Genomic DNA, 72,089 nt, shown 5'->3' on the forward strand with positions numbered 1-72,089 from the left:
AAGTTTTGATGTTTTCTGAAGCAGGAAGACTACAACATCTCTCTACAGTGTTTTGCTTGGGGATAAGTTCTTTAAAAGCATAGCACACGATGTTCTTTCACCCAGAAAAAAAGACTTTTTTTGGCAAAATAATAACCATCCAAACTTCCACACAAACCATCCAAACAAACCAAGTCTGATCACTTCATTCCCAGCCTTTCTGGGAGTCACCACTTGGCACCACTGTGTGCTTGTGCTTTCCAATTATTGGAAGGAAAAGATAAATTAAAAATCAGGGAAAGTTAAGATCTTCTTCTAAGATCTTCTAAAGAAACACCTAGCTGTGATGGTGCTTGTTTGAAATATTAAGAACACAATCAGTAAAATCTGCTCTGCTTTAGTAGGTCACTTGATGTGCCTCAACTGGTTTATTTCTGGATTCAGAGGTGCTGTCTCAATGTTCTGCCTCTGCAAACTAGTAAAATGCAACAAGGTGCCAAATGTCTGCCAAGCCTCATGCTGGGTTTGCTGCCCTCACTGAAATGCACTTACTGAACATTCCTGGGAAAACAGTTTTCCTTTGCAGTTACTAACCTCAGAAGGAAAGCTGTTATTCCAGATTGCATTGTTCTCTCTCAAGATAAAGGGAGAAACAAAGGAGAAATCCCCCTGAAAGCCCTCTGATATTTTTACCCAGGCAACCTCCCAGGTCCCAGTGGAGACTCGAGGCTGTAACTCAACACATGATTTTGCATAATTGGACCCATCTTAAATTGCTGTCTCCTCGTGTTGCTAACCCTGGAGCCTGACCTTGTCTTTAATTTTTAAAAGTTTACTTTGCTGAGGCTTCTCCTTCTCAGCTTCAGTGATACTCAAAATAATGACAGAGCAGCTAATACTTACAAAGTGGTCAAACAACAGAGCAATCATCAAACTTTTTTGTACTCAGATACCATTTTAGACACCAGTGATATTAGGAAGAGAGCAGGATTGAAATGTGCTTTGACATGGGAGATGATACCAGGGAAGATAAATGTTTTAAATCAAACTCTGTTTAAGATAAGCACAGCATACAAAGTAGCTACTTGACTCTTGATTTAAAACTGCAGTTATTCTGATACATACTTAAATATATACAGAACTGTCTCTGGAAAATAATTCCAATGAGCTATTATATGAGTAATGAAAACACAATTGGGCTGAATGCCATTTTATTTATTATTATTATTCCTCAACTAATTTTTACAACTTGCCAAAGTTCATGCTCTGTACTGTTTTGAAGCCAAATACAGGTACAGGTGCACCAACATGTGAAAGTGTTATCAAATAGCTGAAGGAAAAGCTTATATTCACAACTGAAGCTGTGGCAGATCAACATCTTTGCCTCCTTAGCTGCGTGCCAGAAGAGGAAAAAGACTCAGAAAGCAACAGACTGATGCCACTGCCAACTCACAAAAATCCTGGGCTACAAACACATTGTATTTTGTGCAACTTTAATATCAGACAAGCCAAAATATTTCATTCCCAAGGACCGGGATTTATGTTTAGTCCTAAATTTTCCTCTTTGTCAGCAAAGCTAATTGCAGCTTTGGAAACAGGTGGGATAAGGGTACACTTCCCTGGATCTAATATAGCCATTAAAACAGGGGCAAAGTGGGAATAACTCTTAATATTGGGATTTAGTAGCTTTTAAAGCTCTTTTTGACCTGGTATAATGCCAAATTTGTGTACTAATGCCAAAGTTTGAAAAAAAATAATTACATTTATTAAGGATTCCACAACTTTATACTTATTAAGGGTTTGAAGACAAAATAAAAAAATAAAAAAAAGTTTTGCACAGAACTGAGCCTCCTGAGTTTTGCTGCTCATGTCTAGTGGTGTGATAAAAAGAGATTCATGTTTTTTAGCAGATACGCTGCCAGCTTTTCTCACAGGAACCAAGAGGCATTGTAACCTCCAGGGCCACATCAAAATAAACACATTTTATACCTGTGGGAAGCAGGCAGGTTCACTGCTCCAGTAGCCTAAATAATTAATATCCAGTAGTTGAGGGAGTTGACAGATTGGGTATTAGGAAGAAATTGTTCCCTGTGAGGGTGGTGAGGCACTGGCTGCCCAGAGCTGTGGCTGCTCCATCCCTGGAGGTGTCCAGGGCCAGGTTGGTCTAGTGCAGGGTTGGAAATAGATGATTTTTGAGGTCCCTTCCAACCCAAACCATTCTGTGTTTCTATAATACAAGCTGATAAAATGCACAGATAACAATCCAAGTGTGGTGCTGAGATCCTCCCCTGTGCAAACTGCAAGGGCTACAAACTGCTTAAAGGCTTTCAGACACTGACAGTGATGTCCAAGTACCAGTGCTAGGCTAGATATGAGAAAAAGATGAAATCCTGCATCTTTTAGAACATGATGATCTTATCCCTCAGTAATTCTCAACATGCTCTAATGAGAAAGAATTGACTGCTAAAATACTTCAGAGAAAGCACCACTTTGTACCTGGGACTGCAGTGAGGGCTTATTCCAGCTGGCCAGCATCATGCCAGTAACTCTTCCCAAGCTAAAATGTCAGCTGTTTGTATGGGGATTTATTGAGGGAAGGACAGTCCCAGGATATCACAAAAAGCACTCCTGGCAGAAGACCACCACTGCACTGGAAGATTTTAATTGTAATAATAACAACTCTGCTAACCTCTCCCCTTTATACCTGCATTACTCTTTGCTTATAAGTCAGTCTTTGAACAACTCCATTAGCCTTTAATCAGACTAAAATCCACATTTTTTCTTTCCAAGTGAAAAGTAGAATCAAATAAAGAAAAAAAATATTTAATATTTTTTTGTGTCTGCTATTGTCCAAGGGCTTGTACTGGAAACAATTTACTTTGGAAGACAATTTGTGTGATTTTTTCCCAGGCACTAGGAAAATCTGAGAAACCTGTTACTGTTTCTGGGTGTTGTGTTCACAGCATCCATCGCTCTCCTGAAGAGCGATGCTTTACTGCAGCCAGCCAGTTATTGCCTCCTGGAAGGAAGCAGTTATTGCTTCTCATCCCCTGCCCCTGGAAAACTCACCAAGCTCATTCTCCACCTTTGATATTCAGAAACAGCTGCTGTTCCCTTCTACAGCTACCTTATATATTAGCATCTGATCAATCCTCAACACAGAGACTACCCAAACCCCTCCTCCCCCTCTAACATTAACTTTTCTCTTTCCAGCTCCCAATTGCTACAGACCACCATTGCTGAATGGTTTTCTCCAGCTATTTCTGAACATCTTGTGACTTTGAGAGATGCCATGATTGTGAGAGAGGCTTAGGTTTCTCACAGAACTCACTCTTTTTTCCAATGCCAGCTTTTTAAAACACGCACTCAACCACAAAGCACAGCCTGCTACTCAGTTACAGCAGCTGTTTTTTGCAAGTCTACATGTTTCTGTGAAGGATTCAGGGAAATCCTCCTTATTCAGGTCCCTTCTTTATTCACATGTACTGCCTAAAACTAATGAATCAGAGCTGAGTGTTCTCACAGTTCTAAGTGAGAGGAGGAAGACACTGCGTGTATTTAACAGAACATGCCCTCAGACTTGGCAACTTTTCAAACAAGTCAGTGATGTCCCACATGACACGATCAGCAAATGCTACCTTTCATTTTGAATGTTCTCTGGCTAACACACTTCTGTGTAGTAAAGTCAGACAGGAATTGCAAAGGCTTAAAGACAAAGAATATCCTGAACTGATATTTGAAATTAATCTGTTAATTTGCTTCCTTTCCCCTAGGACTAAAGTGACTTTCTGGTCTTAGGGGGACACGTACCTTATTCAAGAAATCTGTTCTCACCTTGCCATTTATTTCACTGTGGTTTGCTCTGTTTAGAATGTGGCTTTGAGTCATCCTTCCAAAGTTCAGGATAGTTTTCCAATGAGCTCCTCAGAAACTTGCTTTGATCCCGGTTTTGGCAGTCAGCTCTCGTCACATATTTCATTTGTTACTTTAGACGTAAGTTCCCGTCCAAACCAGCCCAAGAGCAAAGCAGAGGAACAGCCTCCAAATATGGTCAGAGCTAAGCCAGTCTCTGGAGTAGTTTAACACATGGGCGTGCATAAGAATGAAGAGAACTGGAACAAGTTTTAAATATTGCTCTAAATAGACTGCGGTGAAATGTTCAGCACTTAAAACTAAACAGAAAATCCTGAAACAGATAAAAGAATAACCATGAGCCTGTCAGCAAATATAACTGTGATGATCAACTCCAGCAATAAAATTCTGCTTAAACCCTCTGAAATCATATCCAGTGAAACAAAGGTTAAGCAAAAAACCCTTATTGAGTATTAGGTTTATAAAGAGCTAATAAAATTTATACCATTAAACACAACAGATGAGGTTTTTTTCCAAAGCAATTATACCGGACAGTTACAATAAAAATACTTACCAGAAAAACAACGCTTCGGTATCCACCAACTGAATCTTAATTCAGATCACAAATTTCTTTTGCTTTTAATTAGGATTATTTCATTTCTCCCCACTATTGATGGATGTTCCTTTCATCAGTCTCTCAAATTCAAATTCACACTATTTCACAGTACTCTGGGTGTGGATTATGAGGCCAATTACAAGAGGGTCTCAAACAGCAGTCACATTAATCAAGTGAAATGTTGCATGCTTTGTAGCCAAATATAACCTGGCCACTAAGAAAAAAAAATCCTAAAAAGTTTCTAAATCTGAAAAATATCAGAAAATAGGAAGTTTTCTATCTGATCCTGGAAATATAAACAAGCCTGGTGTGCCATCTACTTCACAAACACCAAAAAGCCAAGACCACATCTCATAAAGCATCCACATTTTGTAACTTGGTCCTTACAAGCAGCACCTGCTGCAAACAGATTCCTACTCTCTTTCCTCGAGTTATTCAGAAAAAAAGCAAGTTTGATGTTACCCTGTTGGATAAAGGAGAGCCTGAAGCTACACACTCAAATTGAGCTGCTTGTACAAATTTTTAGGCTTGTACAAATTTTTAGGAAAGCCTTACTTTCACCCAGAGCTCACTTTTAACTTCTACAAAACACAAAAGAGTCTATCAGATATACTTTGGCTTCGTGTACTTCGAAAAATAATAATTTGAAGTCTCACAATATATCCTTATAATTTAAAATATATAACTGTGGTAGCTGTTGAATCATAACTATAAAACACTAGAGCACATATCTATAAAGGAATTAAACTATAAATTGCATGAACACTTCAAATTGTTTCTTGTTATAGAAGTTTAATTATTTAGTTTAAAATAGCATGTAAAAACTCCTTAAAAATAGCATATTTAAAATGCTTATCCAAATGCAATTGCTATGCACAAGGCAAGACTTTTCTTTAAAAAAAAAAAACCCTGACATTTTGTATTTTGTGCTTCAGTGTTCCTTAAAAATAAGAACTAAGTAATCTACAATTAGCAAAATATAAGCATATTTAAGCTATGAATTATAAGTTAATGAAATAAGCTGCTTTAATGGGAAAACATTTTATTAGGAAATGGAAAATACTCATAGCTGGAGAGTCAGCAGTTGCTTTTAAAGGATGCAATTAAGCTGCCATTATTTTGGCAAAGCTCTGGTCTCAAAGAGGCAGATTTTCCTAATGCATTGTGGAAGTCCTTGGCAAATTACACAATATTCATTAAATTTAAATGGAGACCCTTGATGTCTTCTGTAAAGATGTCCCAGGGAGTCAATTTTCAAGGAATTCATAATGTGGGCAGCAAGTTATCGGAGAAGGAGACATTCAGCACCTCGGAAGGCCCCAGATGAATGATTTAGAGGAGGTGATATGACACATTTTGGCCACTCCACAAGATCCTGAGCCAGACACCCACTTCAAGTAACAGCAGAGGAAACCTGGCCAGCCACATGCTGCATACCCCAAATTTCCTCAGACACTTCCTAACTTTCCTAGGAATGTGGTTTGTTCAATCCCTGAATTCAATACCAAGCGTCAGCAGGGCTGAAAAAGCAGAAGTGAGAGCGTTGATTCTGCCCAACACCTGTTCCACACCTAAAACTTTGAGAGTTCATCCCTCTGTTAAACTCCCACTTTTTGGGGGTTTTCACCCCACCAATAATCTTGTTAGTAAGGGATGCTGTGTAACCTCTTCCTGTTACCAACAGAAGCTGGCACATGCTGGACAAATAGATCCCTTAAGATCTGATTTTTTTATTGGGTTTTTTGAATCCAGCAATGGAATCTCCCCAGTGTTGCTTGTACTCATTCCCTGCATGTCACCCAGTTTGGGCTGAAACAAACTAAATACATCCCACCAAGTTTCTCCCCTTTTTAGTATTCAGCTTCATTTAAACGTTGCATGGCCCTAAAACCTTTTTAAGCTGCTTACTTTTAAAGTATAAACATGTCAGTGTTTAGCCATGGAGGGTACTTTTCTGTCCTAAATCATCATCCACTTATCAAAGACCAATCTACATTGCTAAATGCTGTAAAAACACATTATAAATACATTGCAATAATCCCCATGTAATAGCCACTGGCTTCCAGCTCTGAATATACTGATATTTATATAAACATTACACAATGAATGCCACACAGTTTCCAGGTTGGGCTGCACTCAGTGTGGTAGCCTTCTCTTATAATTACTCAATAAGCAGTACAGAAAAGAGCAAACAGCTTCCTTTAGCAGATAGTCTTATTCCTATTTCTTATAAAATGGCACTATTACAAAACAATCCAACAAAATAATCCAACTTTTAATTCATTAATCCAGAAAAAGAGATGGATTTTTTTAATCATTATTTATAACTTTACAAACATGCTGTTGTTACACAAAAGGGCAACATATCCCAAGTGAGCTGCAGCCAGAACTTGCACAACACTTCCATAAAAACAAATTAAAATAGGGAAATGAAATCCTGAATTTTACTCTCTGTGGTTCCATAAAAAATAACTTCAATAAGTGCAATTGGAGAGAGAATTGTCCTTAATGATACTTTTACTTTACATCTAATTTCAATAGTTCTTTAACTACTAAACTATATTTAAAATATCCTTGAAAACCTTTATTAGGGGGGTTGAGATGGTTAATAATGCAAACTCCAAAGTCAACTTTGTGCTGGGGAAACTGGAAGCTGTTTAATCGAGTTGGACTCTCATATTATGAATGGGACTGTGGCTGGTATCAGCTAACCAAGATTATGCCTCTGAGGGGGGAAATGGTGTGGTTCCCTTTTCAAATGGGCACAGAAGCTGAGATTAGTTACCAGATGTGAATTACAGATGGAAACTGGTATTTAACAGGCAGTGTGGTGCTTTCTGTAAAATGCCTTCTCCTCCTGTCCTCATTCCTGAGCTCTCACACACCAGAAGAGCTGCAGAATCTGTGATTTTGCCATGGGGAGACACAGCTGATGGGATCTGTAACAACACATGTGGAAGTCCACAGACAGCTCACAAACTGGCTGTGATTTCCCATAACCACCACGTTTCATGGACACCTCAAAGAGAGGAATCCTTTCTCAGCTTTCTGAGTCCATAGATGTATTGACAAAGGACCTGCTCACAGAGCAAAATAACTGTGAGAGAAGGAATCACATCCCTGTGGAATTCAAAGCTCCAAGAAACTGGGTGGAAGATTCACAAAACTCTTCTCCCCAAACCAGGACTGTTCTCCACACCATCCAGAAAAGCTGCTCTTGTCAGGGGACAGACTTTGCTGCTTCACAGAAGAGGAGAAAAACTTGTGGGAGCATTATAAAAAATACTTCTGGGTGATGGGGGAGGATGCTCCAGTTTTCTGTCATTCTGGCTGGGTTTTTATTCAGCCAAGTATTAGGAGAAATATGTGTCATGTTTCCCAGATCAGAATTTGCAGAGTGTTTGTTCTCATGCTAAATGCTGTTCTGGCCTGCAGTGCCAAAGATCTCCTGGTAATATTTATACAACCATGGCATCAGAAGAATAGTGCATTTAAAGGACTTGCAGATACCATACTAAAAAAGACAAACAAATTAGGACATTTAAGAATACACCGTTTTTTTCATTAATTCCAAGTTTTGGACAGTACTGAGGAGATTTCCTTTAATGGCTACCCTGTAAACATCTGGGATATTCATTTAGAGCTGTCCCTAAGGAAATACCCCTCTCTGTGCTCTGAGAGCCTTAACACTGTGGAGTTTAGGAGTCACATGCTTTACATAACACAGATTAATGGCACAATTCAATAAATACTGCGGTAGTGCATTGTGGTGCTTTATTAGTGTTAGACATGCAATACTTATTTAATGAACAGAAATTAAAATATTAAGATAACATTTTAATAAAATTAAATGATCTGAAGTTGCAATAATGGAACAAAAATAAAGTTTTTCATGCATTCTAGGTTTATAGTTCTCACAAGTGCATATAGTTATGATTCTGTACCATTATTAAATGTGGGCAAACTACCACTGATTGCACAAGACAAAATAAAACCCTTAAGTTATAAGTAATGTTCCTATCTTTTACAGACTTTGTATATAACCTGGATCTTCAGCTTTTTATAATACATTGTAATACAAGACATCTGGAAGCTTCTAAGATGAATAGGAATGGCTCAACCACTTGTAACATACAGTGGCTTCTTCAGCATAGAAATTATAAAAGACAAAGCAAATGCCCACCATGCTTTAGGAGACTGTGACCTTTTCAACAGAAACAAATCTCAAACCCCTTCATAAACAGATTAAAGTGCTACCTATTGCATATTAAATACTTCCAGTGACTGTATCGAAATTTTTAAGTTATAAATCCCTGAAAATAGGGTTTCCTACCGGAAGTGCTGACAGACCCTTAAATCTAGCATCATGAACACAGCAGTGCTATAATCCTTCAGCAAGTACTTCAAAGAAGGGGAAGAGAGGCAACATGCTCTGAAGCCACCATTGTAAAAGCCCAGCTAATGCCTCTATCATATCTACAACAGCAGTGGTACATGAAAAGCATGAGCTCACTTTACATACTTGATGTAGGACAATAATCTTTCTTTAAAGCTGGAAGTGTAAATAAACCCCCAGTGCAGCAGTAAACACATTAAGACAGCAGTTCTGTTTGTTTTAAGATGCATCTAAGAAAGGGTATCCTATACAGAAAGAAATGCAGGCTAGGATCTAATGAGCATGATTTTCATCAGGTCCCCAAATCATGAAACCTTTCTAAATACAAGGCAACATTTCCACAGCTGGAAAATTACAAATAGTTCCTGACACAAAGCCAACAGCAATAAATGCAGTTATAATCTAAGGAGAATGCTACATTCATTAGGAGGTGGAAAACCAAGCTAAACATAAAATACAGCAGCAAGAGGTAACATATATAAATATTAAACATCCTTCTTGAATGGCAGAAAGCTTACATTTCTGACTTATAACATTAAAGTATGGCCTTCATATTTGTCCTTTTAAGTAAGCAAAATACATGGCTATGAGAAGAGCTGTTTCAAAGGATAATTTCAAAGTATAGTGCATGCATAGATGAACTCTTATGCTAAACTATGAGAGAAAATACCAAAATAATATGGAGATGTTCAAAATTTTCTTCCCTGTATTTTAAAGGGCAAGAAAGAGTGACCACAAGTTTTCATGTTTCAAATGATCTGAAAGAAAGTCCACAATTTTATCCTATGGGAAAAACAAAACTTTCTTTGTTTTCAACATGAACTACTCTGTATGAAAGGTTTCCATTTGAAAGCTGTATGTTTCAACAAATACATGTGGGGTGAAGATGCTTTTTAAAAATAATCTCAGAATACAGGAAAAAGCTACATTTTTTTTTCTAAGCAGAAAATGATGTGTATGTTATCTTTCAAGAATTGCTCCAAAAGCAGCCTGTATCTTTACCTGTGAACTATAAAAAAATCTTCATAGCTGTTAACATCCCATTCTGCCTCTCAGTAACTTTACATTTTCCTAAACTGCATTTGTTGTTCTCCCCTCTTTCTTGTCAAACTGTTAGAAACAAAAGGTGCTTTTATTCACTTAGAGATCAGATAAAGACTAGATAGCACATTCAAAGCCTCACTAAATTTCTTCACTAATGCACAAAAATTGATCTTTTCGCTACCTTTAATCTGCTTATCGTTCTCGGTATGCAAATATGTCAAATGATCTGCTTTTAGTCAATTATGCAGTTTGATATTCTACATTTACATTCTAAAAGAAGTGATTTCAGAGGTGCTAAATATAGTAGAGTTTCATTTTAATAATTATAAGTTGGCTTGCATGTGAGAAGTCATTGGAGCACATTCTCTGGTTAGTGCAGTTGTTAATCCTCAGTGGTGTGGATGATTTAAGCACTGTGGATACTCGAGATGGTCTCATACCAGTTAGCTGAAAATGAGTGTGGAATTCAAAACAATTGCAGAACATTTCCTCATCAACGACATGAGAAAACTGCTGCCTTCAGCCAAGCATTTCAAAATGTTTAAGAACTTTTATGGAAATACTGAGTAACTGAAATACATCTTGGTGTAATTAGAAAATGAAAATCCAATTGAGTGTAAACCCCAACTTCCAACAGCAAATGTACCATAAACCTAGTACATAAACTTTGGCACTTTGAATATATTACAACAAATTTACAGTCATCGAGATCTTAAGTGGGTCAAAAGAACATTCACGTGGTTTCTGAGGTACCAAGCTTGATACATCCTTAGGCTGACAAAAGAGAGACTGCCTGGTATGGGGTGGATTTCTGCATTACAAAATACAGATGCAGAGCTCTACAGCTGGACAGGGCTGGGATCTCTCAGGATCCATCCAGGAACAGGGATCCACACTCAGAGATCCCACTGATGGGTTGGGAAGTCTGGCTGCACACATTTTAGGGACAGTGCTAAATGGGGATGGGAGGTAGTTGCTAAATAAAAGAAGAAAATAAAGGAGAAAAAGTTAAAAATAAGTAAATGAAATCTGAGAATATTTGTTCAAAGAAGATTTTTTGTAACTAGAATAATTCTGTGCTGTCCTACAATACTAATGTTGTCAAAAGCAGTCAGAGAGAACTTTCTCAACCCTTTCACATATAAGTATTCAAGATATTACCAATTTCTACAGTTTTAAAAATTACCAATTTCTACAGTTTTAAAGTTTTAAATACTTTCACATATAAGTATTCAAGATATTACCAATTTCTACAGTTTTAAAGATGAAAATATATTAAAATCTTTTACAACATGAAGAAAAAAAATTGGAATTTAATTTCAAGCTTTTCTGGTCACCTCAGCAGCAGCCATGTCATGATGCTGTAAAAAAACCCAGCAGATCAGGTGCAGAAACAGAGGAGAAGACAGTTATCTTAAATACAAATCTAAAATATTCTCTGCATATGTTTCAAATAGCATTTTACTGTTTCACAGCAACAGAAAATCCAATTAAGACTCTTATTAAGGAAATTAAAATTAAAATCTATTCATCTTAATATTTAGAGGGTTCTCCTACAGTATTTTCTCACTATACCTTCATTATATTGTTTCCAATTCATTGAATAAAAGATACCTTTTTCATACATCATTTTACAAACAATTATTAAATGTTCAGGGAGATATTTACTACATTCTTCTTTCATTTACCTCAATGAAAACTGACTTTTAGAACTATATACATGGAATACAGACATTTATAATGAAAAGCCTAAGTATTCTATATGTGTTAAGCAACATGGCCTATTCCTAAAGGCATATACTTTGTTGTCTTGAGATTTAAAAAGTTAAGACACATGTATCATGTACAATTCAACCTTAAACTGATTTATCGTGTCTATTTAAGTCAGCCTCTTCACTTCTGCTACATATTCATTGCAGGAGAATTTGACTGAACAAAAGTATTCATTTCTTTATTCCATACTTGAGTTCTCTGGTTGTACCTCTGACTCTGTGAACTTTTAACACATAAAGAGGCATGCAGTAACTTCATATAAAAAGATCCTTAAAACAACCTGTTAGGAGCTCACTACCAAAGTTCACTCATTATACACAAAATTCAGCATTTAAGTGTAAAATAACTGGTTCCAGCATGTGCCATGACAGAAATGGCACTTTTTTTTATTTTTATATTATTATACAAAAAGCACATTGTGTAGAATACAGCATTTACTCTGCAAGGATTGTGCATCACTGTTTTCCTCTAATATGTGCAGAACTACATTCCATTGCAACAAACCACACTTAGGTTTAGTAGAGTACTATGCTGGATTGAAAACAGTGGTCTGGATGGCATGCTGTAAAAAAAAAGAATCAATATATTTGACTAATACCAATAATCATTCAAGAAAACATTCATAACAGCACAGGCTTCCCAGATGAAACTGCCACATGGTGAACACTAAGCTATTATATAAACTGCATGGACATATTTATTATGTATTATTGACTCCATTTTAAGTATTCTGTACCTAAATGTATTTTCAAAAAGAAAAAAAAAAATTTTCCTAGGTAATCTAACAGAAAACAACTTTTGGCAGCCCCTGCTAGTGTTTGGATTAAAAAAAAAAAAAAGGAAAGAAACCAAGCCATTGTCTCTCCTCCTCATTTTCATGGAATTTCTTAGGAGAAAAGGAATGAAGAGAAGTCAAAATATTAAAGTGTGATCTCCTTCCACTAATGTATTCAGCAGAAAGTGAAAGTACCCTCGAGTACCGCTGTCTCAGCTTTTGGAAAATTTGCCAGCTTTCCGAGAAGGTTCATATGGCACTCTGAGAATACTGGGGGTTTCCTCCATCACTCGAACCAGAAGATTGTCAATGTAATCCTCGAGCTCACGAATGTGCGTGTCCTTCTTCTTGAGCTGCTCTTTGTGTTTCACCAGCTCCTGCAGAACCTCCTCATAAGTCAGGTTTCGGTATCCTGCAGTGGCATCAAAAGGATTTCCTTCCTGCAGGTAAGTGTAGAAAAACACCAGATTTTATTAAGCAGTTCAGTGTTCCCAGAAAATTGATTTGTTATTGCTTTTTATGTGCAACTCTTGACATGAAAAACAATTTTTTCAGCAACATCTCTGTCTGCTGCACTGTTTTTCCCTCCAACACCCCCACTGAAGCAGACGACTGGAGATGGGCTGCCCAGCTGGATGAACATTTCCCACTCTGTCATCTCAGAAAAAAATCTCCATGAGGTGGGCACACAGTCAGTGTGTCAGAGTGAGTGACCATATGAGCAGGGACCACAACAACAGCTGGCAGGTCCATTTTGGGAAACCAACCACCTTAATTATATAATAAAAAGAGAAGAGCCCTGAGAATTCAACTCCTACTTTAACTTGTCTGAGTTTTTGCCTCTGGAGAGCATCACAGCAAAGCATTTACCCAGCTCTGAATGACATCAGCCCTCATCTGTCTTTCATATTCATATTTTTAGTCACCAGTGGTTCTCCAGGCCTTGGCTTCTGAATCACATAATAAAACTTTCAATTTTAAATAGCAGGTGAAAGTAAAAGGTTGCATCTTACTTGCACCAGAACACTTAAGGCAGAAATAAATGTGTACTTATAAAAGACCTTGCTTTCTTTAAAGCAGGAGTGGCCCAGAATTAAGGAGTAGGGAAAACAGAGTTGTTTCTGTCTTGATTTCTGATGACTCAGTAAGTGCAGGTATGAGCAGAGATGCACAAGTTAGTCATCTTATAAAGGACAGTGTGTGATCCAAAAGACTGTAAACTTGAATGTCTTCTTTCATGTTGTTTTGTAACAGTATCAGCATTGCCAGACATGTTAAGCAGCACACTTCATCTCATTCAGAAATGAAAATATTTAGAAAATATGGAACCCAAAAGATCCTGCATCTCTAACAGGGCACAAGAGATAGCTTTTGTTCACAGTAGAAGTTTGTAATTAAAAATGATAAAGCTTGCACAGCTAAGAGACACACCACATAGTAGCCAAACTCTGTCTTTTTCCATGTCCCATTCTTTTCTTTCCATCCAGCTCCATATTTGCACATTGGCACATGTCGACCCATTAAAATATGCAGCTGGCCTAAGTTTTCAGAGGAACCTAATTAAAAGTGATGGTGCCCTGCAAATAGGCTGAAGTGTGACACATCAGCCTCTCTCCATCAATTATACTCTAACAGTAGCTCTCAAAAATATCTGCTTTTAAGGGTTTCTCTCTGCACTTGAGACATCTGATGTCACATTTATGGATGTATATTCAGTATTTTAAATGTACCAAGTAAAGGGATGGTAAGTAATCAGTAACTCCCACTTCATTAAAATGCCTAACCTGATGGAATCTTTAAATTGGTTAGTAATCGATTTTCAATCAGTATAGAAGAGAAAATAACTTCACTTGATGGTCAGATTTTTAGCACATTTTCTTCTACTATGAAGGAAGCAAAACTTTTCTTTATTAAAGTTTATTCTTTTTACTAAATTTTTGTACACACTGGAGAAAATATCATTAGCACTTATATGCCTGAAAGTTAGTGTTTGTCTTATTTTCTGATTTGGCAAAGGGACAGGAATTAAGGTGCAATAATGTTTTTAATTATGCAATCAAGTTTACTGGAAAATTGTGTGTAATATATATGCTTTAAAGATGCTTTATCATACACATGCTCTGTATACATCTTGGGTGGGGATAAGCTATCACATTAATTATGCAAGAAAATTCCAGCTGAAATATCCTAGTATTTAGAAATCAATATTGTTAAAATTAAGAAGATTGGGTATGTTCAGATTGAGCCAGTAGGTGATGTTTAAATGTATAAGGAACACTTATTTCTTTACAAAAATAGGTACCACAGTTTTAATGCATAAGAATACTCTCAAAATGAATTTTTAAGGGAAAAAAAATATTCTAAACAAGCCATGCAAAGAATGATTGTCTCAGCTACAAAACCCTGTTGGGGTACACACTGCCAGCCAGAGGAGACCTCAGATAAAGTGAAGGCCTGGCAATCCCTGATCATCTCTTCATTGTTCTAATGAGGAATTCTGCTCTGGGAATATCATCTAAGCTACTTTCACATCTTTTGTCCTACTTACTTCATCTTCCTTTCAGTTCTTAATTAGGCTTTAAAGAGCTCACGCTGCCCTTTCAACTGGCTACTGCTCCCATTTAAACACTGCTTTCAGAGACAGGTGTTGGCATCAGAGGAGAAGACATACAAACATAATTACTAAATAACATGCACAAGGAAGAAATATAATAACTTGGTGAGGGCTATTATTACAGAATCTAATAATAAATTACTTCAAACACCTTAGAAAGCAATCCTGAATATTTAAAAAGAAATTCAAATGGTTTCATTCAAAACTATGGTTGAGATAGAGATTCTTCCCCACCTAATTTGTATTTTGCATTAAATGAGCGCCACCTCATAATCCTACAACTGACATTTAGGATGGCTGGTATTCCAAAAGTAAAATCATCAAGGATTTCTTTTATCACCTTTAAATCCTCTATATAAAACAATTCACATCTTATTTCTTAAAAGAATTAAACCGATGCTTTTACCAGCAATAAATTACATGATTTGCAGTAGTACATTTACAAGCACATAGAAACTGTAATTATGGTTACTTTACAGACAATGGCTGCTAAGTTAAATCAATTTTTTGATGTCTCTTTTTGTCAGAGATTAAGTAACTGCCTGGTAGAATTCAGTTTACTATCTGATCAAAGGCAGCCTTCAAATACTCTGACATCTCCCACCAGCTACTTACATTATAAAAACTTGGGCATTTACAATAACATCAAATGTTATTACAAATCATTTACATAAACCAGCAGAAAACAAACAGTACAAAGTCATATTTGCTTGTGAAACTTGTTTTCTATATATTTTAGAGATTGAAAACAAACCCACTTTTAAAGATGTCATCTATTCACAGAAAAAATTCTAGTAAGACCACATTTTCCGTCAAACAAAGACACTGCCCAGGCAATCTGTGGATTATTTTTTGTCTTTTCTTAGGACACAATTTATTCAAAGTACTTTCAGAAACAGGAGCATTTTGAATAATACCTTCTAGTATTTCTACTTTTTAGTGTTTTCATCTGTTCATCTCTTATGAGTATTATTAATCCTACCACATATCAGGTCATAATTTCAATTTTGATCTGTCTTCTGAAGACTGTCCTCAAGTCTCTGATTATAGTGATGGTAAACTCCTGTCTGGTCAATTAATAAATCACTGCCTAAAGCAGAATTCCTCACCTGACCATTACTTCTCTAGAGACATCTAAACCACTCCCAAAAATTCAGGTTTTAGGGGTTTTTACTTTTTGTGCAAAGAACTAAATATTTCCTTCCTCATCATATCACAGCTAACTCCATACTGAATGCAAAATTCTTCTTTATTTCCAAATTTACATTAAGCCTGTGCATTTCTATTAAGAAGACAAGAAAAAAAACCCAAAAAACAAAACCCCAACATTTCCCTATAAGAGGTTAAAAATAATAAAAGCTTATAAGCTCATACAAGTACCAATTAGTTGGCATTTACTGAAGACTTTCCATAAAATTTCATAACTCACCGTTTTTTTCCTGAGATCCTCAATGCCAGAAGGATTCACATTAAAACTGCAGGGAAAAAACCATACCAAACAAATATTAGCAGTGCACACTTCTTTGACCAAAATATCTGCCAGAATTAGACACACAGCTACAAAGTATTGAATGTGGTTTATCTTCTTAATTTGTTAAACTTAGGAAAAGAAAATATTAGAAATTAAAGGAAATTTTAATATATTTGTTGTTCACAATTCTTTGTATTTTTCATATTCTTTTTGTCATAAAATTTGAATAACTAATTAAGAAATTCAAGAAAGGCTATTATGGATGTGGCTTCCTTATCTATCTCTAGACTTAGCTCGAGCTTCAAAGCACAGAGTGCTACTTTAAATGAAATATCCTAGAAACAGGTCCCTGGGATGAGTGATTAAAACCAACAACCAAACCCTACAGACTCACACGTGTTTCCAGCTTTCATGGCAGCTCCTAGAGGACAAAGTTCCTGCAGAAATTCCACTGAGATCACCAGCTTAGGGCTAAGAAGCCATCTTCTGTCAGCTACATTTATTTTGTACTTAAAATTGAGTAAATAATCTATTATTTTATAAACCTAGTGATTATTGTGCAGACCTAGAAAACAAAGCTCTCTCCTAATGTTGATACTGATAAAAACAGCCACTGTCTAAATGTCAGGCTTAAGGAACTGTCCACTCAGACTGGTGTAATTATTAGCAAATATCTTCAAAAATCAGTGCTGCTGTGTTCTTATGTACTTGCTACAGCAAGTTTGGAGAGAAAACATTCTCCAAAAATGTGTTCAGAATCTGGATATGGCTCACAAATATTATTTACTTAGTAGCAGCACAGCAGACACATTCTTTCACATCACAGAATCTGTTTTGTTAGACTGCCTGGACTGGCTTTGAGGGTGATGTGTGACTGAGAGTTACAAAAACATATATTATTATTTTTTTTAATTTTCAGGGTTTTTTTATATTAGGGAACATGTACTTTGTGACTGTTCACCACTCTGTTATCTGAATTTATAAGCCATGTATTTCATGGTATAAAAGGAAAAAGGCAAAAATTTATGAACTAAAAATACGTAAAATGTAAATGATAATATTTTCCTGTAGAGGATTTTTATTTTAAAATTTATTTTTGTTTATTTTTTTATTTTTTTTTAGTCTGATTTTTAATTTCCAAAGCAGGAAAACTCTTGCTCACACAGAAGTCCCATAAACCACCTGTGGGCTGAGGGTATTTGACAGTGACAGGATTAGAGGACCAGTCACAACCAGAAACTCGGAGGTGTCTGAGGAATCAAGTCTGGCTAATTCCCATTCTACCTGTTTGTAACAGTGATCCCCTGCCCCGTTTGCTGGAGACCACTTTTGAATGAGGGGCCTTTTCCATGGGGTATTGTCCAGGCAGGGTCCCTCCCTCCCAGCCTCCTTTCAGCCTCACACTGATGTGTCAAACACATGATGAACTCGCTCCATTCATGGCTGCCTTCCGTGATCCCAGGACAAAAAAAATGAGTTAACTGAACTGGATCGAATTAGCTTGGTGAAAACCAAGAATGTCTCTATTTAACGAAGTGTGGCGTTAATTTGGGATATCTTTCTTTTGGGACTGTTTCCTCATGTTAGACAAGATACAGAATAATACAGCCTGACTGCTCAACTGGGTGACTTTCTGAAAGGTTAAAAAAGCAGGATCTTTCACTGCCTTGAATGACTTTATAGTTTCTGTGAAATAAGTTCTGGGACTCTTTTTTTTGTAGTAGCAGCTTAAAACGAAAGCAGCAGCTCTGACTATGAGAAGCTGCGTTTCAAAATTAGAAGTATAAATCACTGGAAGTACGGACTAGTTGTTTGGGTTTTTGGTTGTTTTTTTTAAAGCAGTAAAAATCCTGCAGTCATTTCTGTAAAATTATGGACATCATAACTGCAATTACAAAAGAGACCATCTGCGTATTTTGCAAGAAGAAATTTGAATACACTTGCAAAATAAAAAAAGAAAAGCAATTAAAATATCCCCCAATAAAAATCCAAATGCCATGAAGACTCATACTTTAAGGAGATTTGTAGAAAATATACTGCTTCTCAAGGAAGAAACAGGTGCTGAGATTGCATAGAATAACATTTTTCTAAACCAAAGTGTCTGCTAAGTAAGGTGGGAGCTCGTCAGCCTTGCTGAGCCCTGCAGGGTTTCCTGCCAGTGCTCCCAGCCCAAGGTGAGTGTGAGCAGATGCAGACTCCCACCACTGCACCCCTATTTCACTGGCTGAGGAGCAGGTAACACTTTCAAAAGAAAATCCTGTAAAATTATAAATGCAAGCAGTTGGTGGAGTTGTGTCTTTGGTGTATTGAAATTCACCAGAGCATTTATTTTTTAAATTAAATTTCATCACAATAATAGACCCCAAAAAGTTACCACCTCACTTGATTACTGGCAATAATTAATAATTATAATAACTAATAATACAGGCCTCTAGGACTGCAGCCCACACTGTACAAGCACCACAGGCTTCCTTTGAGTAGCCATTCTCTTGACTTCCTAAAAGCATTCTGAAACTATTGATCTAAACAATTATAAAAAATACCATTGTTTTCTCCAGAGTTACACTCACAGTTCATAGTGATAGTATTAGTTATAATCCAATCTCAGTTTTTTCTCAAGGATTCGATAAACTGGCAGGGAACTCCTGCTACAGACGAAATTCATATGTTCACAGCTTGGGAAAAAAGGAATCTTTTTGGATTTTTGTACTGGTTTTTGGAGTGAGGCTTACTGTGAACAGTGACTGTGAAAAACTGGCACTGTGGGATTCTATAATTATTGTTTGTCAATTATGCCCAAACTAAACTTGCTCAGTTTACAAGTGAAAAAGATATTTCTTTTCTAATAAATGGACTTTTCATGTGCCTTATGTGCCTCCAGGTGATGTCTCATACTGATTTTTAACAGTTTGTCTCTTAGAAGTAATAAACTTTCATTCTCTCAGATCACCTTTAAGAAAGGAACTACTACAAGAGAGGTAAATGCTACCAGCAGAGATGAAAAATCAGCTGCAGTAGGATCATGGAAGTGACTCTGAGCCACCCAACTCACACATCACCCCCACCCTTCTCCAGGTACAACAGACTTCTCTAATCCAGCACAACAATTAGTCCTGTCCCCCATTCCACTCATCTGGGAATTCAATTAGTGTCCTTCACAGTTACCTTATATAACAGACATTTTTAACAGATTAAATCATATCCATTATTTTATTGTTCCATATTATTTTATGAACTTTCTTTTTACGTTTTTCTTGAATGGCAAATTTCTGGGGTTTTATTAGCTTAGATTTCAATTTTAGCTCATCTGAGACAATAACCCTTTTTTATCATCCTGCTCCTGAGAGGAGAAATAAAAATAGTATAAACTAATAATGGAGACAGATATACTGCAGGGCTGATTCTGTAGTGGTTTGGGTTACTATTTCATAATCATAGCAAGCATATTATTTTGTACTTTACTGTTATTTTCTCTATTAAAAAATTCATTACAACTACATGAAGCCTTTTTTTTTTTATATATAACACTTTTTTTTAACCAGTAACTAAATACTTGCATTCCATGTTGATAATTTACAGTTTGTATAGGAAGAATACAGTGGAGTTGAGTTCAGGATGTATCACAAGCTCAAGTTTATGACGGCATCTTACAATTTTGTTTATTGAAGTTTAACGGTAGTTAAAAATTCAAGCATCAGGTGTAGTGGCTGCTTAAATATTTAGCTTCTGAATGCCTAGAGATTAAAACAAACTTTATCAAATCTTTCCTGTGACTGATTTAAACATTTTAGTGCCATTTAGTCTGACAACATAATGAATGCGAATCAGACTCCTAAATTATCTTCCATGGAAAGAATATTTTCTTAAGGAGCAAAAGCTTTTTACTTATCTTTTGCTATTCATACTAGTTACATGATAGTAGTGTATACAATTAGAAATTTAAATTCGGATATTTACATTAATCATTACTATTCAAAGTATTAAAATTTATGTTAACTTAACATTCTGTAAAATATCCATTATACCAATGAGCTAAGCGTGAGCTTTCCATTTCTTTCCTTTAATATGGAATGTCTGCATACAGGTAATTAGCAAAGCTCTGCCATACTCATTTTTCATTAGAGTTGAAATTCCTATTCCTATCCTACTTCTTGGTCTTTGGACTGATTCTTACTACAGTAACTACAGTACTTTTTTTGGGATTCTCACAACATATATCAAAATCTTGAAATATTAGGATACCATTTAGGTTATTACTATTGCACTAGGGAAAAGAACCCAAAATAAATGAATAAAATCAGATCCAGTTAATGAAATTCAGAAACTTAGCCTTCCATAGAATACTGTCAGCCTGCTGTGCCTGGCAATGCAGACCTCACTTAATATTCTGAGAAGGAATGACTGTCTTGTCTGGCAGCTAAACAAGTACAGAATAAGCATATTACCATTTATTTTGCAATTAGATTCTGGGGAACATCACTTAAGACACTTCGCTGTATAAATTGCTCTGCTGTCAAGCCATGTTCTGTGGCCTTTTGGAGCTTGAGTAACCCCAGGAGGACACAAACAGAGGATCAGGTTTTATGGCTATCACTGTATTTTCTTGATTAGCTACAATTTTAAGTATATAAATATTTCTCCTTTTACTAGGAGTTGTGCTATAGGAAAAAAAAAAGTTTTTTTTTCCTCCAGAGACCACTAAAGAACTGTTAGATTAAAAGTTGTGCCAGCATCTCCACTGGAAGACCCTATTATTAGACATCTCTAAGTCAACAACCAAGTATCAAACAAATCAAACAATCCTGAAGCTGCATTTTACACTAAAACTTACAGATCCATTTTTGAATTATTAAAAGAGTAGAACTAATCCTCAGTTCTTATAATGAAACAGAAAAAAAGAGAAGTGCATTGCTATTACATAGTTTCTGCATTTGTTAATAAAGAAACAATAGAACAAATTATTCTTTTTTAAAATGAAATAGAACAGGCAGTGCATTTTCCCTTGGGAAAGATAATATGCCTCATGCATCCTCTCAAAAAAGATCTCACATGCCCTAATGTGCACCAAGAGACAGTGAAAGCTTGAAAAAATCTTGTCATGCAGCCAGCAGGATGAACTCTCCTAACAGTATTCCTAGAACAGTCAACTAATTAGGAGTGACTGATTGCTGGTGAGGAGTCTGCAAAAGTCAAGATTAATACAATGTATTTCTACAATATCCCTCAAAGAATTGATTGCTCCAGCCCACCTTAGTCATGTCCCAAATGCTGGGACCACTGCTTTGTAGGAGCTTTGTTAAAGATTTCATTATTCTCTTATCACATGCAGTGAGCTTTTAAATCAGATGATAACAATCCTGGCAGGACAGACTAAGAATCTCTGCACGACTTCTGCTTGTTTTGTAATTTCTCTTTACCTCTCATGTATCATCAATGTATTTCTCTTGTTGAAATAATGTTCCACTGACAGCTTTACCGCACTGAATTACCAAATATTAACAGTCTAGAGTACAATTAAAGCACTGTCATAGTCCATCAATATTCTATCTAGACTGTAGATCACAACTGACTAAAGTCTTGCCAAATTTCAGTAGAGAACTGAAAAAAAAAAAAAATATTCATTTCAAGAAAAGCAATGCAGAAGAATACTGGTCTTAAAATAAGACATCCTAACACTACCAGAGGAAACAAAATTCTGAAAATACCATGAATTCACCTGATGTCATTTTTTACTAACTGAGAAATAAATGTGCTAAAATGTCTTAACAGACCTTATTGCTTTAGCAAGCACAGCAATATCTAGAGACCAACATTTCTGAAAAAGGCATGTGAAAAGTAGAAAGAGTGAATTGCGTTGTACACTGGATTTCCTATTTGGCAGAGAAGTACAAAACCACTACAATCCTTTGCTCTCATCAGGCAACTTTTGGGGCTCATTCCAATGGAGCTGCTGCCAGTAACTCTGCAAGATTGAAACCATTTAGCAGTGACTTTGATTATGCTGAAGTTATTGCACTAAAAACTCACCCTCAGTGTGGTTTGGGATAACAGGTTTTACTTTAGAACTTCAGCTGACTCGAGACACGCACCTGATCTGCTGTCACAGCTCAAGTGACAAGCAGGAACCCAGAGGAACACTAGGATGTTGCAAAAGCTTCTTTAACCACCTGACCATCAAATATTCAAAAGTTAATGTGAGCTGAAATGTAGCAGACATCAGCTGTTCTTCAGCCTTAACAATTTAATATGATCCAAACACATCGCTGTTATCAAAATCCTCCTGTTTTCACAGCATCTCACTTGTTTTTGAACAAATTTAATAATGACCACATCAAAATGCAGAGACATTGCTTATTTCAAACATTGCCTCCGTTGGGAAAAACAAAGCTGCAGTCCCTGATTTGTTTGGAATGTGTGGCACTGAGGAGACAGGCAGCTCTAACAGCCACATGGGATGGAGGTGGGAGAGAGGCTGAAGAAAATCACCACATTCAGAAACTACAAGCAGAAAGATGTAAAAGAGTTGAAGAATTAGGTTGGTGGTTTGTGTTTTTTTCTTTTTCAGTTGCTAACTTGAAAATCTGTTGAAGTAGTAAGAGAATACAGGAAAAATAATTAACATTTTCATAATTTATGCTCCAATTCACCAGTGATTAATATTATAAATATGAGCATTAATTGCAATTGTTACAGTGAATCCTAGTGAGACACAAGTTTCTTTCTCCTCCACTACTCCATCTTCCAGGTTGCTTAGAATGTAACATACTTACTGTCACAACTTGAGATAAAGTATAACCTGTATGTAGACACAAGCTTTATCTTATTTTCTCTAAAGTATAACAATAGTTAGGTCAAGGAAATGCTACTTTAGAAGGGTTTTATTAATGCCTCTCTCTATTCATGTATATATATATGTGTATATACAGACACAAACATTATGTATGTATGTGTATATATATATACATATATATCTATATATAATGTTCATTAGAAAGCTCCCAAACACAACCAATCCAGTTTCCTAGACCTGGAATTCGATCTGACTAGTAACAACCTGTCAGCTTTAAATATTGGACTATTTGTCTCCCTGTGTCCAGTGCCTAAGATCTTGTTAATTACCTAAACTCCCTTTCTGTAGGTCTTGTTAATTACCCGTCTCCTGTCTCAGAGGACCTTGTTAATAACTTGTACAATCTCTCTAAAAAGGTCCTAATAACACATTAAAATTAAAGATGCTTTTCTTTTAGCACTTGTCAAGTGGTGTAAATTGAGAAATTTTCACATCAGTTTATTAGCCTGTAGTGTAGTGTCATGTATTTTCCTAAACAAAAACAATTTCAGAAAAACGATGCACAAGCTTTGGTTATGGCACAAAACAATCTTTGTTTTCCAGGAGCACCCTCAGTTTCTTTAACTGTGTTCAACACAAAAGCCACGTGGCTTCTGACTGCAAATTAACCTTCTGAGAGCCACAACAATAGCAGGAATTGTAAGAATGAGTCCAATTTAAGGCAGTATTAGGTAAAAGTTTCAAAACAGTGCATTAAGAAGTACAAAACCAAAATTTTTATTGGTAAATGCTGGCTAAGAGCACTAGACATTGTTTGCTTAAAAACTCTTCACTGGCTGTATGACACAAAACATCTGGAACCTACAGATTTTGTAGTATTTGCAAAACCAGCATTTTTTGTTTCACTATGAGACTCCTGCATTTTTAAATTGTCAAGGAATCAGCTCATAAATATTTCTGCTATCCTACAACAGACAATGGAACCCCCAATCTTAACACGCAACACTGCAATATCATAGCTACAAAAACATTTTAAAAATACTCATTTATCCACTCAGCATTTGCAGAAGGTACAGCATCATCCCTATTTTACAGATTTAGCCAAAGCCAGGGAACAAGCCTTTGCCAAATCAGAGATTAATAGAAATTAGGGGTCCATATTTTGTGATTTCCTGTCAATAAGTATTATATACAAACCAAATAGGTTTTGTTTTTCTTTTCAAAAATACTTCTAAAATCTTCTTGAAACAACTTCTAAAATCTTCTTGAAACAACAGTAATAAGTAATAGCAATAAAAATAAATAACAATTTTCAAATAATCCTGGCATACTTGCTTTTGAAAAAAGAAAAAAAAAAATCCTACAAGTGTTGCTGAATAGCTCCTGTAATTTTTGGACCAGCAGCTGAAGAACATGTGGAAGATGTACTTATCTTCATTTGTTTAATTAGTAAGTATGAGTAATTAGTGACAGAGCATGCAGCTAAACACTCAAGGATGGGCTGGTGAAGGGCTATTCAGCAGCACACCCAGCTGATGTTATGAGCTGTTATTCTCCACATTGTTACTGCTCAGTCAACATCACCAACCACAATTAATTAGGATGGACTCAAGCCTGACCTGAAGTTCACCAAAGTCACTGAAAAGCTTCCCACTAAGGTTAGAGATGTGGCTTCATCAGCACTGAGAACCTGACATTCACATTACAAATGTGAAGGATCTGGGTTTGGTATTTTTGAGGGGGGGTGGGAAAGAGGATTGCTATGGATTGGGTTTTTTTCCTTCCACTTTGCTCTATGTCCAGCCTATTCCCACAGACTGGATGTCTTATGGCTACAGTGAGCTCCTGGAATAATTCTCCAGCAGGATTTCATCAGACAGGAATCCAGCTCAGGATGTCCCATCACCCAAACCAAGGTTTAGCTAAGTGGGGTTAACTGGAAAGATCCACCTGCAAAGCAAACACCTGATCCACAACTGAACACTAATTTTGGACACACCTTAATAAAAAATACACTGCCTGGTTTACTTGCAGAAATGGGATTCATCCAAAAGAGCTTAATAGCACATTGAGTAAATAAGAAACAACCCAAAGACTAAATTCCCTGTCTACATTTTCTGCATACTGAATTTGTTACCCAGCCTCATTTATTTTGTGGCCACATATTCATACAAATTCTTCCTTCAGTATTACTAGTTCAAAAAATTAAAAATGGATTCTATTCAAGAAATCCTCCACAGATAAAAGGTAAACTTAAACAGTAAATTTATTAAATATGCACATTTTGTATTAATTTCTACTTCAAAAGAAAATAATTGTATAAGATACATCTGAAAAAAAGTAAACTAAGTCTAAAAGGTTCACACAGAACATCATAATGAAACATACAAAAATCAAGAGCTTCCAACTTAACTTATTGCATGCTAGATATTATGCCATAATAGCTGTCTCACAAAAAAGGTCAGAATGTTTACTATTTGTGGCTTTTTGAAAATAAAATAATATCTATTTTTCTTATCAAAAGTTTATGTTTACATAAAAGTCAAGTAAAAGGGACTCTCATACAAAGACAAACAAATGACTAGAGTCCTTCTGAATGGGCACTGTGATGAGCTTTTTAATTACAAAACAAAGAAAAAAAGTCCATCATGATTACCATTAAGTTTTATATTTATCAAGATCTTCTGCATGCTAGAACTTCAAAAGATTTCACTACTTATATCTTGCATCTGCCTGAATAGAGTGTTTAATTTAAAAAAAATTAAATGCTATGCAATTTTAATTGTTATTTGAATTATTTCTCTTTAAAGGGACTTATTTAAATGGAAGTTTAACTTCTGACAAACCAAGCTACAATCTAACCTTACACTAATCCAGATAAATACTTCATTAAATAAAAAAATATTCTAAGATTGTCTATAAACATGTTATTTAAGACATTAGGAACTGACTGGACTCATAGAAGGCACAAAGATAATTTGTTGAGGTCAGATGAGCTTCTAGCAACAAATTCTTTTCTACAGCAGCTCCATTTCAGTTCATTTCCCTAATTCACATCCATGATTAGTTTTGTTAAGAAAATGATTCTAAGTTTAAATCAGGAGTTCATGCATTCAAACCCATGAAAAAAAACTGAGCTGGCACACAATAGGATCCCTCTGTTCTAAGAGAACAAGATAACAAAAAACATTTTTTTTTTAAAAGAAACAACTCTTGTGTCATTAATTAAGGAATTAATACACAGGAAATAGTGAATTTTTTACAACCATGTTTTCCATTTAAAACAGTGATTGATTTTACAGCCTTTAGATTACAGTTTGAAGCATTTTAATTTCATATGCATTTTCTACCAAATTTAAGTCATTACACAGAAATGAATCATTACCTTGAAAAAGCAAGGACTGCTATTTTCTGGCATTTATATACAAAAACAAACAAAAAAAAATGCAAAGTAATGAAAGTTAATTAACTTCTTAAATATTTATCTATCGTAAACAGTATATGTGGGTGGCAGTATATAAATATATATATATATATCTTCATACATGTATAAAGAGAGACACAGCCTATCTTTCTCAGTAGCAAACAAAACCTAGGAAGGAAACTAACTGTGGGTTACACTTTTTCTTAAGGAAAACAAGTAAAGCATTGATAGACAAACAAAGATTAAAATGGATTATTTAAATCAAAGTTGCTTATCAGCCCTGTAATTTAATTCATTCTGCTCAAGACATAAACTGCTGCCTTGTGCAACAATTTCAGTACACAGAACTCAGCAAAGCTGCAGCGAGCCAAATGAATTCAGGTGAGATAAGAGTTCATGTCAGTATTCCCATTTAGAAACAGAATGTTCTTTAATTCTTGTACTCTCACATATAGAACTTAATTTATTTTTTTATTTTTTCCCCAAATAGTGACATCCACAAGATTTCTCTTCACTACTCCCATTTGCATCACTCTTTTAGTTATTCAATTTCCTCTTCCCCTTACACTTGAAACCTTTCCCTCTCAAAACCTAATCTAGGGCAATGCTATAAATTAGCAACAAATGTTTAGTTAAAGCAGAAGACTTCAGGGAGAGCCCATTCTGAAGCACAAATAAGGTCTTCCACAAACACAAGCACCCAAAAACCTTCACAGTACATATCAGTAATAAAAAAGTCACTTCAAAACAAAGTAAGAAACGATCAAATTACATAAAAAGTTCCTAACACACTTAGAAACAGACAAGCAGTGATATAAACGTGCATAAAGCACAAAGATTGTGTTCCTTGACACTTCACATTTTCATTTATATAACATGTTCAAGATATCAGATTGAAATACAGCAAAAACCTACCTTGAAGATGGCAACATGCTTGTAGGCTTGAAGTTTGCCATAAACGGATTAGTCGAATCATAATCAAAACTCTCCTGATGAGCTTCCCCAAACGCACTCGGTGATTTCAAGTCAGTAGAACTCTCTGATCCCCCATTGCTAAGTTTATCTGACCTCTTGCTATCTTTTTTTCCAGTCACTCTTTCAAAAAGACTAACTTTCTCTTTTTTCTCTTTTTTAATTTCTTTTCTGATCTCGACAGGTTTGGAAAACAGACTTATGTTTTGATCCCACGTTGCTGGGCTTTCTTCAAATGGATTCTTCTGTCTTGGCAGTGTAGCAAATTTTTGGGGTAACGAAGCACTCACATTAAATGGGTCATTTTGTGCTTCAAGTGCAGTTTCATCAACTGTGCTGTCAAGTTGGCTCATTTTAGAAGTATCAACACTTAATGTCCTTCTGTGTGGAGATTTTAGACTCCCTGCAAACAATCTGTCATTAGTATATTATCAATGAGACACTATATCACAGTTTATGACATGCAGAAAAACCATTTTAGCTTAGATCTAGAAGCTTTGCAATTGAGCCTCAGCTCAGAACACTGGTGAGTAACTAAGCTATTAAAAAGAAATAAAAATTAACAGCTGTGGCCTGGATTTCATGTTTCAGAAATGTTAATGGATAGGCACCATCAGAAATCTTTGTTTCCTGCATGAAAATGAAGTTCTACAGAGAAGACAGCTATGAGTGATGTGCCATTCCAGAAAGAGATAATAGTATGTTGCTGCATAATGACTCTGAGCAATGCAAAATATTTCCAGCTCTTTGTATAAATCAGGTTTAAAATTTGGTGATAGTTTTTGACTTTTTAATTAGACTTATTTCTCATGAGATGCTATTTTGCCTAGAGTCCCTTCTGGAAAGCAATGTACTCTCAGATGAGGACATAATAAGAGAAAATGCTACATTATCATACATCATGAGCAGTGTAAATTATTTCTTACATTCAGAAACAGCAATTATGAGTTACCAGAAATTAAAGAAAGTGTTAAATATAGACCAGCAATCTCTCTTAATATTTTGGCATTGTAAGTGCTTCATAAACTAGAGTAACAGATTCTGAATGCTCTAATAGCAGTGAGCTGTAATTGTAATGGTCAGGAGTTTTACTTACCCCCTTCATCAACGGAACCAAAGGACTCCAGCTGACGCCTGAAGAGATGGGTGTAGCCAACAGTGCTGGATTTCATTTTCTCCGAGGAGACGTGTGGTCCTGTTAGATCTGACATGGAGTGAGCTGAGGACAGCCGCTGAGGTCCCAAGAGGAAAGGTTTTTTTGGTTTGGATTTCATTTGCACTTCACCACTACACACCTCTAGATTTGTATCAGGTATGTGAGTGCTCGGGATGATTGCAGAGGATGTATCTGAAAACGTCCCATCGTTTTTCCGACCCTTCATTTTGTCTTTTAGTTTAGCAAATGGGGATTTGGTTTTGTCCTTCATTGACAAATCAAACATACTTGCTGTCATGTTATTCCTCATAAACTGAATATTGACATTTATTTCTCCTCTGTCTTTAGTTCTCTTCCCTTGTCTTGATTCTAGGGGAAACCACCTTAAAGGAGAAAGAGAGCAAATTAGGTTGTGTTTTCTGAAGGCTATCATTACCCTCTGGTTAGCTGGGTAATGCATCTGCTTAGAACAATTTAAAGTATGAAAACCAAAATCCTATATCAAAGATTCAGTCATTCCTGTGCTGAAAAATTTCTCTGTTTATATTTGTTCTCAAAGAGAAAACTTAATAACTAAGCAAGAGGAAGCTCTTTAGTGTTCACCTGTTTCAAAATCAAAATCAACTCTGGAAGCTGACCAAACATCATCAAAATTAAGGGCTTCCATCTGCTTATAAAGGAGACTTTGTACTTAATTATAAATACAGATACATTTTATTTTCATTTTTTTATAGTTTTCAAGTGTTCTTTATTTAGTAGTGATGCATATTAATGTATTCTATGTGGCAACTACTTGATCTAGTAAACTTTTCTCCTTGGATTTTGCTCAAGTTTACACACTAGCGAACATTTTCCTCTCTTTTCTTCCTTCTAAGAACTGGTTAAGATTTATGACAACTGCAGCAACTCTGGCTAAGAACTATCTGAGAGCCATGAACAGCCAGCTACCATTTCAATTCTGCAACTGCTTCCCCTCTGGATGCTGACAGTAACTCCACAAGTACAACTGTGAGCACATAGGTGTATCCAACAGCATCCTCTCCTTTGCAGGTCACCAGCAGGATTAACTTCAGAAATATTTCCTTTGGAACCATGACATAAATCCCCACTCCTTGAAAAGAGATCAAAGGTGTGATCATCTGTTTCAAAAACCAAGTGTGCTTCTTTGCCAGGTCCAGCAAAAGCTTTATGATTATCCAAGTGTCTTATTCATTCCCTATTGTGCTCCTTTGTCCCATGGAAGCCATCTGCAGAATTATGGCTCAATCTTCCCTCCACAGCTTCACCTAAATGAATGACCAACACACAATCCCTTCTCCACAACCATCACCAAGAGCCTTTCCCTATTTCAAAAGGTCACAAGGGCATATTTCAGATCCACCAGCTCCAAAGAAGTGCTCTAAACCCATTGTCAGGAGAAATCCATGCAAACAGACACACAACAGTGCCTTACCACCAGTAACTTTTGAACTGGAGAAGCTAAGAAATTAAATTGTCCATTAACACAGATACAAAATGGACTATACAGTTATACATACATTACTCAATCCTGCAAAATACAGAAAAAAGAATGTCAGGAAAGGAGAAAAATAGCCCTCTGTTTATTTGCAGATTTCTTAAATATATTTTAAAGGGGACAGCTGTAATCAAATTTTCAGGCATTACATGTTTTGAGTTGAGAAAATATTTCCAAAAGTGACACACCAAAGACATAACAAAATAATAAAGACTATTATGCCTTTTTTGTTGTTGTTGCTGCTTTGTGATGTTCACAAGATTTTATATTTCATACTAAAGCAAAACAATTAAGTACAACAAGTACTCCTCTGTACTCGCAATGAACAACATGGATCCATGGATCCAGTAGACCCAGAAGCTCAAACCAGCAGAAGGATAATTAAATCTTTAGGAAAAAAGCTTTTCTTCTGTTGTGAAGTAACTTCATTTATATACGTTAAATGAAATACAAAACCTGGAATATGTGTCTGAAGAAGATGGATGGTTTTTCCTTTTAGTTAATAATGTTTCACTTCTTTGGTAACTGATTCCAGAAATACTTTAAGTCATCTATAGAGTTGTTACAGAAAACAAAAACAGAACCAAAAGTCAGATGCCTTTGTGCTACATAATATTGCAAAAACTGGAAGACAAGATAGCCTACTTCCATTAAAACTTTTCTTTAAAAGAAAGTATGTTCACATATTCCCTTAAAAAAAATACAAACAGTACCCAGCCATAATGAGCAAGCCTTGCTCAGACAGCTCCTGTGCAGATACAAAACCCTGACCAAAAACCATCCTGGACCTGAGAAAGTCCTCCCATGGCTCCTCAGGCACACACTGAACACACACCAGCACAAATAATGCTCATGAGGGTTTTGAGGCAGAAAGGACTTCAGTTTTTGACAAATTTAATGGCTCAGCCTACACTGTAACAAAACATTCCCTTTTTCCCTCTCCTCACAGGGTTCAAACATTAATACTCTATCTCTGATAAAACTGGTGCGTTTTTCTATGTTTCTGCTTCTGAATGGTCAAAACCTTAAACTGATCCATGTCACTTGTCTTAGAACAAGAAGAAGACAAATTCTTGAGCTTTTGCTATGGGGAAGAACGTAATTTATTTTAAAAATTCATTTAACCCAATTATTGTCACTCTTATCACCAATCACCAACGCTCTGTCATTACCTGCACTCATCTGCTAAGGGTAAATTCCATGCACTATTTTGACATTTACCTCTTCTTAAAGAGAAGCCCACAACTAATACCTTGCCTTCATAGCTTCTACATTTCTTTTCAAAGTATATCTTGAACAAATTGACATTAAAAATAAGTTCAACTGGGAAAACAAAGAAATTCTCCTTTCCCTAGGAAGACAACAGAAAGTCCTGCTGGAACCAGGTTCAGCACTGCTACTGATTCCAACAGAATTTAATCAAAAACTCTTTTACTCCAGCAAAATTCCTCTGGTCTTCAGTGGAATTTCTATTTGAATAATGATTGCTGGATCAAATCTTTGTATGCAAGACAGATATTTAATTTTCATTGGCATTTCAAGGAGGTTTCTTTGTTACCTTGGAGAGTTTATCTTGTTTTACTTATAATGAAGGCTCCATATGCTTCAGCTCATAACAAGACAATATGAGAAGCAGACTCAAATCATGATTTTCTTCAAAATTCAAAGGCAACTAATTACTTTTTTAAACAGATGAGAACAAATGGAGGCAAATGCATTTATGTGGAGCTGCACGTGAATGAGCAACTAAGTCTGTAAATGTTTCTCATTAGAATCTGTTTTGACAACACATGGGTGTAAGCAGCAAATAGAAAAAACAGCTCTATACAGGAGAGAAGAAAGAATCGGGAAATGAAGTCCACTGATTTCAGATAACAACATTTGGGTCCTAAAACACTAAATTCCACTATACTACTGCCAATTTAAAAAATTGAAATGTATTATAAAAGCCAATAAAACTTGCTATTTTGGTTTTGTTTACAGTACTTTTAGCCACAATAAATGCTCTATTTGTCAAGCTGCCATGAGCTTATTCTATAGAAAGCCTGTACAAAGTAGGAAAATAGCCAATAACATACATGAACAAAACAGGGTGGCTTTTATGAGAGCAGATGCCCTTTTACTTAATAACCAAATATTACATCCAGTCTTGCAGACAGTCTTTATTTAAACAGACCTTGTACAAAGTCTGGCAAATTTTTCCAACTTCAAAGGAAGCCCTATTGCCTTTGGAATCACATTCATTCTTCTTGCTCTCACCTTCAAATGTTCTGTAGGGCAATGTCCTCCATACACCCCCTAATTTTGACTTTTTCCCTGTGGCTTCCATCAGAACAACCCTTGCTTCTTTCTCTCATCTGTTTTTCAGTGCACTAAGGGGCTTTGCCTGTCTTGCACAGGTTTCTGTTAATTTTTACATTTAAGTATTTCATAAATTGCTGCTCAGCATGCCAACAACTTTCTTGAATGTGCAAAGAGAAGCTCAGTGTGCAAGGCTAAATAGGAAAAATCCTGCTGACCAGGCAGCCCTGAAAAGCTAAACCCCTATGTGAAGCAGCATGGCTACTTTCTACCCATGAAAAAATTAGTTTATTTTGGCCACACCTACAATTAGGGGTGGGAAAAAACAAACTCTGATAACTTGTGCAGTTAGCAGATAATCACTAATAATGAACCCTTCAACTTAGGGAAGACAGACAGGAAGGATGAAGGAGAAAAATGAAACAAGTTGCTAGAAATGAGCAAGTTACAAAACCCTGGTCTATTTAATTTGAATTCAGCTTGTTTTTTACTCCCCTTTTCTATTTGTCCTCCAAATCTGCCACAGAATCTGACACTTGCAATTCTTATCCCTCTGTCTCCTCTGAAGAAGCATCACTCAGCCTGTTCTGCTCACCATGTAACAGGGAGCAGGATGGGCTGACTGCATGGGTAAGAAAAAAGCACAACCTAATTTCAATTACACTTTAATTATATACTTTGACAGCTTCTAAAACCACTAGGTAACTTATCTACCAATTTCAACAGGAATTAAGTGTTCCAGCCAGCACATTCATCTGGTGAATGACAGATGATCTCCCAACTCTGTCTTCTGGACAGTGCCAAAGATGAAGAAAGTATTGAAAGAATTTTCCCATCTTTCTGCTTCTCAAACACACCACTCTTTCTTCAGTCTACTACTAATTATCTGCTGAGCTGATCTAGCTTTGCTTTGCTGAAAAACCCAAGGAATTTTGCCAAATCTTTAATTCAATTCACAAATTATTGAAGAAATTTTGCAAAAAGCCACATAATCATCACAACATCCACCAAGACCTCTGACCTTGATTTTACAGGCAAAAATCAGGATCATGATCTGCTACACATCAATGAGAATTTCCTCTACAGGCAGATACTTCTAAACCTACCCCTATAAAAGACCACCAGAATCAAAATGACAGAACATGTCCATCAGCTGGCACAAAAAAGAAGTTGATGACTATTGTCAAGGACACACTGAAGAAACTTGTACCACACAAAAGCCCACTAACATAAATGTCCAGAGCTAATTGATAAAAAACAACATCCAAAGCCCAGAACTGTCTGACATTTTCATTTAGCAGCGTATGCAATTTGAAAAATGCAGAAGTATGTTTTGTGATAAATCATTCCAATACCATACTGAGAGGCTGCCCCGAAAGTCAGCAAGTAGGAAAATTAAGGCAAGGGGCTGAGCACAGCAGACTACATCGTGTATGAAAGGAAATTAAGAAGAAAATAAATTATTTATTAAAATAAGTGATGACACTCACAAAGATGAACACTCTTACTTTCTGGAAGCCAACTGAAATGAGATATTCAAAGCAGTTTAAAATAAATATTACAGAGTGACATTGTAACGCCACAAAACATATGGGAAATGACAGCTATCACAACACCCTCACTATGGGGTTTGCTAACATCAGCTGGAATCAAAGTCATTAAAGTGGTCTTAGTTTACTTATTATTTTGGCTAAAGACCACGTGTGAATACCTCTATGTTAGAAAAAAACTAATGGAAGGTATAAGAATTAAGACCAGTTATTTGAGTGTGTGTGCAAGCATGTGTATGTGTGCACAGAAAATGGAGAAGCATTTCAATCCAGATGGCACTTAGACTCTGACTCAGTTATGACTTATTGAGGGGATGTGCATAGATTTGTTGTCAAAATTTAAATGCTGGGAATATTACTAAATAATTTCAAAATATGGCTATAAGTCCATAAAGCTACAGCTGGGCAAAACCTTGTTTTCTCCCATAACCATCTTTCTCTTTTCTTCACTTTTTCCTTCTTGGTTACTACTCTTCCCATTTCTGACTTGAGCAGAACAAGGTTTTTCTCTTACTTCAACCACAATAAAGATATTTTCTATTACACCCTGCCATTTCCACTATTATTGAAGTTCATCCCTTAAAAGGTATTTTTCTTGTTTAAAGTAAATTTAAGACTAAAAATGAATAAATAATAGTGTGTTATGTTTTGTAGAAATATTATTAAAATGGCTCCCACTCATTAATAAGCACAGAGCCCATATATTATCAATTTACTAGTTGCTTGCTTGTTCATAATTCCAGATGTATTTGAAGCCTCCCTCTTGCTTTTGCTGCTACAGATGAGAGAGAGGACAGAGCAGAGGCAGTTGAAGAGGGAGTTTATATCCAAGACAGAGGTTGCCAAGAAAGAATTCACATTAATTTGGAAAAACTCACACCATTTGCATAACTTCAAGGAAGTTCAGCAGCACTAAAGTGCCTACAACACAGGGTACTGATCATGGTCAACCATGAGATGTTTTTGTTTGCTTGCTGAGAAGTTCATTTTGGCTCTTTTTTATGATCAATATAAGTCAAGAAGTATCCTTAGAAAAGGCCAAGATTCCTTCACTGTACTATGCTCAAGCAAGCATGTTTTTAGCAAGTGCTGCAATTTGTGTGTGTGAAGGGGAGTGCTGGGGAGATATTACTGACTCCAGGGAGAAGAGGAACTAAATCACAAATAAAAGATGTCTTCTCCAACATTTCAATAAGAAATAATAACTCTACATCACCTGCCTCCTCAAATTTATAGCATTCCAAACAAGTGTTACATCTTAAATCAGCTGAACATACAATAAAATGAGCTGTGCAGGAAAGCTCATAAAGGAATGGACAATAAACAGTGTGAAATTAGAGAGTAACAAGGATAAAGCAAAAGCTGAGGAAATAAGTAACACTGGGAAAGTTAACAGCAATTTGTTCTCCTAGTGCTCATTTAGCCCACAGGACAAAAAAAAATCTAAGCTCAGTCATTGTAAAAAAAAAAGTAAAGTGCTTCATTAAATTAAGACATGCCAGCAAATGAGTATTTTGTTTTATTCCATGGTAACCCAAAAATTTGTTTTGATCCTATGTAATCAGATTATCAGCAGCATTAAGGCAACTGTGAGTTATGACTGAATTGAAATTATGCTTAAAATGCCAAAAAAATGCTTAAAAACAATACATTCACGGATTATAATTTGCATTTCAAATGGAAGAGTAGAAGAGGTATCTTTATTTTACAGGAGCAGACAGAAAAAACTGTCATGTATTTCTTAGGATGAATTAAAAAACCCATGCGATGTTATTGCAAAAATAAAAGCCATGTCAGAAATGTAACATTTGAAAACTTGTGCTAAACACAATTCTATTAAAGCAGTTTTTCCAAAGTTTTTAGAATTTTTAAAAAACCTCAGAAAAATCTTTCAGCATCTGGAGTCTAGTTTTCAGCTCTGGAAAAAAGAGCAGAAGTAAAAAGTCCCTGTCCATTTCCAACTACAGCAGAGATGTCAGAGACACAAATTTACGAACTTTCACAGTACAACGGGCATTTCTGCACTGAGACAGAAAGAAAATGAACTGGGATCCTGCAGATGCTTTGGATGAAGTCTCTGGAAGAGATCTAGTGAGGGACCATCTGAGCTGCATCTGGATCTAACTGTTCCAGGAATTTTTACTTTTAAGAATTTGAAAAATCATCAGTTTCAGAAAGAAAAAGGACATTGTATAATGCTGTGTACAAAATCTTCCCTATCAAGTTATCGTAAATAGACTACATTGTTTCATTAAGCCTTGAGCCAGAGCAAGTTTCTGAGAACACAAGACAAATCCTGTCATGAGGCCTCTGCCTGAAAACTTTACTGCAGGGAGTATTTGTCTTAAGATGTGACAAGTAACAAAAAAAGCTCCACAGAAAAAAAAAACAAAAAACCCCCACATTATTTTTCCCTAACATAATGTTCCTGAGTCTGCAATGATTTTTGAAATTTATTTCTTTCAAATTATAAAATATTAAATTAAAAAAATATGTAAAAAGCCAAATGTCACACACCCCACGGTCTTCCTAGGAATTCTGAATCAGCTGGTAGCCTTCACTTCTCATACCTCCTTACTAAAAAAGCACTAGGGAATTGCTGACAGGGTTCAGCATTGTGCAGAATATTAAATATCTTTTTTGCAATACCCTGGTGACTCTTGAGTCTGTCTCTTACAGCACCATATGTAGAGCTGTGTTGGAAAGAGGAAGCTATTAAATATATTAAAAAGCAGAAATATTACCAATAGACACTTCATCAAATAACTGGATCTCATTCATCCCCAAACAAAGCAAGAAATGTTAAGGTTACATCAACATAAGAAAATAACTCTGGATTTAATAACAGCACAAGCCTGTTGAACATATTTAAAAGTAAAAACATTGCTTAATAAAACAGATTAGTGTTTCTGAAACAATGAATATAGCTTTCAACCATCAGAATGCTTTGGTAACAAAGACATTGGACGTGGTTTTGAAAGGTGCTCGGTGTCTCAGTTCCCACACCACAGTCACAGTTAGAAGGTCTTCAGGTCCAAATATATTACCCTTAGTTTACTGCCAACACAGGACTAGGAATATTTTCTATTAAAAAGGATTTAATAAAGAGGGGGAAAAAAAGAGCATTTGTTTGAGATTGCATTCGTAAATCTATTCTTGAAAGTTTGCCCTCATCCCACACACACATACAAATCTTACACATCTCCAATGAACGCTTAAAGGAGACAGCCATGACACACCCGCCTGGCAAGGGGGCACACAGCACACAACCACAAAAACTCAAAAACATCTCAACTTAGGAACTCAGCATTACTTTTTTTCATAAGTGAGTTTCAGAAAGGATATTTCTGAGGTTTCTAAGCACCTAAAGACACCAAGAGAAAACTGGACTTTCAGTGGCTCCTTCCTCATAAGGATTTAAAACAGCATTAAGCGAGAACGCGCTGCCAAAAATCCCACTTGCCGCCCAGCCGCACTTTTACACTTACATAAGACTTTTACAAGTACGGCTGTTCGGCCCTAGAAGCCTAACACCCATCAACTTTTAATAAGATTTGCAATCTTAAATGCTCAAGTAACTTCTGAAGAAAGGACTTAGGCTGTTTGTAAAACTTTCCCCATAGGCCCCCATCTTGTGCAGCAGAGCTCGCAGGCAGCGCGCGGTGTTCTCGGGGAGCCGCGGTGATTTCAGCGGTGCTCTGCGAGGAACTGCTTCACGGCTACATAGCAGGAGTTCCTCTCTCACACTTCAGAGAAAGAAATGAGAAAATAAAGAACACCTATGGAGCCCTGCTAAGCATAACTTCCTATAAAAACACTGCAGATCTGAATGTTTGTTTAACTATCACAAGGACTGTGTTACTTACCCCACTTAAAAATTTCTGGAATAATTTTGCAAGACTCCAGCACTACTTTTGCTAAAACTGGTGCAGGAACCTATGTTTCTTCTTCTAGGGAAAAGAAGTTTTGTTACTCATAGTAATTTACATATTTACAAATTTACATATTTTACTCCAATTTCTGAACACATATTTCTATCTAGATTTACAGTCTTTATATTTAGTAGCATTCCTCTGTCATTCATTCCCCTTGTTTTTCACCTTGTTGCTAGGTGGTGCAACTAAGGCAGCTGACTACTGACTTGCAAGATAATTACTACTAATGATTCAAGAATTTTGAAGATACATGTCTAAAGAGAAGTGAAACTTTATGAATCAAGTGTTAACAGAAATTAAGACCCTAAGGCTACAGGCATTAACCTGTCAAGATAACTGGTCTGTCCCTAAAAAGGCAAGCAAATAAAAAGCGTAATATTCCAGACAGTGAACCCACAAAAGATTCTGCACAGACTTCTTCTTTCCTATCATATGATTTGTGAACATAATATTTTGCAAAAAATTCAGTTTACAAAAACAAACGAACACCAGGGCAAAAAGAGCTTTGACTTGTCTTTGGTTCTCTTCAACCTCAGCCATGCATTTAAGCAGGCCCAGGTTTTGAGGTGGTTCCAGCAGAAACAGTTGTCTGACCAAGAAGCCCTGCCTGGTGTTAACCAAATGGATTTCCACCTCCAACTGCAACACTGCTGGTGGTTCAACCCCTGCACAGTCAGAGACAGAGCAATGCCAGTCTTTTAGTGGCTTGGACACAAAGTCCAGCGCCTCACCACAGACCCACCATCACTATGGATACCAGACTTTAATTTTAACAGCTGAGATTTGGGCACAGGAGCCTTTGTACTCTACTGAAGAGACACTAGAGGAGGAAAGGCACCTGGAGCAGGAACATTTTTAACCACTGCAGAAAGATCTGTCAGCATTCATATGTCACTGCCAACACAGAGCTCACTTGGAGGTCTCCACGCTGTTCTGATTCAACTTCTGTGGGACAAGCACATCTAAGCCAAACCCAAAGCATGAAGTTATAGGCATGTCTGCAGTACTTTCACACGTACAGTCTGAGTTACACATGGAGCATAAATAACACTGGTACCAAACACTTTTATGCGACCATGTCCTGTCTAGGAGTTATAACAACTTTACTCATTTAGCTGAAAAACTCAGAGAATTAGGTAAGTACAGTTCAACTCAATAAACTGCTATGATGCCTTTTGTTTTTGGTTTTAATTCCTTTTTTTTGCATTCCAGTACCTGAACTCCCTGGCAAACACAATTTTATTTGACAAATGCTTATGTAGGTAGTGATGGAAGCTACCACAAGAGCTGAAATTTCTCTTCAGTCTTCTCAGCTGAGGCCTGCTGTACAGTGCAGGCTGCGGGAACATGGCCTAAGATTAATCAGGATCAGCAAAGCACTGTGCTGTTGTGGTAAGCCTTCATTAAGTCACAGTTCATTGACCACTAAAACATAAATATAAAATATTTAAAGACACGTGGTTGAAGCAAGTGAAGGAAAACAATTTTAAAGAGAACCACACCAGGTTTCAGGGCATCTGAACCATGCATGGTTCAAACTGAGGTAGGAGATGAATGGAGTATGGCCCTGTGCAGAACAAAGAAATGCTTAGAAAAACAGACTATAATGAGTTCATGTTACACACAAGAGTTTGTCAGAAAAGTTAATGTTATTGACAGTCCTTCCCTGTGCACAGTAACCACTTTGATTACAGTAAACTTCTCTGGAAGAGGTCAGGCCACAATGACATAACTGCATAGCTTAAGAGATCTGAACACAGAATCAACGACAGAAACGTACTAATTTCATTTCAAAGTATGTACGCTCATAGTAAGGCTACTATTTCCCACCCTCCCCAAGTGCAACTGTCCAAGGAATACAAATTGTAATGAAAAAAACCAACCATCACTTACTCTGTTTTCCGCCTTTGCTTGTCTTCAAATATATCGTTCAGACTTATGGCCACCTGTCCCAAAAACCTGTCCAGCCCCACCAGCGACCTGTGCATGACAATAAGGTACAGGATGTATTTTTCTGGATTCTCCTGCATGAGTAGTCCAGGGAGCTCGAATGAGGCCTCTTCTTTCCAGATGGGATCCAGCGTCTTCTCGGCCACCGAGGTGGAGTACTTCTCCTTGCCCAGCTGTATGATGGTGTAGGCATCGTTGCTGCCATTTTTACCTTTTGGCTTCAGACCTTTGGCTTGAAGGACCGTAACTTGCACGTGAGTTGGGAACCACTTCTGGGCTTGCTCTGCCAACATCATCTTTGAAGATCGCAGCAGCAGCAGCAGCAATAACAAATGCAAAGTCTGTCAGTCCTCGAGTGACTGCGTAAGGGCACTTACGGCGGAGACACCTGTCAGGGGCTCTGCCGGTCCTTCCTCTAGCGCTCCTGGCCGCGGGAGGCCCTCACCAGCACGCGGGTCCCCCCCTTCCCCGGCTGCCCCACCTGCGGCTCCATGGCCGGGGGCCGCAGGTCCCGCCGCAGCCCCGGCCCCGCCGCCCTCCCGCGCCCGGCCTGGCCCTGCCCGCCGCTGCCGCCGGCCCGGCCCCGCGCCGCCCCCAGGGCATCCCCCGGGCAGGGCCGCTCCGCCGCGGGGCCCCGCAGGCCGCCAGCGGCCTCCCCCTGCTCGTCCCGGCTCGCTGCCGGCAGCGGTTCGGTGCCGGCGGGGGGCTCGGTGCCCTCCCTGCCGCCGTCAGTCCGCCCGTCCCTGCCGCGGCCGCCTCAGCCTCTCGCCGCGCTGCCCCCCCGCCGCCGCCCGGCCTGACGGGCCGGCTCCGCCGCTTCCGCCTTCCCCATGCTGCGGGCGGCGGCGGGCAGAGGGCAGAGGGCAGGGTTCGCCCCCTCCCTCTCTTCCCTTCCCGTTTCCCGGGCGCCCGGGCAGCGCTGCCCAGCGCACCGAGCAGCCCCGCTGGCCGCGGGCAGGGCCGGACAGGCCGCGGCTCCCCGGGCGTGACGGAGCGCTGGGCTCCCGGGGCCCCCTCCCGGCTGAGATCCCCGTCCCGTTAATTAATTCATCGCTATTTTTGTTTCTGGAGCGGGCAGAGAGATCTGCAGGAGCTGTGGAGAGGAGGGAACCTGGCTAAAGGCGTCTATTGTTATTATTATTGAATATTAGAGACTCGGGGGTGGCCACGGAGCCAGCCGGGAGTGGTGCTGCTCTGGATCCCATTCCGCTGCCAACCGCTTCGGGAACTTTATTTTTCAGACCCATCCACCCGCCCTGGCAAATCTGTTGGATTTGAATGAAAGAGTGAAAATTGCAAAATATAAGAATATTAATAAAAACAATACTATACGAGGTGTTTTGAGGACACGTAATTTTGCTGGTGGTACGCCTAGAGACTTCAGGTATTTACACGCACACCTGTAAGCTGAGACACAGGTATTAACGTCGTTTCTACAAATAAACAAACAAACAAATAAATAAAATTAGGGTTGTAAGGCTGTGTATCCCATCCCTGAAAACCATAAAAAGCAGGGATACCAGAAGCCAGGTCAGATAATACTTCACCCACCACCCCTCACTCCTGAGTCCCCAGTCCATGGCTCACAAGTTAATGAGCAAAGAAACCTTGGGAGACCTTGTCATACAGCTGAGACCTACAGGAAATTAAAAAACTTAAAGCTGAAGGCCATTAGGGAGAGTAATGCATGATGCTTCCCACAATACCTGATGTTGAGCAAGTTATCATCCAGGATCTGAAAAGGGGGGATCATCAGTCTACACAGTCATTAGCCTGAGTCCAGCTCATGTCATCTCATGACAATTTTACACAATTTTAATAAATATTTCATTGATGTTCAATTTTTGGCTGGCAGTGATAGCTGTCTGCATGTTGTGATAGTTAACACAGAGCTGGCACTTCTTTCCTCTTCCACATTGTATCTGGGCTTTTCTTGACAGGAAAATAGATGGTCCAGTTGGAAACAGTAACTTCAATACATGTCCTGGGATCACATTTAGGCAAAAATGTGTAAATGGGTTATCTAGGATAGTTTCTGAAAGCGTTACAAATGCTATGGTTGTCTGCCTTCGGTTTGTGGTGCTGATACTAATGGTAAATTAAGGCTGCAGGTCACCATCCCCCTCACCTGAAAACCCCTTCCCCTTCTCTGCAGCTGTCATTCTTCCTCATCCTCGGGTATCTTTCCCAGATATTTCACAATGAAGCTCCCAGGAGAGGCTGCTGTGCTTGGGGAAAGAGTCACAGTATTTAGGGCTGGAAGAGCCAGAAGGAATTATGGTGCCAGTGTTCTGCGGGAGACTTAGGCCATGGGGGAAAGCCACGGGGTTCTTCTTGGAAACCAGAGCGACTTATGTACATCAGAATATTTCTGAAATTAATTTTACCACATACAAATTCTGTTTTAGTAGAATAATCTTCATTGCACTAAATAGAAACCAAGCATGATGAACTCATCAAATCAAAACAAGAAATGAATTTTAGGTAGGCAGAATGTATTTATTTAATAGAAATTTAAGTCAAACATCATGTCTTGCATGCTGTGTCTTAGGAAAACTTTTATGAGTTTTTACAATAGGCAGGTTTTGTGCTTTTTCCTTGCCTTTTATTGGCATTCTATAATTTCTTATTATTGTCTCTTTCTAAACAGGAGCTGACTGGAATACATGAGCACACAGCTGAACAGGGGAAGGTGGAAGAACTTTTGTACTGCTGCAGACCATATATCAATGCAATAGCCAATCTGCCTTTCCTGCTTTCAAAAATAAACAGATTATTAGTCCTCTACTCCTTATGTGCAATCTGGCATGTGAGGAGTGTGGAACCTTTCCCCTTTCTCATGTTTCCCCTCTCTGCTCAGCTGGTGGAGCAGGCACTGGGGAGATGCCCCCTCAACTCCTCCACTCCTGTGCTTGAAGAGAATTCTGCTCAAAGGTGCACCAGATATATTTTATTCCCTCTTACACCCCTCTAGGGTCAAGCTGAAAGCTGGCCTTTTGATTTTGTCCTCTTTGGAATAGGGTAATTGTCATCTTCTGGAATGTAACATGGGATATAAATGACAAAATATCTCAGAGAAATAATGATATCTCCAGCAACAGAGTGTCCCCTGGCACTATGTTAGAGCATTAATCCAGAAATGACTCAGATTTTCATTCACTAAGCCACCACAACTGCTCAGTGCCTGTGTGCACTGTAGGTTTTGTTCATCACTGTCCATGATTTAGTGAATATTACATTAGAAAATCCATTTTGTTTCCTGTGCACCATTTTGGTTACAGGACTGTACCATTCCTTTAGTGCACCATAGATATCCACTGTTATTCTGCAATAATAATCTTTTAAATTCACTGTTACTGCTGTATGATGTTTTCTGTCCAAGTCCACTCACTCTGAGGATGTCTCATCAAGAATTTTCTAGTCCTTAGTTTCTTTTAGAGGATTTTAAGCTCAAAACATTATATTTGAATCTTGCAGTCAAATGTAGCTCCTTGGTATGCTACACTGTGGGACAGAAAAAGGATTTCTCCCTGTAGGTAGCTCCTGCAGTGTTCTGTGCCGTGCTCCTTTTCCCTGTTCTGCCACTACCTGTGTAGCATTGGAGGAAGCTGAGAAAAGCAAGCCCAGAATTTTTGCTGATGAAGAAAAAGCCATCAAAGCTGGAATATTGTTTCTGCATTTCTAATTGCAGATGAGAGCAAGTTTAAAAAACAATTGTTAATCACAAACAACACTGGGTATCTATGGTACATTTAATACAGAACCCTAAAGCTCATGTGTGCCATCTATCTCCATTACACGTTCTTCCAGTCATTTCTGACCCAGGAGATCAACACTATTTTTTTTTTAAAGAGAGAATTCCAAGAACTATGGTGGATTTTTTTCAATTTCAGTAATTTGTAATTCCCTCTCATTTCTCCCTCCTTAGCCTACAGTATATCTGATTAAACATAAGCCTTGATATTCTGGCTGCCCTTTCAAAAGAAAATGCAGGAAAATCTTTTTGCCTGTGCCACTGAGACAGTTCCTCGTTCTCGTTCTGTTTCTCATTTCCAGTTGTGTACTTGCTAAAGAGGATCAGAGCAGTGGTGTTTACACTGGTAAACTGTAGCAGGTAATTTGGTGATTTAATTTCTCCCTGATTTCTGTTTATGAAGAAGGAAACATTTTGTTATATTTTTATGAAAATGCTATCTCCTCTTTGAAATTATTTGCTGAATAATTCTTAGTTGGCAGATTGCGGGCGATGTGTTCGCTTTGAACGTTACATTGCTGTGAGGAACAGGCTGGTTTTGTCTCACCATGTGACAAGCTTCTGCTTTCTGCCTTGCTGAATAACTTTCAGTAGCTATTGCAACTGTCCAGACTGTTTTCTGGAAATACTGTGCAATTTTTGAGACTGAATATTGCTGCCTGTTAGCTTTATCTTAGCTGTCATTATTTTTTCAATTAATGACTTCTTCAGGAATTTACTAGAATTAATTGACTGCAGAAATCAAATAGCTGGGCTTTTACTACTGTCAATTGGAAGGTTTTTCACAAGCTACTGGTTTTGTCTGCTCTCTTGGTTTGAGAAGAACTCATTATGCTGGAAGTATTTTGGTGTAATTATTAAAAGCTAGAGGAATATCAATGAAATTTCTGTTCTGACCCCAAATTTTGCAACCCAAAATGTTCAAGGTTTGCCGAGGCTGGGGCAGTTAGCCACTGTCCTGCTCTGCATGCTTTCTTTTACCTTTCACTTTCACTCTTATGGAACATCTGCTCAGAAGGAGGAGACCTTTGGCCTCAACACTAGAGCTGAATTTTCTCTAGTTGGTTTTGAAAGCCCTACAGACACATTTCTTCTATGCTGTGCTGTTCTCTCTGTCCAGCTTTGGGTTTATCTGCTTGGGATGCAATTTGTGTCAGCCTTGCCTTGCTCTTCACCTGTCTTCTTCAAGGAATGGGGTCATACAAGAAACAGCAAAGGAAATGTGTCTCTGAAAAGGGGGGTGGGGGGTCAAAATCAGGCAAATGCCATAGAAGTGTCCATTGTTCTGATAAAAATCCAGTACTTTCAACCAGAAACCTGGAGTCACAGATATGGAAGTCTTGTGTGCAATATCAGACTTCAAATAAATGCCAGGTACCACTAAGAGTGTTGGAAGCATCATCTTTTTTGTTCATTTTTAGCTGAACTTGTTTCACAGCCTTTCAACACTCTCATCCATTGTGAAGTTCAAAGAGGCTTAAATGCTGTAAAACAGTCATCAAATACTATAATTAAACTTGCCAGTCACCCAGATTTGACCCAAACTGCCTGTGTCTCAAGATGTTAGTCAGCTGTCTGGGTTAGATTTTAGCTCAGCCTTTTAAAAACATGAAAACACATCATTCTCAGCAGCTTCTGCACAAACTATTGTGCTCTTCTGTCAAAGCCTTCCTCTCATGCAAACTCCTTCAGCACTTCCAACCTGACATAGCCATGGGGTACATCCTGTCCCACACCTGGTAGAATCCAGATTGTCATCAGCAATACCTCCACAGGGGACAGCACCAGTGACACAAAACTCTTTTAAAACTAACCTCTAATGGCTAAATTCAGATTTGCCCTTGGCTCACCTTAAAGTTCAAGCTGATCATTGGAGAAATACCTATTCAAAAATCATAGAAACACAAAGTGAGGCTCAAATTTCAGAGTTAAATTAAAAATGGAAATAGGCTGTATGGCATCTATTTTTAGACTTAAACTTGTTTTCAGTACATATCCAATGATTCAACATCTTAAAGAACTTTATGTGTTGGAAATGGAAATAATAATCATATAGGCAAAATCAAGATTAATTTTATCATCTTTGCAGAGAATAATATTTTTTTTATGCTTGACAGAATCTAAGAAACATTAACAGTAGAAAAAAACAACTTCAAAATGGTTACCTTTTTTGTTTCTTAATGAACCAGGATAACAAAAAAAAAATATTTTTATCATTGTTTGAGTATGAAGCTTCTTCAGAGGTATTTTTCCTGTGTTTAAATAACTCCTGCATTTGTTCTTTAGGTCATTTATTCTTTATGGGTCTCCAAGGATCTCAGAGACCATTACCTTACAAATTCTGCAAAGTTATCAACTCCCTTAAGGAGAATCTTGGCAAATACCAGAAAATTAAGTTCTAAAAAAAGTTCTTTGTGAAATAAATTCTGAACTTCTCTAATTGTTTTCCCTCTTTGATATCCAAAGGGCTTTATAGGACCCACACATTCAACATCATTTAACTCTTTCATATGAGGGCAGACTAAATGGAATTATTTGTATGAAGATTAAATTTTCATATTTACACCATTTGTTTGTGCACCAAGTTAGCAGTGTCTCATCAAGTGGGTAAAACACCTACCCACCTTCAAGCATGGTGTACTCCTTTAAATGAGTCCTCATTGAAGTCTGGTCTTGACTGAAACACACTTAAATTTCCTGCTCATTCCCAAGGCTTTTTGCCAGGCTTAGCTGCCCCCAAAATCTCTTTCCAGGGATTTTGTTCCACCAGAGGCCTATCCCATGTCTCTTCTGTTGTTGAAGGGTCTAATGGAATCCACCTGCAGCACTGAGGCAGCCGTGATTAATCTGCATTTAACCACAGGGTCTCAACACTTCCTGCGTGCTCATAACAGGAGAATTCTTCTTCCCTGATGATACAAAAACACCCACACCCCAACCAGCAACCAACCAACCAACCAACCAGTTAAATAACATAAAATATGGAGGGAGGGAGGGAGGAAGGAAGGAAGGAAGGAAGGAAGGGCGGGCTTGTTATGTTTAGACTTAACAAGTCTCCTCTAAAGTCCAAGGTACAGTAGGACATGGGTTTTCTAACTCTTCACACACCACATTGCAGAGCTCATACAAAGCCCAGAACAATACTTGATATGCTGGCAGAATTGTTTTCTCTTGCTGTGCTGGTGAATAATTCAGATTTTTATACCATCTTTCGTCCTAGCAATATCAATTTCAATTTGGCTTCAGTGATGCCATAAGATGTGATTAGAGAAGGAATCTAGCTTAAATTGCTATAGTTAAGTTTTATGTGTGTTAAATGTATGTACTCCAAGCACTCTTCTCCAATGTTACTTAAAACCCTCATATCTTTCAAGTGTGGTTTATTCTTAGAAAACTCAAGCTGCTCCTAGAATTCTGCTCCCAGTAAGAGACAAATTAGATAAAAACAACTTCTTGAGAAGAGGGAGCTTGCAGAGCTCTTGCAAGTAGACATGGAGTGCTGCTTAACAGCTTTCTATGCCCTTTTGGTAAGAATTATCCAATAACCAGTATATAGCAGATAGAATTTCACTTTTCTAAAATGTGTGTAGTGCATCTTCTTCCCAACCCCAGAAGTTGGAAGGATTGTGAGGGCTCTGGGAATACTGCAGATTTATTTTGGCACTGCCTAATGCTTTAAGCATCCTGGAAATCAGCACTGGATATGTTCTCATAGTCTGGATGTAAATTAGCCATATGTGCATTAGAGGCATTATTTACAGATTGAGTTGTGCAACTAACTATACTTAGGGCCTTAGATAAATTATTTCTATATTGGGTCCAATTTTTGCTGTCATTTACAGTAATATAAATCTAGGATCACTACACTGAAGTCAATGGGGTAATTACTTTGAATTTTCTCCAGTGTGACAGAGAGCAGAATTTAGTGTCTGGTTATTATTTGCAGCTCTGAAGGCTTTCCTCTACAAAAAAATCACTTATGAGACCTGTGTCTCTCTGTCACTTTGTCCACTCTCACTTTAGAATTATCCTCAGAAAGTGTACCTGCACTTGAAAACACAGTGACACAGGCAGAGTTAGTTGTTTTTGGAGTCTGAGTAAATGAAAATGAGAAGAGTTTCCTGGTGTTAAAATATCTTGTTGTTTTGATCTTCATATTCCTTTGTCTTTGCTTCTGAAAGTTTGCAAGCAGAGCTCTTTCTGGTTAAACCTCACTAAAAAAGTCACCACTAACTATTTTAGGATATAGGCATCACCCTCTGAGCCTCTTCACCTCCACTTTAAAAGGTGCTTTAGCAAAAGTTATTTGTCATTACCTCAGAGTTTTCACTGTACTTTCACAGTTTAAACCAATGATGCATCCTTATTTTCTGTGGATGTTTGAGAGCATTACCTATCTAAATGTGAAAAAGCAATGAGTGACAGTAAAAGCTCTCTCCAGCAGCTCTTTTGAAATTCCCATTATCTTGAAACGATGAAGTCAAAGATGGAGCATACTAGTCTCAATAGAAAGATAGAAACAATGCTAACACATCCACAATTGTTCCCCAGAAACACTCCTGCTGAATCTGGGGTAATGGGATTGTCCATATAAGAACACAGATGTCTCATCATCCAGCAACATATGATATTAAGGCATACCAATGTTGGATGCAACTTCGTAGCTGTGGTTCAAAAGCTCATGTTAGGGGAACACACTGGGATACTGGTTATATCTTTTTCAACTCAGTGTTTCTAATGAGAAGAAGATGTCTGAATGTATTTTCTGTAAGTCATAATCATTTGAAAAAATGCATTAGCAGGCACAGGTCTCATAAGTGATTTTAAATCATCTCCATATTTTGTTTTCCTTCAGCTTCTCCTTTGTTTCTTTGCTGCTGCTGCTCAATCTCATTTTTTCTCTCCCCATATTACTATAACAGCATGTCTGCCTTCATTTCCAGTGATAGAAAAGCCAATGTGATTAAATGCTTCACTATGGCAATCAGATATTCTTGGTGTTTATTTTTTGAAGGCTCTTTTGTTCAACGTCCTTCCACTGCCTGGGTCCTTCCATTGCTAGTGACAGTATCAAGAGGTCACAGAAGCTGATAATTGCACCACTGCTGGGTTTGAGCAGCATGGTAATGGCTGGACAGTGCTGAGTAAAGAGCTACAAGACTAATATTACTGTGCAAATAACCTTTACTCAGCAAAACTCCCAGGCAGTTGTAAATACTAACTTAAATATCATCCCAGCCAAGATATGACTTCTCAGGGTCATCCCTGGAATTACTTAGATTGCAGAAACAGAGATTCACTTCAATGTTTAAGTATCCAGCATATGTTCCCAAAGAAGACATTTTTTTCCAGTGGCAAGCCTGAAATTTTAAGTGTGAGAAAAAAAAGAGGCAAAGAGGTAAAAGAAAGATTAGAGCAGTTTGTTTGTACATAGCACCAGGGGAATTGCACAGAGCAGATTACCTGGGTCCATTGTTATGTTTTCTACAGGAAAGCACAGACAGGGAGGAAATCAGGACAGAAAGAGGGGTCAATTCACCAAGCCAAGCACAGGTGACACGGCTTCCCAGAGCATCGGTGTTGCTGTGAAGAGGGAACTCGGCAGGGAGGTTTTACCTGGTTCATACTCTGATGTTGGCTTTGCCAGTTAGTTCAGCTGAAGACTGACCTGCCCCAGCACATCCTTGGTCCTAGGGACCATCCAGGTTAACCCATTTGCCCTGGCCAGAATCCTCACCTGGGAAACCTGCACCCAGCCCACATCCCAGCTCTCCTTAGTCAAAGAGCCATCCAGTCTTGACTGAAAACTTCTGGGGTGAAAAACCCACAATCCTTTGTAAAAGTTTACCTGATAACTAGCTAACTTCAGTGTTAATAATCCTATATGTTTTATCTATAATCAGAATTTGACCATTTCCAGCTTCTTGGTCTTGACTCATTTTTATATTTTAAGTTATGGAGCCATTACAAATTTTCTCCACATATACGTATTAATATATTGATCAAGTCTTTTAACCTTTCTTCTGATAAAGTAACCAGACCAGGCTGCAAATATCTGTCCCTACAAGGCAGATATTCCAGATCTTGAAATCATTCTTTTCTGATCTATTTTCAATTTTCCATGGCTTCTTTGAAGTGTGAACACCAAGACTAGTCATGATATTCCAGTAGTTTTCCCACCAGCTCAGACACAGCTGTACTTCTTGTGCCAGAATCCCTGGCCCAGTAATTCTGCTGCTAGCTTAGGTTTAGGAAATTCAATCTAGGGTATTAAAACACTTGCTATATATTTTCCCTGCATAATTGGAAAGCAGTGAGAGATCAAGCAATGGATCAAATCTGTGGGGGGAGAAAAAAAAAATCCAATTCTCAAGTTAATTGTCCTGAAAAGTTTGGAGAAATTTACTGCAGAGATACTCTCCCATAGAGCAATCAAGTGCTGACTGTAAGTCTGTTTATGCTTTGGACACATCTGTATGGCAGCAGCATAAAGAGTGTGGCATGCTGTTTAATATCTGTCAGGCTTCTTTTTTAAACCACTTAATAAGCATGTATGTAAATTCTTCGCAATAAAAAAGTTCTAACAACTAGAACAAGAATAACCTTTTATGTGGTGGCTCCCACCCTTAATCCCAGCTTCTACATGCCAGTTCCTCCCCCCACTTTCACATCCCCATTTCTTGACAGGTGCCAGAATGTTTCAGAATTTTCCTGTGGCTTCACCATGGGAACTGCCATTTCACCAGGAATGAATTTGACCCGCTGTGCAATAAAGCTGAGGCAAAACACTTACACTCCAGCCAGGATGGGGGAATTGCTTGTTTTTCTGTTGGCATGTTCTCCTCTGGCAATTTTTTTTTTCACCAAGGAGCGTTCCATGCTCATTCAACCTTCCTCTAACTTCACCTTGAGAAAGAAACAGGGCTTTGAATGTGTCGTTTTCCCAGCAACAGCTGCTGCTTTTAGCATCCAACAGTCTTTAAATCCATAGAAAGCTAGTTTATATGGACAGGGAAGCATTAAATGCTAGGAAATGAGGGTCTTTAGGTAACTATTCCAGATCTGCTATATCTGCAGTTACAGCAATTGGTGGTGTAGGTGGTGTTCTTTTACTGGCTTTTAATGAGACACATTTATTACTGCCTTGCGATAAACCAAAGTACAGCCATAAAAGTGACTTTCATTGAACATTTGTTTGAGTTCTGCCTGGGTCTTATAAAGCTTCATTTGTTCAAGACTTCAGTTTTTGTTTTACATGCCTGCCACCTTTTTGGTAACAGCTGTTATCTCCTTCCCTAGCTGAGTACAATAGGCTTCCCTTCCAGGACACAACAGGAACTTGTTTCATGACCTGTGTGAGACAGAGCTGGGATTTGATCCTTCATAATCTGCTAAATCAGCAGAGTATCCCAACCCCTCCATACAACCAGGCAGAATGTGGGTTTGAAACTGCTCATGTTTATTTGTTAAAATTTCACAACAGTTTAAAACAGTCACTGTGCAGGTTGGTAACAGAACTGAAATTTTAGAACAGCATCTAATCCAGCAGTCTTTGTTCAGAGGACTGAAGACCCATTGACTTGAGAGATCCTTGATAGACCCAAACCTTCAGCCACAGCAGGGTGATAAAAATAAATGTGCTTTTTTTAGGTCCAGCAGTGAATATAAAGCTTATACATTTTCTTCATCTATTGGGCTAGTTCACATTTCACTAAATATAAGTTCCAATATTACAGCTAAACTCTCTGGAAATATTCTGCAAGAAATGTTCTTAACAATTCACCTCCCTAAGTTAATACCTATTAAAACCTAAAAATGAATTAGATTTGGAATTTCCTGGATTCTTGTGTTTGTCATGCAAATTTTCAGTGCTGTTCTTTTTATGATAATATGAAATAAAGTAGTTTCTTATAGTAACATTGTAAATCATTTGCTTTCTATTACATGCAGCTGGTTTTGTTACAGTAATGATTTTGTATGGGTGTACACTGCAGTGCGTATTAAAGGCAATGAAACATTTTTTTTTCAGGGCTCACATGCAATTGATGTTTGTGCAAATAAAACCAGATAATGACAAAACAGTAATTTATTATAATATATTAACGAGGTTGTTTTTTCTTTCTTCTCCAAAATGTACCTTCTTCTAAGCTGCCCTTCCCCCCCACAGCAAATCTTTTTTTTTTATCCCTTGTTTACAAAAACTACTCCCCACCCTTGCAGATGCAGATTAGAGTTTTTCAGCTCACTAGAGATCCAGAATCAGAATCGAAACCAGCTGGTGCTTTTACGCGGGTGTCTTACTTTAGCTTACTCAAAAGAACACAAGATGAACGGTAAGAATTAAATAAACCACAAATTATTTTGGGGACTGTCTGGTTTATATTAGAAGTCAACTTTTCACTGCTGGCTGTTGTTTCAAAACTATTGCCTCTATTTTTGATATTCATCCTTGGGATCTAACACAAACTATGTCTTACTAGTTTAATCCATTGTTAGTCCATGTTTAAATATCTTTTATTATAGTCATGTGCTATAAAATAGTTCTCACTGGAGTTTGCTGGCTCAAAGCCAAAGGGTAATACAGCTTCGAGTGGCACAGCACAGTATTAAAGGAATTTTTTTCCTTTGGTGTTGGTACTTACCAATTTCACACCTTGAAAAGAGCCTAACTACATCAAAATGTGATGTATCTACTTTGAGTGCAGGGACTAGAAAAAATATTATAGCATGAAAGGAGAGCAAAGAAAACATTTCAACTGTATCAACAGTATGTTCATTTTGGTGCCTGATTAGCAATTTGTGTAATTCCTTGCTGTGGAGCCTAGAAACTATATACATAGGTTTTTCAAGCTTCTGCTTTTAAAAGTAACTTTGTTTTTAACTTCCTGCAGCAGGACCACTTACAGGATTCCAATGACCATTATTTAGCTCATAGTTAACGTTAAATTAAGTCATTTGTATTTAGAAAGATTTTTTTTCCTCCTCTGAAATGATAATTGAATGAAGGGTGTAACATCTCCAGTTCAGCCTCTATTTTTTTATGGAGAGCCACAATCATGTGAACACTACCAATAAATTGAATAAAGAATGATAATTATGCTTAATAGTGTGGACCTTCAATTCTGCAAGCATTTTGGCAAGAGCAGATTGCTTCCCTGATACATTTTCAAAATATTTCCAGGTATGGACCAGGTTCCACTGGGGTGACCAAGGATTAGAACAAAAAAATTGCTACCATTATTTCATCATTGTGGTCTGTGCCAGCATCTTCATTCTGGGATATTATGACATTTAGTTCTGTTGTTTCAAATGTTCATGGGGAAAACATGCCCAGAAAGGAAGGAAAGAGACTGTTAGGAGCAGTTAACCTCTGCAGCTTCCAGGGAGAGCGCTAACATTCAATATATGCCAAAGCCAGCCCATTAGGTTGAATAATGAGTGAGTATATCTGAAACTCTGTACCAGACAAGATGAAAACAGATTGGGCAGGCTATTGTACCACACTTTATTACCTAGTGAAATGTAATTTGATCCGTTAGCAGGAGGAAGAACCAGAGATGCTTGTTTCAGAATTCAATTGTTCCAGAAAGATGTAAGCACCCCGGTGTTGTTATTTTTATATCGATTTTTATGAAACACGTGTAGTTACATTTTTACAAGGCAGGAGGTTCTCTTAATGATGGCAGCAAGACAAGCAGTGCAAATGTTAGGGGGCTGAGTACATTCCTCTGTCAGATGACAGAGGGCAAGAATATATAGTTTAACTTCAGTCTTACAGGAGTAAAACCAGAACCAGACACTCAACACCAGACAAGTTGCAGTCAGGTGGGTTCCTGGGGAGGTGACTTTCTGCTATTGCTTCAATCTCCCACTCCCCAGGTGGGGATGTTTGGTAAAATGAATTTACAGACAAAAGCTAGGGCTAGATTCACCATACAGAACATTTAGTGGCAGAATTTCAGCTTTATATACTCATTTATATTTATTGGCTATTGATTTCAAGGTGTGGTGCTCTCTGATGTGGTTTAGAAATTTTTACATATTGATTTTATTTTTGAAAGTCAGAATAATTTTGAATTTTTATCCTGCACGCCTGAATTTTCAATAAGCATGTTAGCTAAAGATTATGCTTGTATCTTTAAAAGGGAAATAGACTTTCATTAGCATAACTTTCTTTCCTTTTTTTTTTTCTCTGAGACCCTCTTGAGTTGAAATTAGGAAGAAAAAAAAAAAAGAAGATACTGTCAGAGAAAGAAAAAAAAAGAGAAAGAAAGAAATGTTCCTGAACTTGGCTATTACATAAATCACAGTAGAAATACTGTTGAGCCAGGCATTGTAATGTTTGGGAAAGAAGCCATTAAGCCAATATCAAATGAGACATATCTATATGGATAAAAACTCACTTTTCTGCATACCTTTGGGAAGAAAAAACCCCAAATGTCGCACTTTATTATTATTATTATTATGGAAATATTTAATGTGAAACAATAGACTATAAATAAATCACACAAGTATATCCAATCATAGCTACTGGTGCTTTTCTTTTGTATTTCTCTTTCAACATCAGAAGACACTGCTGAGTGGAAGGAAGGAAGCCCCTTCTGAGTGTGTGGAAAGGATCAGTAACTTCTCAGATTGAGGTTGATTCATTCGCTTTTCTGTCTTGGTTTCTTTTTCCTTTGTTTAAAAACTGCCGCCTTCTTTTTTTTGTTTTGTTCCATACAAACTCTACAGTGACTCCTGAGGTGTCTAAACTCATATTAACTGACACACCCTTTTTTATTTTGTTTTATTTTTTCAACAGTATGGTATCTGTGCCATCTTTTGTAACAACTCTTTCAAACACTGATCTCATACTGTCAAAAGCAGCTCTGTATCTCTGGTAGGCTTAACCTCTTCTCACTATTTCTGATTTTGCATAGTCCTGTCTTGTCCCAAGAAGAAAAATCCCCATCTGAATTTCATCACCTCTACTTGGACATTGCTCTGTCTGGTGCTCCTTCCACCACTTTCTCCATTCCTTCCAACAGAAGACCTGCTGCTTTCACATCCAGCTCTTTTTACCTTTGTGTTTACAGCAGACAGTGCTACCCTTTCCCTCTGGTCCCAGTTGCTGCAGCAACCTGGGCATGAAAGCCACACACCTCCTGCATTTTTACTCCAGCTTTTTTTCTGGGTTTTGGCTCAGCACAGACTTCTCAAGCCAGGAGCAATCCCATTTTGTGGTACACGACAAGCAATGCTGCAGTTTCCACTGGGAGTTGCTGGAAGCATCATCTGCCCCTGCAGCCCAGGCTCCAAGAACAGCCTGAAAGCTGCAGCTTTGGCACCCCTTCTTCCCCCTCTGCAGCTCTCAGAGGTCACTGATATAATTTTACTACTTGAAATGGTGTCTTACGAGGCTTACAAGAATATTCAGTCCTGGACATAACAGGGAGTGATCTCAGCTGCAAAATTCAGGTGGGGATGCAGAGCCACAGACTGACAGAGGAATATCCAGACTAAGGCTTTGCTTCACACCCATTCCCAGTGCACAACATTTGTATGAAGGAGGAATATTCAAAGCTCTCTGAAATGTGTCTGAATGCATGAAGAGATTCCAATGGTTTAAACATGTTTGAAAATCCCAGATGCAAAGCAATTGCAGTGCATCACACCTATTACTTCCCCACTTCCTTGTTTTTTCAGTCTGCTTTAAACAAAGAAGCATCTGAAATCCATAAATTTTATTTCTTTATCCTCATTTGAGCACTACTGTAGATACCATTAAAATACCCATACATTGGAAACCTCAAAAAACATATCTGTGTAATACATTTAAAGATTTGTCATGTTGCAGTAGTGGAGAGAGGCAGAAAAACCTGAAAATCATTATTTAGAAGCATGTAGTTATAATGAAGAACCTTATCTGTGGTGAAGTCGTGCCGTTTTTTCTCTCATTTGCACAAATATGCCAGTTAAACATGTAAATTAAATAAATATTTTTTTGCATCAGAAATCTGTCCTATTTTTTTTTTTGTGACCTTCTTATTTAGAAGATACAACTGTCTTTGCACAAGAGTTGTTTTCTTGTCCTGTCCCCAGAAGCTGAGTGTTCTTGTGAACTGATCTGTCCAGGATATTTCTGTATGAGGGCTCATCACAGCTGCTGAAATCAGGCATAAAAGACATTGTTAACCTAAAAGGAATTGAATGATTTAAGTGTGCTAACTTCTGCTGCCCAAGGAGAAAAAAAAAAGTATCAGAGGATGGCCTTCTCCCATATTTCCTAAGCAGAAATGGATACAGAGACAATAGAGAGGTGATATTACACCCTAAAGCCAGATCTGAGGACACTTATCAAGCAAAATTAATCCTTTGCTCACACAGTCATCTCAGTTTGTTCTGTCCTGATGGAGACAGCATTCAAAAAAATAATCACAGGGTCTTTATTCAATAATCTGCCTTTGACATTAATACAGAATTTTTAGGACAAGTGATGAATGGCAAAAAAACCACAAGGAAACAGCAACAATTGAGAGTTTACATAATACGAGACTCTGCAGATGCTTCACCCTGAGGATGAAGAGCCTTCCCCGGCTGTTGGCCCTCTGGACAGAGCACAGCAGAGGTTCTGGAAACAGAGGCCATACCTGTAGATAGTATCTAGTTTTATCTGAACAGCAGATAGCTTTACAACTCACCTGCAGCAGTCATTGCTAAGGGTCAGATAAACTCGTAGCTCGTAGTGGAAAAAAGCCCAACCACCCTGCCCAGCCCAGCACAAGATGAACACATCTGATGGGCATATGGACAGAGGGTGATCTGGAAGTTAGCTCTTCACAGCATGGGGATAAAAACAACTTCCAGATGAAATCACATGTGTTCATCTCGTTCTTTTTTAAAACACCCCAAAATCTAAAAAAAGCCCCAAAGCAAGGTTCTTAACCCTGTCTAAGGAAAAACATCTCGTGGTGTCACGACAGTAGAGCACAGAAGGGAAAGGAGCTGTGAAGTGAGCATGACTAATGGGTTAATTAACGATTAGCCCTATCTGCAGTGGAAAGCTTCTCTCTTTACTGAGCCACACTGGAGATTATTTGAATGACAACGGGGTTTATTCTGGCAGATCCTCAGAGACAGTGACAGAGGCTGGCTGAAACTCTGCCCTCCAGGCCCTGCCATGGAACAGTCGTTTGGTGCCTCTTCTGGATAGATTTCCCCCTGACCACAAACTCTGCCTGGTTATACTGGCAGTAGCCACTCTGGGGATTTAATTTTACTGGTGGAGGACATCAAGGTGCTTTAGAGCCGAAGATTCCCCAGCTGGAGTAAATGGGACTGCTGAAAACATTTGGTGGGGCAGAGCAGTGGTAATGCTGAGAGGATAGAGTGCAGCTTTGGGTTTGCTGCTTTAATTGTTATGGCACAGTCAGTGTGGTATAACCTGAGTCTTAGACACCTCATTTTACAGAAAGTTTGGCTCTGCCATCTCTGAGGGGCAGATCAAGGCATCCCGAGAGCAATGAGCCCTCTCCCTGCTTTCCATTCAACTTAAATAGTTTCCTTGTGCAGTTGCCTCACTCGAATGTCATTTTCGAGGAGCTGCTGGTAGTTTTCAAGGTGATTTTCCAATGGTGCAGTGCTATGAGAGCAGATGGGGATGTGATGGGGTCATGGTCACCCTATGGTCCCTCTGTGAAGTACAGCTAGCTGATAGCTGGCTGTAATGGCTTTGTCTGCTCTGCCCTTCACTGTCCCCCTACAAATGGCAGAGCTCCTGCTCGCTGACCTTTGCTGCAGCTCTTTGCAGTACATCAAAAAGATTAATGGTGCGAGTTGGTAGTTTCAAGACCCAGCTCTCCAAATAAAAGATATTTTTTAATTACTGTCCAACCCTATTAGGCAGAGGATTGTATAACATGTGTTTCCTTTTAGGGATGAACTGCCCCAATAACAGTCGCAGAGCACTTTTGCATAACTCTTTCCCCCTCCCCCTGGCCCTATCTTTGTGCTGATGTGTTAACGTGCAGACATCCTGCTAATGGCTTGGATATGCTTAATCTTAAAAAGCAATTTTGAGGACGGGGTTGCTTCTCTGCTACATCTCTGGGGGGTCTGTTTCCTGAGAGTGGGCAGCACTGCCAAGGCGTTCTGGGGTCTTAACTCCTTGCTGCCAGCTCTGATTTCCCTCCAAAGATAAATCTCTCTCCCTTTGCCTCACCAAGTACCATCCCTGTTTTGACTCAAAGCTTTGGTTTATTTTCCAGTTGGGTTCTCATCAGTTTTATCCATATTTTTATCTTTTGATGGGGGTTTAATCACTTAAGAGAAGTTCACAAGATTCTGCAGCAACAAATTTGTGTTCCTATTTTAGGGAACTTTCCAGTATTATCTGAGGTCACAGTGTTAGGACGGTGAAATCCATTTCTTTTCCACAGTGTATTATTTCTTGAATTCAAGCAATGGTTTTCACGTGGACAGGAACGTTTGAAAAGTTCTCTGCCAAGCAAAGCTTCAATCACTGGCTTTTTGGCTTCCATTAAACTGGGATTTACCTGTAAGCAAATCTTTACCTTTACCTGTAAGTGTGATTTGGAGCCCTTCAAGCAGATTTAGATTACCTGGATAATTACAAGTTTTTCAAATGTGAGATGGTTTAGGATCAGACCCATCATTTCCAGTGAGTAGGGTATGCAGGGTGGAATCTTCAGCTGTACTTCAGAAATTATCTGGTCTTCTCCTGCTTTCTTTGCAATTTGCCCCTGCTGCTGGCCAAGCAGAAATGTTCCACTGTTCAAATACCTGGCAACAACTATTTAATTTGACAATTTGTAGATGATATTCCTGTATTACCCTTTAGGACCTTAATAATAGGTTTTTCTTTAGAGAAGCATTAAAACATTAAAGGCCATAAATTCCACAGTCACCTGTATCCATTTATTGCTAATTTATTATGGAACATATCATAAAACTTTGCTTGACATATAGGCCTCTTCATAACTATAAATCTTTTTTCAACTGTTTAGATAACTTACACTTAAGTTCAAGGAAAGACCTCTATGAACAAATATTTTAAACATCTATTTGTTATGCAACACTAATACATACAAACTATGTGGCAAATACTGAGAAATATTACTCTACAGTCAGATTTATTACTTCAAGCTTTTGGGGGATATATCTATTATAAAAATAAAATAAAAACTTTATGTCAAGTATCTGTTTTATTAAAAGGTTTATGACCTCTAACTGAATTGAGGTGTTATTGCAGTTAACATCAAATATATAAAAGCTTCTCTTCAGATTAAGTTTGCCATTTGTAACCTGGAACTGCAGAAAGGATTGTAAGTGTGTTTCAGAGAGGAGAGCAAAACCAAAAGTTATCTGACTTGGTAATTCTATATCTAAATAATGTTTATATTATCATTGTTGCTACAGAACTTGACCTTGCTCTCATGAAGCCATTTTTAACATGCCCGTGATGCTGGATCATATTAATCATATCTATATAAATATATCTAGAAATAATTTGGGCATTTAATTTATTCTTATCTCAAATAATTGCTTGGGATTGGAACTGTTTGTATTTGTTGCTTTTAAATTACCTGCTGCTGTTTCATATGTGAAAAAAGAAAATATTTTCTTCCTCGTGGTGTATAAATTCAAGTTGCTTGGAAAACCAAACCAGCATTCTACAAAATACTACTCTTTTTTGGTTTTTTTTTCTTTAACATTTTTGCCCTGGCTGAATTATTAGCATATGTATTTGCTAATCATACATATGTATTATTAGCATATGTAGTAAAGTAATTGGTTTTAGCAGCAATGCACGTGCATTCACCCAGGCAGATTCTTTAGCAAGGAGTTGGTTTGTAAAAATATTGTTTGGGTGGCTCATTAAAAGGTTCTGTTTTCTTAGTCCTTTTCCTGCAAATGAGTTTGTTTGCACATGGAAGGTCATTTTTATTTTTGAAACAAATTCCCCTCTTAGGGCTCTCCCCATCAGTTCAGCTTGGTGTGTGTTTGCAAATGCTCTGTGGCCTCAGGATTTTCTTATAAATTGTTAAATTATATGACCAAAATCACAGTGTAAGGCCAAAATAGTGCAAGCACAACTCCTAATTGGTACACTAAAGTCAGAAAAAAGGGATGGAAATCTGCAATCTACTAAATGCTACTCTTTAAAGTGAGCTTGTTCATAGCAAACTAATTAAAACTGTGCAGATTTTTTGTGTACTTGAGAAAACCCAAACCCAGCTTACTCTGAAGCAATCACAACATCATTAGAACCCAAATGAAAGCAAAGCAACTGATTCATCCAAAATGTACACTAATTGTTCACCAGTTTTCTGCTGGCTTCATCTGTGAATCTTTTAAGGATTGTTTCTTAGGACAGTACACTAATTGTTCACCAGTTTTCTGCTGGCTTCATCTGTGAATCTTTTAAGGATTGTTTCTTAGGACAGGTCAGGGAGGATTAATGCTGCATGACCATTATATGTAGTATAATATATACATATATATACATATAATATATACATCCCATACACCAAGTAGGGAAGAGGATCCATTGCCTGTTGCTGTTTTGGCCCTGTCTCAACCTCCCAATCACACTTGTTGATTTCTGCTTTCAGAATATTTCTATATTTCCCCCTCCCAAATTTTCTCCCTGCTCTCTCCTTAGTCTTTTTTCCTTATCCTTTTTGTCAATCCTTTACCTTTAATGTCCTTCCACTCTCCCCTGTGCCCCTGCTCCATATACAACATATGGAGAGAGCTCTTAGGGAGATTCCTGCTCTATCCTCAGTGCAAGAAAATCAGCAGCTACTGTTTTTGATTGACTTTTTGTGCCCCAGATTCTTTTTCTGGGGTTTATGTGCTCATAAATGTGTTAATTTCTTGGGACTTGCTGAGAAAAATAGCAAATTCATGTAAAAATAGTGAATCAATATAAAAACCTGGTCGAGAGAAGTATGCTAGGAATTTGTAGGCTCAAACAAATCAATTAGCTTTTGATTATAGAGCAGGCATCATTTTAATATTACTTATGGACTTTGTGTGTCTTTGCAACAGGCTCCCACCACATCTCTAAATTCCGCACTTCCACAGTAAACAACTTTTTATATTACTTCCTGAAAGCTGACCCTGATGGATTGTAATTAATTATATTGCTGATATCTGACAAAATAAGCAACTTTCCCAGTTATTTATGGTCTTCAGTTTCACTCAACTACATAATACAATGTCCCTTTAAACGTTGTCAGGTGCTGTGAAAATTATCAGCCTCAAGCAGCAAAGCCTAGGGAACAAGACAAGGTTTAAAACTAATACCATGAGTTTCAGTTACTGATACAATCTTACCACAAGAAAAGAATTACCTTTAATAAATATATTCCAGCATAGCCTGTGATGGGACTCAAGGAGCCAATTAAGTGTTGTATTCAAATGCTTTGTTTTTCTCTGTGGAGAAGCTCATGGGCCTTCTGGCACAAGCCAGCTTAAGTCAACAAATGGAGTTACACCCGAGATGAATTTGCCATGCTATGTTTTTCTAAATAGATTAGGGGTCATTTGAAAAGTTGTAAATAAACCTTTCAAATTCTTTAAGGCAAAAAGAAACAAATCTCCAAGAGGAAGAGAAAGGAAAAAAAAAAAAAAAAAAAAAAAAAGAGAAAAAGAGGGGGGAGAGAAAAAAAGATTTATTCTGCTTTCCCAGAACTGCAAGTTTCCAGGTGTTCACCTTTTGATCTGGCTACAGGCAATGATTTTCTGAAGTGGTTTCTGATGGTGCCTGACATCATTTATGGCACTCCTGAACAATCTTGTAATGTGCTAAACTACACAAAATTAAGTGAGTTAGTGGCTAGCTAAGAGCAGCAAAAGGGCCATGGGTATCACATGCACTTTGCTACTTGCAACATGTGTAGCTTTGAAGCAGTGTTATTTCTTTGATTTGATAATGAGAATAAAGTAATTACCGGTCTTAATTATTAATAGTACAGTGGGGTAACTTGGATTCTCAGTGTTCAATGCTGCACAGACAGAGGGGAAAAAAACAAACACGTTTTTCCTAATAATCTACAGCAAAACACAGCAACAGAGGCAGCAAACCATAGGGAGGAAAAAGATGAGTGGAGTGAACCTACATCCAACCAGCAGAGTGTTGTGTGTGGTTGGACAGCCCATGCTGCTCATGTTTGATTTAGTTTTATATACATACACCTTATTTACAGTCTGTAATTAAAAGATAGAAGAATCCTTGCCATGAGCAGAACTGGACTCAGCTGGCAGATGCTGCACCACTGAGGCAGTGGGAATTTTGCCATTTATTTTCATGGGTGATAACACCTATGTTATCATATGATATATGATGCTGTTGAGTTTCGGGCAAGCAGGACAGCAGTTACCTCTGCAGGATTTAGGTAAGAAATCAAACTCAAAATGGGCCAAGAGTCAAAACTGGCACAGCTGGTCACCTCTGGCGAGTCAAAGCCATTCACTCAGCTTTGTTTTTTTCCACACAGGCAGCAGTTTATTCCTTTTTCTCCAACAAAATGCTGTCAGAGAAGAAATTTGCTGTTGTGCCCAAGAAGAGAAACTGTTGGCAGTGGATTTAACCTCTGCATCTCTAGCTTTTGTTAATTGCTTTAGCTCTGATGGGCTCAACTTAGTGAGCTCTGTAGAGAATGGAACTAAACACATGAGTGGTGGGAGCACAGGGCAGATCAGATCTGGAAGATCTGAGGATATGATCTATAACTTCTTTTAGCTGGAATTCACTCAGAGCTAAAGGCCTCCCGTGCAGATTTGTTGTTGTCCAGGCAAAGGGTGATAAAGAAATGTGATTATCTTGTCTCCCAGTGTGGTTGTCAACACGTGGGACGAATTTCCTTCTGTGAGACACAGAAATCTGTGCAGTGATTCAGCACCCAGCACAGAAATGAGAGTCAAATGCTGCAGTTTTGCCTTTTAGAAGTATTTAATCTGTAAATAACTAATTAGCAGTCTTGCAGAATTTGTCATTTCCAATGTTGATTCTAAGGGTTGAATTTGTTAATGACATTTTAAATTCTTATTTTATGCCAACAAAGACTGTGAACGCTTAGCCAAATTAATAGAATTTGCATTGACAATGAAATCTCTTCTCCCACTGAAGAAAATCTAAGAAGAGAAATGTATCTTTGAGATCCTACCGTGATTTTGGTAAATCTTTTCCAAGTGCTTATTCTGCAAATCACTAGATTAATACCATTTAGAAAGATCAGGCAAATGAAGCTGCAATTAAGAGAATTAGTTAAATCCATTATAGGCTGCTGGCCTTGCTCTCCAACTCAGGAAGGATTAAGCACCACACCCAAAGTCTGTTTGATCCTATCTTCAGGGCACTATTTATTAATTACACTTAATTATTCATGGCAAACCCCAAAATGAAGCAGTTGAACATTAATCCAGCTGTTACCTTTCCCTCAATTCATGGCCTTCTTTGGGATGCTTTTCTCATCCTCTTGACTTTTCCACCCTTCACTTTACAGAGTGTTTCTCTGAGAGCCCCTTGCTGCAGGAGCTGGCTCATTTCCATGAGATGTCACATTAGCCCTGGTCACTTTACAGTGCTAAATCCAAAATCACATTGCCAGGAAGTATGGAAACAGAATATTTATGCTGACTGGTGGGTTCTGTGACCTGTGCTGCTCCAGGTATTTGTGGAGGGGTGAGATTCTAGTGAGAGGAGTCACAGCAGCCACGCTCGCTAAAGGAAACACAGCTCAAAGGAACATCAGCTCTCTCAGACCCATCTCCAACCAAAGTTTCTGCTTCAGACAGCAACTCTTCCCCCAGTCCCCCTGTCCTGTAGTCCAGTGACTGGCACATGTAACCAGCCCATGACCAAAATTCTGTCTTTTATTTGGAGCAGGGCTGTGAAATCACTGCCACTTTCAAGGAGTAAAGCTGGAGTGCCCCAAAGTTGATTTCTCCTCTCCTTTTCCTCCACAAGGTTTGTGTTACTCATGGGCAAAGCAGAGCACAGGCAGCCTGGCCCTTCAGGAGACAGAACACCCCAGTGCAACCCTTCATTAATGACCAATATTCTATTTACTGGGGTTACAGAGTAACTAGAGAGAGACTCTATAACTGCAGGTGTATTGTACAGATCATGTGTTATGGCTTGGGTGCTCTTCAGTGCTTTAAGGATAGGGAAGTCATTTGATAGCTTTAATCACACAGGTATTTTAGCTTGTCAAAAACAAAGGCAGCTTTGTAGTTGCTATTTTGCAGTGAGAGTCCTTCTGTATGACAAAGTGAACGGAGCTGATCAAAACATTATACACAGAAAGTGTAAACAAACAAAAAAAATCGGCAAACAATGACTTTAAATATCAAATGTTGTGGTCTAAGGGCAAAACAATGAAGGAAAACACAATGCACTTATCTGCTTCCTGTTTCCACTCCATGATCAAAGCTTTTAACTTCAGTTTGTTCAATTCTTAATAATTTTCAGGCACTTTTTCTATCCCAGAGTACCAACAAACAAGGAACAGAAAGGAAAATACAGGCCCTTCCCATGTTCTTGCACACCAAAGCTCTTTTTCGAAATCCAGCTCTTCTGCAATCAGATTTAAAGCTGATTTAAAAACAAGAATTTTAATGTACCCTCACCTAAAACCATAATAATCTCTACTTCTGCCTCTGAATTTGCTGATGTACCAGGGCTTTTAAGTATTTACCTTCTAGATATGAAGCTCCTTAGGGCTGTGTAATGCCTTATTATTATTACCAGTCCCTCAAGTCATAATGAACTCAGGATTACAGCATATTCTATATTTAAGTTTCCAGGACCAATAATTATTATATGTTCTTTGTTCTGAAATTTAAAAAAAAGAAAAAATAAGTCATATAATTAGTTCTTTTCTGCTCACTACACAACAAGAATTGATTGGCAAGATCATCGCTGCAAATGCTTGGGAAAACCCTAAAACTATTTTTTTTTTCTTTTCTTGATGGTAGGAAGATATTTCACAATTTCATTATTTTGGTTTACTAATCCAGAGAGCTGGCACAAGCTGCAACCATTAAATTATGCGACTATAAATTTTAGAATGAGGTGGTTATATTAGTTTTTGTTAAAAAAACAAGCACAGAAAGGGCTAATACCCACCTAGGTTTCCTACAACATTTTTTTTTTATATATTTTTCTGCTTGGAAATGCTGTCTAAATAGAAAGATGGCCTTATGTCTTATATAGGTACATATGCCTATCTTACATACCTAAATTGGCATTACTTTTCTAGGCCAGAGATGCTGGAATTACCTTTTGCACAGAGTTCTGATTCATTCTTGATAGGAATTTGCTTGCAGACATTTTCTTTATGGTCTCCCAGAGCCCGTGTGCTAAGCCTGGTCAGCTCCCAAAGCTTTAACGATGTGAATGGCTTATGCTGGTTTTGCCATTATGGGCACCTAGAAAAATATTCCTGATAATGGCTAAACCAGGGTATTTTCTCCTTATGAGCTGTTTTATAAGGAACAAATTCAAATTATACCTTTGTAGGCACCTGTGCAGTCCCAGTGATATGAAAAAGGGTTGAGCTGTTGAAACAGGTTTTGGAATCAGCTAATGGGATATTTGGCAATAATTTTTAGTTAGATTTCTAATTAGGTTTCCTTTAGACAAATATGAGGGATATATTGCCATTGACCTTGCTTTTTCTAATCTCCCTTTTGCTACCTCTCCATTTCTTAAGCTGCATCCTGCCAGGGACTGAATCTTTCTTTCTACATCTTTTCTTAATGGCAAAGTAGGTTTGTGTAAAAATATGAGGCTTTTGGCCAATTTATTCAGTTAGTATTTGGGTGAGTAGAAATTGTTTTGTTGTTTTCTCCTCATTCAACACATAACCTATTATGTTTCTGTAGCACAATTTATTTTATTTACTGTTCACCAGTCCTCTGTTTTTCAGAGGTTCTGCATTTGGTACATATTGTGAAGGTTGAGAAATAATAAATGAGTATAGGAGGTTATTTGATTGCAAAGTTGCAGCACTGGCAGAAATAATATATATTCCAGTAGGGTTTCAATATCCCAGCATGAGCTGAACTAAATGAAAACCTTGTAGGTCAAATGCAGTTGAATATTTGGGGAACATGAGGTTGAAATCTTTATCCCCACCCTCTTCTTTTGCTCCTCTTCAGAAGAACTGTCAGCTCATGGGTTTGTGCAATATGAAGCACATCACATCCCATTTTCCACTCTCACCTGCAGAGGTGGGATCCTGCTGCTCTGGTGACACCAGGGACCAGTGAGGACCTTTTTCCATCTCTGAAGCAGATTCAGAACAGGGAGTGAAGCTCTGACCGTGACCTGGCCTGCAGAAAGCAATTCCCTGGCACTGGAGTGTGGTAAAGGAGAGAGCACAGAGGGGGTGAGAGGGTGGGAGGGGAGGAAGGATGCTCGAGCTCGACTGCTGTGCTGGAGGAAGAGCTGCAGCAACAGCTCCGTCTGCTTGTGCTGTGTGGGTGTTCACACAATGGAGTTCAGTCATCAGATCCCATCTACACACCTACACCAAGGGCTGTGAGATAGAACAGATTATGTGAGGGTGGATTAGAGGATTGAGTATATAAAGAATCCAGAGCCACTTTTTTTTTTTTTCTTTTTTTTTTTTTTTTTTTAGATTTGCTTTATGCTACAGTTAATCTTTGTCCAAAAAGAAAAAAAAAAAAAATAAAAAATCCATAATGGAACCACAAAGAAGCTCAGCCTGAAATCACCTCATCTAGGTTTGCTGGATTTTAGATGTTGAAAGCCAGGATCTGGGATGTAATTGTGGAGCATTACATGACACGTCAGGTGTCCTAAATCCCCTTGAATTATAGGCACATAATTCAGGAGGTGCCTCAGGTGCCCTGTGAAAAAAGAAAGGTACACCTAGAAAGCAGCTCAGATCTCATGGACAAGGCTGTGGGAAAAGGCACCAAAGCCAAGTGACTGGAAATGGGAGGAAACTGGCCCTGAGGTGTTTGAAAAAGCAACAGAAGGGGTAAACCAAGTAATTCATCTGCACCAGAAACTAAAACCTTTGACAGGGCTTACACTTGAAAATTGTGTCCATGTCAGCTTGTCCATTTTTTCCAGTGATATTAGTTTTCCTCATAAAATACATTACTTCTCCCTACAAACCTTGCCTCCCTTGCTCCTTTGGGCTCTCAAATAGGTGAGTAATCCTATTGACTTCCAAACTCTTTACTTGCAAATAGTCAAGAGCTTTGTCTGGTCAGGGTCCAAAAGTCTTTCTAACCTGCAAGCATTTATGGAAAAAGTTCTGATTGAATGGGAAAAAATGTGCAAAAATATATTTAAAACCTCCCCTCTCCAAACCTCAGCTGGCAAGTGCAATGGGGCAAATGGTCCATTCTGGCTCTCAGCTGTTTAGTCTCCCCAGTTTACAGTCCCCATTATGTGCAGTTATGCAGAAGGTGAGGCCATCACTTGTCTGCCATTGAGCAGAGCTATTCTCCAGCACTAACAATGCTCTGAAAGCCAGGCAGATGAAATGGTGCATTCTTACACACAGCTGTGGTTTAGTTGGTTTGTGGCAGATCATACTAGTCATGTCTGCCTGATATTCTCTAGTTCTAACAAGCCCTATCTACAAAGTAATGAATTCTGTGACCCTTATTCAGGTAATTACTTTTTAATTTTAGTTTTCGAGGATTTTTTTTCACACTCCTTGGGCAGATGCAGGGTCTAACTTGTCTGTCCCTTGGAGGACACATGCTTTGTCCCAGGCAGGTATATTCAGAGCAACTAATTTTTCCTCTGGGACTCTCTCATGGAAGGTTTCATTTCACTGTGGCAGGCTAAATCACTTTCTACTTAGATACTTATAGACAAGGATGTTCACAGTCTGTTTCTCAGACAGCAAAACACTTTTGTTGGCAAAGGAATAGCCTTTGGGGATCCAGAGATCTCGACCTGTCATAGTACAAGCTTATTTATTTTTCCTTTCCTGTTTTCATTGTGTGTTCTGGACTCTGCTAAGTAATCTTCCCTATCTAAAAGTTGCTCTTCACAAAGGTAAGAGAGATATTGCTTTGGTTTTCAGTTACAGACTTTACAACTCCATCAAAGATTCTCATTTTCACAGAGTCCCCAAGAGTTACCACTTAGTGTTATTATGGTCTTTGCTCAGGGTAACACCAGTTTGACAGCTTCCCATTTATTAATGCAGTTAAATATGTTAATAAATGTGACATTTATTATTATCATAACATTCTTCAATTACATTGGTGCAGTCTTATCCAGCAAAAGCAAACCTGAGCCAAATATATCTTTAAAACGTCTGCACACAAGCCAATGCCAGCCGAGGGTGTGACATTTTTTGTTTTTTATTTTTACAGTTTTTAAGAACACTTCACACTGGCAAAAGCTTTCAGGGAAACCCAGCTTATACTGGCATCAAGTGATTTTTGCTCATACAGCTTGCCTTGTTTGCAGAACTGTTCCAGGCTAGACCAGAAAAGCACTCTCTGGCCAGCACAAGTTGAATGTGTGCCAGGGCACAGCTGCAGCGGTGTCATATCAACCCACAAACAAGGACTTCATCAGGCAGCACTGGTGGGGAGCTACAGCCTCTTTAGCTGACTCTCATTTACCCCCAGTAAAGCCTTTCTTGGTTCTCATTAGGAAGGTTGACCATCATAGCTGGTTTTTGGCACACCTTGCCTGTGTTCTGCCGGGAACACTTTTCTCAAAGTTCAGTTTCCCAGAATATTGGACCAGTGTGTGGGAATGCCACATGAAACTAAACAATTGCTAAAGTGTTTGGCTTGTGTGATCTGATTCTAAGTTCATAAATAAAATTCTGTGCTGTTTTTTCTTGGTATCCTCTTGGTGCCACCTGAGAAGCATAAAGGAAACAGAGAGGACCCGTGGCTTTAGATCAAGAAGAAATATCTGGTCTGGAAGAACAGCAGAAATTCATAAAGGAAAGTTTTCCATTTGATATGGGATATTGCATAAATCCCTTGTTGTGGAGATTTAGGGACACATGGTGTAATAACTCTGCCTGCTGTCATAGACAAAGATGACTCTTCTCTGTCTTGACAAATATACCATTTTTTCCTGTGCGGCTGCAATTATTGTTTTCCATTTTCTGCACTGTTTGGTCCATCCCTCCTCTGAGGTAAGATGGCAAAAGAGCCATTCTTTTCCCTGAAATCCTTTGGAAATGTGTTAGCCCTCTGACTGCACAAAGATCTTGCACTGAAGTGTGCCTGGGACATTTTTTATCTCTGAGGTGTTGGTTTGTGTCTCTAAACAGCCACTGGACTACGAGGCTCTGAGGTCTGTGCCAACAATAAGATCTGCATGTCCCAAAAATCACATAAATCTGTGACTCCTGTGGCAGTGGAGCCTTCTACCATGCTCACATTCCTACGGGAATGTGCAAACCCCACGGAACAGACCCTGCAGATATTTCGACTTTGAGAACAGCAAGAAGTTGCATAAACTTTCCTGCATTTTACATCCCCATCTTTCATTGGGAGATATTGAATTGTGACATCAAAGAGTTAATGTGGACAGAAATGTTTGATCTCATTCTACTTGAACTTATTACATTTTGAATTCTGATACTGTTACAGTGAAGCTGTAAATTTATCTTGAGGTAAGCCAGCAGAAATACACTATTTTCTAGTTAGTAGCAGCCATTCTGTTCCTTGAAAGAAATTTGGGACAGATGTGTCTGTTTTATTATTTCAGTGAAAGCAGGGAGAAAATGTATTTTATTTCTCATTAAATAAATTTTCCTGTTCATCTCAGTATGTGGGACTGTCAAAGTTTATAAATTTGGCAGTATTTTAACATGATCATTCTGTTTTTCCTTAAACCAAGTTATTAAATTGATATATTTTTATATAAAGCAGAGGGTGATGGAATTTTTTTTTTCATCTTTTGACATTTAGTTGACTGCTAAGGGGTTTTAAGTAACACTGTAACTTATATCAGAAAGATAAAAACTCTACCAAAGACCGCTGAAAACCAACCAAATTGGATTCACTGGGTTGCAGTGCTGGTAAAGCAGTGTGTATTTGGATTTTGATACTGGGATTTTTTTGTGCTAATGTATTGTCAGAGTTTAAGTGTCTCATGCTTTTCCCTGAGCATCTCTCATACCTGGCTGCAGGGGAGCCAGAGACAAGCTGCTCTGCTGATATATTTACAAATCCCACTCTCACTTCTGCCAAGGTGGCTTTAGGTTTACAATCAGCATTAAAACCTTTACACCACTTTCAGCAGTGGTTAACCTGGTCTAAGTGCAAATAGGGTGCAGCCCTGATTAGGAAAAGTTCCCTTTTGTGTCAAAAAGAGCCCTAGATCCTACAGAAAATATGGAGTCAGATCATGCTGGAGTGGCTGCTTGGCCACAAAGTCACACCATTCCCAGCTGAAGCTCCCTCTGGAAGAAAACTCTTGGGTTTGAGTTGTGTTGTGACAAGCTGCTGTGAGTAGGTGTTAAAGCAAACCTTCAGAGCAAGAGTTTAGAGAGGGACTGACTTTTTTATCTCAGTCTTTGTAACTGTGATGAGAACTGGTTAACTTTCTAGCAAATGAAACCAGGCATTTCTGTGGGGAAGGATGAAAAAACCTGAGAGAAAAAAGCTCATAATTTATGGAAAGGGAGATGCAGACATGGAAAGGATGAAATCTTTTTGCAATGAGCAGCAGGTCAGCCCTTCTGCAAGGAAAAGCAGGAGCTCCTTACATGTACTTCCTACAGAAGGAATAACTCAAAAATGAATAAATTAAACAAGTGCATAGAGATTTTCATTTGTTCCATCGATTCTGGTTGACAAGTCTGTTTAGTTGTATTGTCACTACTTTGTGTCCTTGATTCTCCACTAGTCTGTACTGGTTCCACAGACAGGAAAAACCACTAATACAGAGGGAATTACTGAATGCTTGCATGTGCATGTCTGGGAAAAGAGTTGGACCCACAGTCTGAACTTCTTTTAAATCAGATGTTGCTAAGAATTTGCCCAAAAGAGGTCTCTCTTCCCACTTCTCAGGGCAGAACAAATTTGAGCTTTGATAAAATTTTTAAAGTAATTTCAAGCTGGTGGGCAAGGTTAATATTCCCTCATTTGCTGTAATCCTAAAATAGGACAGTGTTTGCAAATGCTGAAATTTTCCATGAGCAAAACCATTAAAAAAATTATTGCTTCAGGGGCCTGGAAATGTTTCTCTGGGCATTTCTAATCAAAAGGTATTTTACATGGTGAGTGAAAAGGTCCTCACTGCATCATAAGAGATGTCTGGGCAAAGAGCAGGTCCCTGAGTTACAGCTGGGTAAGCAGGGAAATCGACTTCTGTTCCTTGAGAAGTGAGCCAGGCAAATTAAATTAATGCTGCATTGCTCCAAAGCAAAACTTCTCAGCTAGACTCCAGAACTAACCTAGGAGACTGAAAGCATTGCTTCCCACTCAGAATCCACCCCTGCTTTCTTGTGTGGCTGGATGAGGCTTTGGATCAAGTGCAATTTCTAGTATTGGAAGGAACAGCAGGACAAAAGCAGAGACAGGTGCAGGGACCATGGTAAATAACTGCTACCTGAATAAGGTAACATTTTTTTAGGAGCAAACCTCTGGTTACATTTTAGCCCGAAGTGTTGATTTGTACATTGCCATTAAATGCTCTCCTGCTATTCTGTGATAGAGCAGCGTTTTCCAGGGGGCCACAGGACAAAGTTTACCTCAGCAAAAGTACTGAATAAATACTTTCTAGTGTTTATCTCATATCTATCCTCTGTAAAATGAGGATAATACTATTTGCCCTGCTTTGTGATATTCACTTTTGCAATATTATTATTGCAAAAGATGGTCTGGAAAGTGTGCCAACTTTTTTATTGCCACTGATACATGGGAAATCTTTCTCACTCTAGGATCTGCTGTTAAGGGTCAGTTAAGGTGAAATCAGAGCATCAGGTCTATAAATCATGGCTCTGTAAAGAGAACAGCTACAAACTGTGATGCCATGGGCAGTAATGAATCCTAACTGCTGAGCAGGAGAAGGGTGAAGAGCATTCTGGCCAGGCTCAGATGTGCCATGGGACTGCCTGGAAAAGGGAACTCGGGTGGGACGGTGTTCCTGGGGCACCCTGCCCGTGATCACTTCGTGCCATGCACATCCACAACCAGCATTTGTTCAGTCACAAAAGCAAATAGCATTTCTGGGAAGAA

General features: G+C 38.1%; 1 protein-coding gene across 1 annotated transcript; it reads right to left on the reverse strand.

Annotated features, from left to right (window-relative positions):
• Positions 1–8,187: 8,187 nt before the first annotated feature.
• Positions 8,188–40,596, reverse strand: RAB11FIP2 (RAB11 family interacting protein 2). The gene is made up of 5 exons (XM_015633320.3): positions 40,058–40,596; positions 28,803–29,245; positions 27,650–28,109; positions 16,479–16,524; positions 8,188–12,875 (listed from the first exon to the last, which is right to left on the reverse strand). The coding sequence occupies exons 1-5, from the start codon at positions 40,408–40,410 to the stop codon at positions 12,648–12,650; spliced, it is 1,530 nt and encodes a 509-aa protein (XP_015488806.1). The 5' UTR covers positions 40,411–40,596; the 3' UTR covers positions 8,188–12,647.
• Positions 40,597–72,089: the final 31,493 nt, after the last annotated feature.

Source organism: Parus major, chromosome 6 (genome assembly GCF_001522545.3).
Source record: "Parus major isolate Abel chromosome 6, Parus_major1.1, whole genome shotgun sequence".
Taxonomy (NCBI): domain Eukaryota; kingdom Metazoa; phylum Chordata; class Aves; order Passeriformes; family Paridae; genus Parus; species Parus major.

Excerpts from the sequence above, each read along its gene's own strand:
- RAB11FIP2 (XM_015633320.3), bottom strand. The coding sequence starts at position 40,410 with ATGATGTTGGCAGAGCAAGCCCAGAAGTGGTTCCCAACTCACGTGCAA. Across the intron at positions 29,246-40,057 it reads AAGCAAAGGCGGAAAACAGA|GTGGTTTCCCCTAGAATCAA; the intron begins GTAAGTGATGGT and ends TTCTCCTTTAAG. Across the intron at positions 16,525-27,649 it reads AGCATGTTGCCATCTTCAAG|TTTTAATGTGAATCCTTCTG; the intron begins GTAGGTTTTTGC and ends TTTTCCCTGCAG.